At 37.9% G+C, this 72,089-nt stretch overlaps 2 protein-coding genes across 3 annotated transcripts in view; one reads left to right on the top strand and one right to left on the bottom strand.

Annotated features, from left to right (window-relative positions):
• ANKRD13C (ankyrin repeat domain 13C) overlaps window positions 1–1,315 on the bottom strand; it is a 94,989-nt gene extending 93,674 nt beyond the window's left edge. The window contains exon 1 of the mRNA XM_049617017.1: window positions 349–1,315. Within this exon, the coding sequence (XP_049472974.1) occupies window positions 349–793 (445 nt within the window). The 5' untranslated portion in view covers window positions 794–1,315. The remainder of the gene's footprint in view (window positions 1–348) is intronic.
• A 35,010-nt stretch (window positions 1,316–36,325) lies between these two features.
• CTH (cystathionine gamma-lyase) lies at window positions 36,326–60,087 on the top strand. 2 transcript variants are annotated; one of them, XM_049617024.1, is made up of 12 exons: window positions 36,326–36,710; window positions 39,772–39,853; window positions 42,344–42,439; window positions 44,197–44,306; window positions 46,332–46,463; window positions 50,638–50,695; window positions 51,152–51,229; window positions 52,764–52,916; window positions 54,013–54,134; window positions 55,549–55,601; window positions 59,176–59,314; window positions 59,775–60,087. In XM_049617024.1, exons 1-12 carry the CDS (start codon window positions 36,543–36,545, stop codon window positions 59,799–59,801), a joined length of 1,218 nt encoding a protein of 405 aa, XP_049472981.1. In that variant the 5' UTR covers window positions 36,326–36,542; the 3' UTR covers window positions 59,802–60,087. The 2 variants fall into 2 exon arrangements, with proteins under 2 accessions (XP_049472981.1, XP_049472980.1); XM_049617023.1 differs by lacking the exon at window positions 59,775–60,087 and having other exon boundaries at window positions 59,176–59,713.
• Window positions 60,088–72,089: the final 12,002 nt, after the last annotated feature.

Raw genomic sequence — 72,089 nt, 5'->3', positions numbered from 1 at the left:
ACAGTTACATAAACATAGGAAGGCCAGGTTGGACATGGGGCAATTTTCAATTTCTTTGTAAAAAATCAATACATTGAAGGCCTGTCTCAAAAATAGACAAAACAGCTTCTCAGAGGAAACTTTGAAGTGGGCAAGGAGGAAACATTCCTTTGCACCCACAAGCATCAATCCCCTGACCACTGGCATGCTATTACTGAAACGGTCATGATTTACAGGCATTTGGCCCGGATGACGAGCAAAGGAGAGGAAAGAAAGGTCTGTTGGAGAGGAGCCTAGGATTCCAGAGGCCTGGGAAGGCACACCCTACGTTCGGGAAAGGAGAGGTGGAGAGGGACGAGCACTCCTCACCGTGATTATCTTTCTGCCCGATATTGTGCGTGCGGATGAGAGAGGACAGTCTCCTCACATCCCCCTTGAAGACGCACTCGTGTACCGGGTAGTGTGCGGGACAACTGCCTCCATCTGCGACGACAGCAATGGGGTTGGTGCCCGCTAGAAGAGCCGGGGACTGGGAGGTGGTAGTCACGGAGGAACCGTGCAGCGGCAGGGCCGGGACGCCAGGGGGGTTGGAGGAGGCCGGAGCTGTCTTCAGCTGCAGCCGGCGGTGATGGTTACTGAAGATCTTATGACAGGCTTTGCCGCCCTTGCCGCCGCCGCCTGTCCCAAGCCTGCCTCCCGTAAAGGTGCCGCCTAGGGTAGCCGCCGCTTCCTCATCCCCGGGTTCCAGCAGGTCCCCCTCTTCTTTGCTGGGCTTGTGGTCTCTCCGCAGTGAGCGGATCTTCTCCCCGGTCATCGCCGCCAGGGGCAGAGAGGGGATCCGGGAGGCTCACCGCCCGCGACGGAGCTGGCGCTGCGGCGGCGCAAGGCGATTAGAGCGGTGGCCAGGATCCTCCAGCGCAGCATGAACTCTCAGGGTGCCCCCGAGCCCGGGACAAACGCATCTCCTGGAAGGAGAAGAGCCGGCTCTCGCCTAGGCACGAAGGGACGCGCGCTCGCTGGGGGGAGCTAGAGCTCAGGTGCCCACGACACCAGGATCCCTGTCCCCGCTGCCGCAGCCGCCGCCACTACCTCACGCCGGAAAACAGGGCACGGCCATCTTACCCTGACTTCTCTCGCGAGAGCTCCCTCGGGAGGAGGGAGGAAACACCGCGATAAGTGAGCTGGCCGCTCCCTCCCTCGCACCGTCTAGTCCCGGAGAGTAACCGAGCTCCGCCCCTAGTTTAGGACCTGACAATTGGCGCTTCTGATGGGCGGTGTAAAACCTTAACTTGTGTTTGAGATATTCGATGCAGTTTGTAAACAATGACTGAAACCCTCAGACCTCTGGGTCTCCAGCAGAGTAATGCAAACTGACGCCACTGCACACAGGATGTGATGTCAGTAAGATGTTGCACAAGATACTCAATCAACATTTACTAAGCATCTACTTTGTATCGTACACTGAGCTACTAGATTTCTAAGACGCCACTCCTGGCTCCAAAGAGATCAACGCGGGGGGAGGGGGGGGACGATAAACAATTGGGAGCTGGGTTGAAAACAAAAAACTAAACTAAACAAATAAAATAAATAAGAGAAAAATTTCCGCGTTGGGGTGTCAGAAAAGACAACAGTTTAGGGCCTGACCTTGGAAAACAGGCTATTCGGCAAACGGGGTGAAGGGAAGCCAGATTTTTGTTAGATAAATGAGTTACAAACAGGTGTCAGAGTTTCAAGCAAGGAATGGACGCTAAAGGATGGCAAATAATAATTGTGTAAATGGAATATCCTTGGACTAGTTCATGGCCAAACTCGACCCATCGTCAAATTCTGAAGAAACGTAAATCTGAAGTCTGGACCAAATAACTAAAGTTGTGGGGAACTTGAAGTGGGGTAGTTAGCAAAAACATCCTTTAAGTCTTCCTTAACTCGTTTTATCTTTTCGAAGTCCCGTTTACACTGACAGCTGCTTCTCTCAAATCTCTTCTTTCTTAAACTTTATTGCCACCTCCATTCCTCGGCAAATAAATAAATAACTGTGGGAACTGGGGTCTCTTTATCCTTCCCTGCCATTCAGGTTATCACCTCCCATCTTCTTCCAAATCTATTCAAATCTATTTATTTCTACCCTGCTTTCTTTTCTTTTTTTAGCGGGGGGGGGGGGGGGGGGGGGGGGAGGGGGATGAAGGTTGTTCCAATTATCTTCAACCATTACCTAATCAACATCTCAAAGGATCCTATCCTACTCATAAAGCAAGAGATACTGAACACATACATACAAAAACACTTTGTTCTTCCACAATAGCCAATATTTATTAACTCTAAGGCAGCCAATACGCTTGCCACTTTATTATATGCTGTTATCTCCTTGTGATATTATTTTTAACCTTCACTGGACAGTTGAAAAAACTTTCCCAATGCTTCAAAGCTGGAATGCAGCACAATGCGGCCTGATTCTAGAGCTAGAGAGTTAGGAAGGAGCCAGATCATGCAGGATTTTGTATGTCTTCTTCAAAGTTTAGACTTTAGCCCACAGGAAATGGACAGACCTTTGGAGACATTGAATAGGGGAATAGGATGATGAGATTTGCCTTTTAGAAGAGCCATTCACTCACTCATACTTTAGAAAAACATGTATCAAGAAAGACTACAAGGAGGCTACTCTAGAGACAAAGAAACTGACAGACTACTGCATAAATCAAAAAATAAATGTGTTAGTAAATGCATGTAGAAGTATGGCAGAATATACCTATCAGACAGAATGAACAGTGGTTAGCTTTGGAAGATGGGATTGCCAAAGCACATATTTCCTACATTGCTTGAATGTTTATTTACAAAGGGAAAGGATTAGTTTTTATTTCAGAAAAAATTAATTAATTTTTAAAGAAGTTTGCAGTAATTCAGATGGTAAGAAATTATGAGAGCATGAACCAAGTTAGTAAGAGTGATGCTAGAGAAGGTGCAAGAGTTAAAAAAAATTTTTTTGTTCACCTTTGGCATATTGAATTGAAGCTTCTTGTTGCTCAACCAGAAGAAGTAAGATGGTTTACATTTTGGATATTTTGAAATTACCGTAGAAGACAAAGATCGGGGTTAAGATTCAGGAGTTATCATTACACAGTAATTGATGCCACAGAAGTCTTTGAATTCCCCCAAGGAACAGTGTGTAGTGCATAGTGTGAGAAATTAAGGTCCAGTCTAGAATAAAATACCAATATGTAAAGCTTGTGTATAAAAAGAATGGCCAATATCCTATTGTAATCAAAAACCTACACCAAATAGTCTACCATTATAGCTAAGAAGTATCTTATCACTAGATCTAGAATTTAAAAGTACCTTATTAGTGACTGCCACTTGTAGATAGAAATGAAAATTCCTGTGTCCCTCTAGTAAAATCAAACACTGCAGACATCAAAAGTAATATTCAGCCCTTATTTTTAAGGGTTCAACAATATAATAGTGAAAAGTGGTGTAGAAATATAAGATTGCAACACATTGTGAAAAATACAAGAAATTATATGAGATCCTGATATAATACAGAAGTTATTAATTCTATTTGAAGGAAATGAAAGTCAAGTGATTAGCAAGTCTTTCTGAAGGAGATAATAGTCTGAATTAGGTTTTAAAGAATGTATAGAGTTGGCCAACTGGGCAAGGGGAAAAAGATAGGTAATAACAATAATTATAATAATAACAGCTATCATTTACTGAGAGCTTACCATGTATTAGGCATTGTTCCAAGCAAGTTTCAATAACTGTTCGATTTAATCACACAACAACTCTATGAGGTACTTACTGTCCCCATTTTACAGATGAGGCAACTGAGGCACAGGAAATGATCATCCAGCTGATTAGTAGAGGTGAAAAAATAGTAGGTATAAATGCAGCATTATATTTTAGAACCATTGGAGCATAGTATGTGACAGGAAATGTGGTCGTAAATAAGACTAGAAAAAAAAGCAGGAGATAGGTTATAAAGAGCAACCATAAGACACTTGGACGGCATATACTAGGCAGTGGAGAGTTTGCAAAAGATTTCAAACACAGTAAAGACAGGATCACATGTAATCACCATAATGTATAATCAACCCATCTTCCAAAAATAGGAGGTTCTGCCAAACTTTCCAGCTTCGCCTCCTCCCACATTTCCAGATTCATTCCTCATTCTAACCAAAACAATCTGCTGACAGTCCCTGATCCCCTCTCATGTTTCCATGCCTTTGCACATGCCGTTCCATATGTCCTAAACCCATTTCTATTTCATTCACCTAGATACCTCCTTCAGTCTGTCAAAATTAGTTTAAATTTTCTCTCTTCTTAGCACAAGGGTTTTTTTTTTAACTTGACATAGAATTCAGGGGTCCAGGAAATTACATTGAACTAAACCTCTAAATAAAATTCATTTTAGCATGGCTTTCTATTATGAATGTAGGTCACAAACCACAATAGTATTGGCAGTACTTGTGCCTTTGCAATCACAAGAAAACACATTTTTGGGCCACATTACAGTTGTTACAGATATCCCAAGATACCATTTACGCTCATCACTATCTCAAACTTACATTAATTAATATGTCCACTACTTGATCTTGTTTTTTAATGAGTTAATAAAGCACATTAATTACTATATCAAATTTTTATTTGATTTCAATAGCTATTTGATTTATTTTGATTTGATTTGTTTTATTTCATTAGCTATTTCCTTTTGTAACCCAAAGTATTTTATGCATTTAAAAACATTGTTCTGAAAATGGCTCTCTAGGCTTCACCATACTGCCAAAGAGGTTCTTGGCACGAAAACAAAAGTTAGTGCAAACTTCCAGTTATAAAATAAATAAGTCAGAGAGATGAAAAGCACAGCCTGAGAATATAGTCAATAACATAATAGCGCTGCATGACGAATGATGACTACACTTACTATGGTGAACCCTGAGTAATGCATGGGACTGTTGCATCACTACATTTTACACCTGAAACTAGTATAACATTGCATGTCATCTACACTTAAATAATAAAAAAAAATTTTTTTAAGTAACTCCTTTTTAGGAGTCTCTAATGACACCTCCTCTCTCCTTCTCTCCTATCCAGCGTGCCACCATTCTGAATTAGGTGTCCTTCCTTTGCCTTCTTTCTGATTTCCCATTTTAATTTTTGCAAGTTATATCTTGTCTGCTTCCTCAACTAGTCCTTTGAGCTCTCTGAGTACCAGAACTATGTTTATCATTTCTGTATGCACAGTGCCTTTCAGATAGTGAAATAGTGAATGCTTAATATTAATAATTAACAGTTGTTGGATTAACCAATCAATTAGAACATAAAACCCCAAAGTATCTACAATGTACCAAGACAATTGTAAACTAAGTGATGAGATGCTAAATAAACAAATAATCCCAGTCTGACTACATTGAAGTTGACTACTACTCTCTTGGATTCTTATGTGAGACCCAAGAGAAAATATTTCATCTTGGATTGTTTTTTCATTTACAAATAACAACAAATTCAATGAAAACTGGCTTAAATTAAGTTGATTTATCAACTTATACTACAGAAAGGGGCAAAGATATGTCTTCAAGAGAGGCCTGATCCAAACTACATGTCAGTTTCTAGGTGACTCTTAGTATGCCTCTCCCTGTTGGGAGTGTCCCCCCTGAAAGGCCAGTTTCCCTCAGGGAAGAAGATGCCTGCCAGCAGTTAACAGGGGCCATGTGTTCCCTCCTTCAGTTCCTGAAACAGGGCCCATGACCATAGAAGTGTGGTGCTTGACATTCATAAAAGGACTCTGTCCAATCCCTGTAGCTAGGAGAGTGCTGATTGGCTCAGGCCTGGGTTACCTAAACAACTCCCTGTGGGGGAGGTGGTTATCGTGATTAGTTTTGCCAATCAGCACTCATTTCTGAACTGGGCAAGTTGGGGATAAACCCTCACAAACTATAAAAACTATTTCATAATGGGAAATAGGTGGGAAAGATGAAAAGGAGACAAAGACAAGAGCAGTCAGCAAAAGTACTACATTCAGATGTAAAATGAGATTTTACTTAGGAAAAAAAAAACTTGTGTCTTGAATTCAATATGATGAAATACATTGTGATTATCAATTACATAAACAGGTGAATAACTACACCATCCCACAACAAATTTACTTTTTATTCAAATATTACCAAGACAGAATTCAATACAACAGTGAACTGTGTAACTCAACTATTGAGCTTACTAGGTAATACTCTAGTCCTTAATCTCCCCCCTGGTGTAGCTAAGAATCCATATTTCTGATTTTTTTTTTTGGAAATGTATGTATCTGTTTTAGCTTTAGACAAAGCACCTAATCCCCATCCTGGTGTCTTGGTTTAATGAGAGCAATCGTATCACAGTCTGAAACACAGAATGTACTGTACACATTAATAATATCTCACTTGGGGCGCCTGGGTGGCTCAGTCGGTTGAGCGGCCGACTTCGGCTCAGGTCACAATCTCGCAGTCCCTGAGTTCGAGCCCCGCATCAGGCTCTGTGCTGACAGCTCGGAGCCTGGAGCCTGTTTCGGATTCTGTGTCTCCCTCTCTCTGACCCTCCCCCGTTCATGCTCTGTCTCTCTCTGTCTCAAAAATAAATAAACATTAAAAAAAATAATATCTCACTGGTTATATTTTATAAATACATCAAGAGACCTACAATTAAAATTGGTAGTTACTAATCTTACTGGAGAAACACATTTCTAATAGAAAAATTAAAGCAAGTTCAGTTTACATCTTTTTTTCCTCTTTCTCTAAAAGCTTGTATTTCATATTTTCACAATAATCTGAAATATTATTTCCTGCACTCCATATTGGTTGAGCTAGGTCTAGGAGAATTTTGTTTGGATAGATGATACAGCTGCCTGACTAATGAGGTTATCGTCTTGAGCATCCCCTGACAATATTCCTAACAGTGCACTGAAAATGAAAATAACAAACCATGTAGATCAATACCTTCATCACACATTTTACATCCATCTCTCTAGGTCTCAGTATTTTCCTGTTTCCTCTCAATCTTCCCAATTCCTTTCTCTGAGGCAATGTTGAGCACTTTCCTTTTTTTCTACTATTTCTGATCAGTGACTATCAGTGATTTAGTCAGATTTCTTTTAAATAATCAGAAAAAAATCAGAGAGGCAGAGGTTGCCAAGGAAACCAGAGCCAATAGCTGTGGAAGTTCCAGAACGAGGGAAGGAATTCCTCTGAGACAGATAAAACACACAGATTTATGCAGGGGAGAGAGAGGAAAGATGCCAGGAGCATAATGAGAAAACAAGCCAATATGAGATGAATATGAAAAGATACATTGCAACATTTATAAGTGAAATTATTTTTAGATTACCAACAAAGACTTGGAACAAGAGATAGAATAGGGATATGAGTGGATTTTTCAGTGAAAGAGGTTAAGATACAGTAAGTAGATATGTAAGAGATTAAGTGGAATAGATGGATAAGGGTCAGTTATTTGTGTCCATGGCTTCCTGGTTGTGTTTTATTGCCTAAAGTACATTCGACTACATGCTGTATTAATTAACCTAAATGTTCCTCAAGAGAACAACCAACTCCAACATGTTCAAAGTAGAGCTGATTTCCATCAGCAATCCCACTGGCCAAAATTGTGTATAATTTCCACTATCCTAAATTCCTCCCTGTCTCTCAGCCCCATATTCAAGCAGTTACCAAATCTTGACCTTTATACTTTTCATATAGCTCTAAAGTTGAACCATTTCTCTTGATTTTACAGTGGCCATCCTTGGGTTCAGGCAGCTACCACTTGAAACTGCCTCCAAATTGCTGTGTCTCCAGCTTCCATTTCCCACTTGTACATGCATATGCAGAAGCCTACATCCATTTACCCCTTGGAGTGCCAGATTTACCAAGTAAAATTACAAGACGTCCAGTTAAATTTGAATTTCAGGTAAACTATTTTTGGTATAAGTATGTCCCACATATTGCATTGGACAACATTGCAAGTATTGAAAATATTCATTCAATATTTGAAACATACTTATACTCAAAGATTATTTATTGTTTATCTGAAACTCACATATAACTAATCTTGTATTTTATCTGGCAAACTTACCCACCTTTCAACCATTTGTGCTATTTAGAGTTACATATGTAGTTAAAATACAAATCCAAAAGTGTAGGAATAACAACACCAAATTCAAGATAGTGGTTTCTGTGGAGCATGAAGGGAAAATGTGCCATTTCCATATGGAAATTCCATCATAAGTGTATTTGTGTTAAGCATGTATATCTAATTTTTGTTTTGGGGGTTTTATTCCTTTTTTAAAGAGTATTTATGATTCATTTCTTAAGCTTAGTAGTGTATACACAGATTTTTTATATTACTATGCTTTTTGTGTGTGTCAAATATATAAAATACATTTTAAAAATCTTTAGCAGCCCTCTAGATGAAGTCCAAAGAACTGAACATGGTTTACAAACATCACCATGGTTTCACTGACTCTGTTTACCACTCTAATCTTGGCACTTCCAGTTCTTTACACAACAGTCTGTTTGTCCTGAACAATTTTCCTCGAAAGATCATCCACTCTATTCCCTCTTTCAAGAACTTAGCCCCACCCTTCTTGCTCTTGTCCCCAAATCTTAAGTTAGTTATTAGTACTTCACTGGCACCTCATCTCTATCTGGCTTAGGTGCTTCTATGTTCTTCCAGGGAAACCAGCACTCTTACCACCGCTTCCCATTTATTTTCACCAAGTGTAAATGCTGACTTATTTCTCTGTATCTCCCATTAGAATATAAACTCTAAAAATACAGTGACTGTTGAACTCATCCTAACATCTATGGCCCCCACCCAGTGCCTGGCACTAATGGATCATCAATAAATATTTTCTTTAGGAATGAATTAGTTAGTTAACATTCATGGCAGGTTTATTTAACATTCTTGAGGTGTGTTATAATTTTACTTTAATATGAACCCCATTTTATAATCAGTATCTAGATGTAAACATAAAAGTTGCCACCTCACAGTATGCGGGTTCGAGGTCATTACCTGGAATAAAGTTCTCTTCTGTCATTTATATTGCAAAGTTTGGTTTCAATAGCACCTGTCACCTAAACTAGGTCTTGCTTTTGTTGTTTAGAATAAACCCATAGCAAGTGTTCCTCGGGTTATACAAACCACACTTAGACTTACATATTAAGTTTCTGAAAAGTGCTTTGTGTATCTATAAATCCAAATTTGGTCAATATAGTAGGTATTATTACATTATACAATAGGTATTATGCATTGATACTTTCCACTTGCATTTATGGACTCTATTGAAAATTTCATTGTTACCTGTATTTTCTTCTCAGTCTGCTCTTTTCCCTTAAATTCCCTTCATTTCCCTTAAAGTCCATGTGCTACCTAAATATTGTGATGTACTAACAGCTCCTAATCCCATGTGTAAACATCAATGCATTGCTACCTTACTAAAAGAATAAAACTTTCCTTTACTTCCTTGGGTTTGCTTCCTTGAGCTTTCTCCTTCTTGTTCATCAGTTTTCTAGACACCATTATTAACTTTACAACACTTCCTTCAAATAGCAGAGGAACTTTACCTGACTTTAAGATGCTTCTTAGAATCCTTGCTCCTTAACATTCCCTCATTCTCATTAACGGAAGAAAAGACAGATACCGGTGAAGAGTCTGGAACATGCTGAACAGGATAATACAATATGCAAAACTGGTGTCATAAGTACAGTATCATAAGGATGCCATCTTTACTCCAATGGCACCCTGTTTATTTCCATTTCTCAGGCTTTCTAATTCCAGCATTCAGGTAACTCCTATCCTCATATTCTACCTTTGTGGCTTCCAAAATAATATTTCCTGGGTCATTTGGGGACAAAATCAAGAGTAGAAAAAAATAAGAAAAATAAACTAAGCAATCATATAATTACTGAGGACCCCTGTTGCTAAAATTTAAACCTACTGTGATTCCTTGACTGTTAGAAACGTTTGGCCCAGGGAATGCAAAGAGCTATTGTTTGCAGAATATTGGCTAAGAGTCAAGAGCATTCTTTAGTTGCACTTACTATGTTGGATTCACCACAGTCTGTGAGCTTGTCTTCAGGGTGACAAGTAAAGAAATTTAATTTTGTCAGCTCTCTGAGAGTGAGTCCATTTTCTAGGGGTGGAATTGAGATCACCAAGGATAACAGACTAATGTATCAGAATTCTAATCTAAAATTAATCATTGAGTACACTAGAATTATCCATCAGCACACCCCCCTGTAGACAAACTGCATACAAAGCCAAATAAGCAGAAGGCTGCTTAGTGAGCATGGAATCAGAATAAGAGGGGTCAGGTATTTGATTCTAATTTTTCATGGCATTGCATTCTGAAAGCCTGATGTGCACACTTCCACAAGAATGAAATTTAGTCTGTGAGGCATATGGACACTCACAAGACCTAAGAAGAAATAATCCACTCCTCACCAGCATACCATGCTTTGATGGCCAGGGCCAACTTGTGCCTCTGTGACTCATTTTTCTTACTAACACTTCCATCCCCCAATCTCATATGCATCTACATGTTGCTTCTTTTTTCTTTAGATATATTAAAACATTCCATGAGACCTCAAACCATAAAACTCCTAGAAGAAAACATAGGCAGTAATCTCTTTGATATGGGCCTTAGCAACATATTTCTTGATATGGTTCCTAAGGCAAGGAAAACAGAAGCAAAATTAAACTATTGGGACTACACCAAAATAAAAAGCTTTTGTACAGCAAAAAGAAACCGCTAACAAAACAGAAGGCAACCTACTGAATTGGAGAAGGTATTTGCAAATGATATATTCAATGAGAGGTTAATGTCCAAAATATACAAAGAATTTATACAACTCAAAACCAAACCAAACCAAAACAAAACAAAACAATTTGATTTTAAAAAAAATGAGCAGAGAACCTGATTAGACATGTTTCTAAAGAAGACATACAGATGGCCAAACAGGGATATGAAAAGATGCACAACATTACTAATCATCAGGAAAATGCAAATCAAAACCACAATGAGATGCCATCTTACACCTGTCAGGATAGCTAGTATCAAAAAGACAATAAATAACAAGTCTTTGGAGAGGATGTGAGGGAATCTATGTATACTATTGGTGGGAATATAAATTAGTGCAGCCACTGTGGAAAATAGGATGGAGGTGCCTCAAAATATTAAAAATGGAAATACCATACTATCCAGTAATTCCACTGCTGGGAGTTCAAAGAAAACAAAAACACTAATTTTAAAAGATATGTGCACCTCTACATTTATTGTAGTATTACTATAATAGCTAAGATATAGAAGCAACCTGTGCCCATCAATAAATGAATGTATAAAAATGTGGTGCGCACACACACACACACACACACACACACACATTGGAATATTACTCAGCCATATAAAAGAGTGAGGTCTTGCCATTTGCAATAACATGGATGGACCTAGAGGGTATTGTGCTAAGTGTAATATCTTAGAGAAAGACAAATACATTATGATTTCACTTACATGTGGAATCTAAAAAACAAAACAAATGAACAAACAAACAAAAAAAGCAGAAACAGACCCATAATTACAGAGAACACCCTGGTGGTTGCTAGAGGGGATGGAGTAAGTAGGGGTATAGGCAAAATGAGTGAAAGGGAGTGGGAGATACAGGCTTTCAAGTATGGAATAACTAAATCGCCAGAAAGAAAGGAACAGAACAGAAAATATAGTAAATGATAGTGTAATAACATTGTACAGTTATAGATGGTAGCTACGCTTGGGGTGAGGATAGCACAAGGTTTAGAGTTGTCCAATCGGGACACCTGGGTGGCTCATTTGGTTGAGCATCAGTGTTGATTTTGGTTCAGGTCATGATCCAATGGTCGTGGAATTGAGCCCTGTGCTGGGCTCTGTGCTGAGAGTGGAGCCTGCTTAAGATTCTGCCGTTCTCTCCTTCCACCCCTCTGCCCCTCTCCCCTAGTTGCATGCTCGCTCTCTCTCTCTCTAAAATAAAAAACAAGAGAGTTTTCAAATCACTGTGTTGTACACCTGAAACTAATATAACATTCTGTGTCAACTATACTTCAATAGAGAAACAAACACAAAAACAAACAAACATTCCCTGTGATTATTGTCCAGTCCAATCCAGAAAGCCGTTATATTTCTATAGATGACTTTGCACATCTCTACTCATATGTATTATGTGATGATTCCATTTTTTTTTACTTTAGATAATTATATTTAATTGTATCTTTTAATAAGGTATTTATTTTTATTGAAGCATAGTTGAGACACAATGTTACCCTATTTTCAGCATACAACATAGTGATTCAACAGGTCTATATATTAAGCTGTGATCATTTCAAGTTTTAATTCAAGTAACTATTTATTCCCTTATTTTTATGTTTTGGGGAGGCTTTTCAATGTTGTGTCCATATACTGTTAACACATAAAATAAAAAACAAAAATATTTTTAATATTTCATCTCAGGAAGTAGGAATTAGGAAAATTACTAACAAATGTGATGTACTAATTGAAATATTTGTTAAACTTTTTAAACAACCCTTTTACATGTACACGGGTACCTGTGTGCAAAACACACACACACACACACACATACACACACAAAATACAGGACAATTATTCTTATTTCTCAAAGCTTTTCTAATTAGTTCTTAAATAACCATGAAAAATATAAAGAGGAAGAGGGGGGAGGGGGGAGGGGAAGTGGAAGGAAAAAAAGAAGAAACATATTCAGATTAATTTTAAACAAAACATATTAGGACATATGTACAGCTTCGTTTTGATAAATCAATCTCTAATTTTTAAACATCCAAGTGCCCTTTCATAATGCAGGCATTTCCTATCATTCTCTTTCCTGAATTTTCAACAAGTCCTACATATATGCTTTTGTTCCTTTCAATGTTCTACTATTCATTATACAAAATTAATTCATTTTGAATTTTTAAAAAAATTTTTAATGTTTATTTTTGACAGAGAGAAAGAGACAGAGACAGAGACAGAGCATGAGTGGGGGAGGAGCAGAGAGAGGGAGACACAGAATCTGAAACAGGCTCCAGGCTCTGAGCTGTCCACACATAGCCTTATGCGGGGCTTGAACTCACAGACAACGAGGTCATGACCTGAGCCAAACCGACTCAGGATGCTCAACTGACTAAGCTACCCAGGTACCCCTTGAATTTTGAATATAATTTCAGTTTGTTTGATGCCATGGCTGTTCATCATACATGTTGTTTTGCTATACCTGTATTTTTTTCATATCCAAGATATGTTACTTCAGCATTTCTTTCTTTTTTCCCCAAGATCCTTTACTCACAGATCTTATCAAGCACATATATTCTCTGAATGACCCCTTTGTAATTAAAACCTGTTGATTGGGTATATTTCATTCATACAATTATAATAATTTTTTATTGTTATTATAACACATTTGCTAATTAGTAATTAAGGCATTCCGTATACACGGTATACAGTATGTTAAAAAAATTAAAATATATACCTATTCTTCTCAAACTATTCCGAAACAGAAACAGGAAGAAAAATTCCTAATTCATTCTATGAGGCCAGCATTATCCTGATACTAAAACTGGATAAAGACTCCACTGAAAAACAGAACAACAGGCCAATATCTCTGATGAACATGGATGCAAAAATTCTCAATACAATACCAGCAAACCAAGTGCAAAAATACATTAAAAATTCATTCACCATGATCAAGTGGGATTTATTCTGGGGTTGCAAGGGTAGTTCAATATTCACAAATCAATCAACGTGATACACCACATTAATAAAAGAAAAGATAAGAACCATATGATCCTCTCAATATATGTAGAAAAAGCATTTGGCAAAGTAGAATATCCATTCTTGATAAAAACCCTCTTTAATGGGAAAAACTGAGACCTCTTTCTCTATGGTCAAGAACAGGACAGAGAAGTCCACTCTCACCACTGTTATTTAACATAGTACTAGAAGCCTTAGCCTCAGCAATCAAACAACAAAAAGAAATAATGGGCATTCAAATCAGCATTGAAGAAATGAACTGTCACTATTTGCTGATGACATGATACTTCATGTAGAAAATCCAAGACTCCACAACAAAACAAAACAAAACAAAACAAAACAAAACTGCTAGAACTAATACACAGATTCCCTAAAGTCTCAAGATACAAAATCAACATACAGAAATCTGTTGCCTTTTATACACAAATAATGAAGCAGCAGAAAGAGAAATCAATCCCATTTATAATTGCATCAAAACCCATAAAATACCTAGGAAGAAACCCAACCAAACAGGTGAAAGACTTGTACTCTAAAAACTATAATACACTGATGAAAGAAATTGAAGATGACACAAAGAAATGGAAAAGCACTCCATGCTCATGGTTAGGAAGAACAAATATTGTTAAAATGTCTATACCATTCAAAGCAATCTACACATTTAATGCAATCCCTATCAAAATAACACCAGCATTCTTCACAGAGCTAGAACAAGCAATTCTAAAATTTGTATGGGATCCAGAAAAAGACTCCCAAATAGCCAAAGTAATGTTGAGAAAGAAGACCAAAGCTGGAGGCATCACAATTCTGGACCTGGGTCCAGAATCCCTGGTGGCTGGGAATCCCTTTAGGGTGGCTCTTTTGTCCTTAAACACTGTGTCTGACATTCTTAAATTTATATGTACACATATAAAAGTTAATCACTTTTTAATATACCAGTAATTAACAAATGGAACTGGAAATTGAAAACATAACACCATTTCCTCAAAAAATTAAAAATAGAACTACCTTATGACCCAGCAGTTACACTACTGGGTGTTTATCCAAAGGATACAAAAATGCTTATTTGAAGGGGCACATGGATCCCAGTGTTTATAACAGCACTATCAACAATAGCCAAATTACCAAAAGACTCCAAATGTCCACCAGATGATGAATGGATAGAGAAGATAGGGTATATACATGATGAAATATTACTTGGCAATCAAAAAGAATGAAATCTTGCCATTTACAACTATGTGGATGTAACTACAATGTATTATGCTAAGTGAAATAAGTCAGCCAGAGAAAGATAAATGTCATATGATTTCACTTACATGTGGAATTTAAGAAATAAGGCAGATGAACACAGGGGAAGGGAAGGAAAAATAAAATAAAAAATAAGATAAAAAATAAGATTAAATACAGAGAACAAACTGAGGGTTGCTGAAAGGGTGTTGGGTGGGGGGATGGGTTAAATGGGTGATGGTCATTAAGGAGGGCACTTGTTGGAATGAGCACTGGGTGTTATATGTAAGTGATAAATCACTAAATTCTATTCCTGAAACCATTATTACACTATATGTTAACTAACTTGGATTTAAAAAAAAAAAAAAAGATTCTCTCTCTCTCTCTCTCTGCTCCTCCCCTATTCCCTTGTTCTTTAAATTAATTAATTAATTAATTAATTAAATGAATAAATGAATAAATAGAATTTAAAAGCAAGCAAGCAAGCAAGAGAAAGAAAGAAAGAAAGAAAGAAAGAAAGAAAGAAAGAAAGAAAGAAGGAAAGAAAGAAGGAAAGAAAGAAAACACAACATCATTTATGGAAGCATACCCAAAAATGAAATACTTAGGTTGGGATTGTATTAAATCTATAGATTAAGTTGGGAGGAACTTCTATCTTAACAATATTTAGTCTTCCTAGCCTTTAACATGGAATCTCTGCTTTTATCTCATTGTTCTTTGATATCTTTCATCAGAGTTTTAGTTTTCCTTTTATAGATCTTGTACATATTTTGTTAAATTTATACTTAAGTATACTTTGCTATTTGTCTTTTTAATGTATATATTCTCTCTCCCTTATTGATTTCAGATATCTTATTGGCAGGAATTATTTTTTGTATAACTTTTGTATCATCTTTATTTGAAACTACTAGTCTAGTGCTGTGACCATACAAATGTTTATGATGATGAAAATGCTAAACTTGGAATGATAACAATAAGTTTGGGATGATGATTAATTCAAGATGTTGGGGTTATGCCATACCTTATGTATCATATATATGCCACTACAACCCTCACAATCTGCAATATTATGCAATAAAAATAACAACATTGGGTTGAAGCAGACCACTCAAAACCTATGCAACCCTATGGCCAGAATGGTATCAAGAAAATAGTTGGTGCTTCAGAAGAAAGTTTGAACAACCCAGTCAGGCAGCCCAATGTGTTTGGAGGCTACTTTAGGGAATAATAAATATGCCAAAAAGCAATAGAGTAAAAATGCTGGTGTGAAGACAATGTAAATGAAGAATTGCTTTGATTTAACAAGATTGCTGTTTCTCCAAGATGGAGAAAAACCTCCTAACAGGGAAACCTTTGAAGGGCATACCAACGGCTTTAAAAATTACACTTATACTCAGTTGACCATTAGTATTGGAATTAGGGGTGGCAGTTTGTTATCCACTGAGTCAGAACTGGAATTTGTTGGATTTTTAAGGCGTTGTATTTTTTTTTTTTTAACCAAATACTATGCAGGGTTGCAATAACCATACCACATTCCTCCTTCCTCCTGACACTGCCAAAATCTCCTTCCTCAAAAATCACCAGCTGGGAGTCACATGATTTAGGTTGTTAATGAATTGATTCTTGGTCAGGAGGTGGAATTTCATTGTATAATTCAAGGGAACTCATGCCCAAAGCCTGATTATTAGGCTGAAGCTCTTTTAAAAAACAAAGTTTCATGTGTCACCTTAATGGAACTTGCACATATGCATCTTTCATACAGATTTGAGTTTTTGCAAAATGGGTTTTCCCCTTCAGAAATTATAATTAACACCTACTGAATAATTATTTGCAAGGCACTGTTCTAAGTGTTTCACATGCATTCACTCCTTAATACTCATAATAACCATTGAGATATAAACTATTATAACCCTTATTTTATAAATAAGGAAATTGAAGCATAGAAAGGGATCAAATAACTTGTCTAAAGTGCATTATCATGAGCCCATGCAGACTGGCTTCAGTGTTCCGGTTCATAATCAATAAACCACCCTACTTTTTGAGATGACGTCATGTGATATTACTGGATCTGGTCTAATACAAATATTGGTTACTTTGTAAGTCATATCAGAATCTTATTTATAATTCACTGAGTAGCATCATCTAAAGTACTTCTAAAGGTCTTATTTATCAGAAGATGAGGGATCAGGGGCACTTGGGTGGCTCAGTAGGTTAAGCATCTGACTCTTGGTCATGATCTTACAGTTCACAAGATTCAGCCCCGAGTCAGGCTCTGTGCTGACAGCACGGAGCTACTTGGGGTTCCCTCTTACCCTCTCTCCCCTTCCCCTGCTTGTGCTCTGTCTTTCTCTCTCTCAAAATAAATAAATTAACTTAAAAAAAGAAAGAGGGATCAAGTTTTCATTTAATTTTTATATTTGAGATAGTTGTTTATTTTATTATTGTGGAACACATTGTTGAATCCTCCTTAAAGGGATTATTATAGAGAAAGAAAAATATCACATGATTTGAGTCATATGTGGAAGAATTTAAGAGACAAAACAGATGAACATAGGGGAAGGAAAGGAAAAATAAGATAAAAACAAGGCAGGAGGCAAACCAGAGGAGACTTTGTTTGTTTCTTTGTTTATTCAAATTTTATTTTATTTTTTAAATTTACATTCAAATTAGTTAACATATAGTGCAATAATGATTTCAGAAATAGATTCCTTAGTGTCCCTTACCCATTTAGCCCATCCCCCCTCCTACAACCCCTCCAGTAACCCTCTGTTTGTTCTCCATATTTATGAGTCTCTTCTGTTTTGTCCCTCTCCCTGTGTTTATATTATTTTTGCTTCCCTTCCATTATGTTCATCTGTTTTGTCTCTTAAAGTCCTCATATGAGTGATGTCATATGATATTTGTCTTTCTCTGACTGACTAATTTCACTTAGCATAATACCCTCTAGTTCCATCCACATAGTTGCAAATGGCAACATTTCATTCTTTTTTGATTGCCGAATAATACTCCATTGTATATATATACCACTTCTTCTTTATCCATTTATCCATCGATGGACATTTGGGCTGTTTCCATACTCTGGCTACTATTGATAGTGCTGCTATAAACATGGGGGTGCATGTGTCCCTTCGAAACAGCACACCTGTATTCCGTGGATAAATGCCTAGTAGTGCAATTGCTGGGTTGTAGGGTAGTTCTATTTTTAGTTTTTTGAGGAACCTCCATACTGTTTTCCAGAGTGGCTGCACCAGCTTGCATTCCCACCAACAATGTGAAAGAGATCCTCTTTCTCAGCATCCTCACCAACATCTGCTGTTGCCTGAGTTGTTAATTAGCCAACTGATCTTTGACAAAAGAGCAAAGGCAATACAATGAAGCAAAGATTATCTTTCCAACAAATAGTACGGGAGCAACCCAACATCCACATGCAAAAAAGAAAAAAAAAAATCTAGACACAGATCTTATACCCTTTACAAAAACTAACTGAAAATAAATCATAGACCTAAACATAAAACACAAAAATTACAAAACTCCTAGGAAATAACATATGGGAAAACCTAGATGATCCCGCATATGACAATGACTATTTAGTTGCTACACCAAAGGCAGAATCCATGAAATAAATTATTGATAAGCTGGACTTTACTAAAATTTAAAACTTTTGTTCTGTGAAAGACAATATCAATCAGAAGACAAACCACAGACTGAAAGAAAACATTTGCAAACAACACATTTGATAAGGGACTATTATCCAAAATATACAAAGAACTCTTAAAACTCAAACCAAGAATACAATCTAATTTAAAAATAGGCCAAGATCTCAACAGACATTTCACAAAGGAGATATACAGATGACAAATAAGAATACAAAAAGATGCTGCACATCATATGTTACCAGAAAATTGCAAAATAAAACAATGAGATACACTTACATATCTATTAGAATGGCCAAAATCCAGAACATTGACAACACCAAATGATGATAAAAATTCGGAGTAACAGGGATTTTCAATCATTGCTTGTGGGAATGTAAAACGGTGCAGTCACTTTGGAAAACAGTTTGACAGTGTCTTACAAAAAGAAACATACTCCGGGCGCCTGGGTGGTTCAGTCAGTTAAGCCTCTGACTTCGGCTCAGGTTATGATCTCACAGTTTGTGAGTTCAAGCCCCGTGTCGAGCTCTGTGCTGACAGCCTGGACCCTGGAACCCACTTCCAGTTCTGTGTCTCCCTCTCTGTCTGCCCCTCCACTGCTCATGCTCTGTCTCTCTCTTAAAAATAAATAAACATTAAAAAAAATAATAAAAAGAAACATACTATGAAAGCCTGCAATCTCTGTCCTTGGTATTTATCCAAAGGAGTTGTAATCTTATGTTCACATAAAAACCTGTATGTGGATATTTACAGCAGTTTTATTAATAATCCCAAAACCTGTAAGCAACCATGATGTCCTTCAGTAGGTGACTGGATAAACTGTGGACATGCAGACAATGCAATATATTATTCAGTGTTAAAAAGAAATGAGCAACCAAGCCATGAAAAGACATGATAGAAACTTAAAATGCATATTACTAAGTAAAAGAAATCAATTGGAAAAGGATAAACTCTGTATAATTCAAACTATATGACATTCTGGAAAAGGCGAAAGCCATGGAGACGGTAAAAAGATCAGTGGTTGCCAGGAGTTAGGGGAAGGGACAGATGAATAGGTGAAGCACAGAGAATCTTCAGGGAAGCAAAGCTACTCTAGGATACTACCGTGAGTACACATCATTATACATTTGTTCAAGCCCAAAATACGTACAATAGCAGGAGTGAAACTTAAACTGTGAACTTTGGTTGATTTTGATGTGTCAGTGCAGATTCCTCAAATGTAAAAATGTGACATTCTGGTGAGGGATGTTGATAATGGGTGAGGCAATGCATAAGCGAGGGCAAGGGCTATGTGGAAATCTCTAGAACTTCAACTCAGTTTTGCTGTAAACCTAAAACCGCTCTAAAAAATAAAGTCTATTAAAAATATGTAGGCATATATGAACATAATTTTATGTAAATGCAATTGTAAAATACTTTCATCAGGTCATCTAAAAATTCCTTTTTACTTGACTCCTCCCATTTCTCAATAATAATAATAATAATAATAAATAACCTCTAGTGAGCACTCACTATGTGTTGGGCACTATCTATTTACTTTATGTACATTAAATGGTTTATTCATCCTAACAATTGTATGATGTCTATACTGGAATCATCTCCATTTTGTAGATAAAGAAACTTAGGAACTAAGAAGTTAAGTGAGTGACTTGTCTAAAGTAACATAGTCATTGGGGCGCCTGGGTGGCGCAGTCGGTTAAGCGTCCGACTTCAGCCAGGTCACGATCTCGCGGTCCGTGAGTTCGAGCCCCGCGTCAGGCTCTGGGCTGATGGCTCGGAGCCTGGAGCCTGTTTCCGATTCTGTGTCTCCCTCTCTCTCTGCCCCTCCCCCGTTCATGCTCTGTCTCTCTCTGTCCCAAAAAAAAAAAAAAAACAAAAAAAAAACGTTAAAGTAACATAGTCATTAAGTGGTGCATCTCACGTCTGAACCTGTAAAGTTTGACTCTAAACTGAAGCTCCTAACCATTATTTTATGACCGTTTATAGTTTTCTTTAGTTCTTTATTTTTCTCCAGGCTTCTGTAATTCTATCATACACACACACACACACACACACACACACACACACACACACAATTTTTTGGTCAATTTTATAAGTGTGGGATTATATGTACAATTATTTTCATCTTGCTTTTTTCATTCAGTAATACCTTAAAGAAAATTTTTAGTCAATTTAGTTTACTTCATTCTTTTTTGTTGTGATCATAGTATTCCATTCTCTGGATATCTCATCATTTAATTCATCATTCCCCATTTCTTATACATTTATTTTTATGTGCTGGTTGTTTTACTTATATGGGCTAGATTCCCAGGTTTGGAATTATAGGTTCAATAGCCATACACACACACACACACACACACACACACACACACACACACACACATACATATATATACTTTTAATGGATGTTGTCAGATGGTTTTCCAAAAGGCTGTCATCATATCATCAGTAATGTGTGGGGTACACTTTCCCACACTCCAGAGAGATAAAATAGTGTAGTGGGAAGCAGGGTTCATACTGGGGTTAGCTGCTAAAGTGTGAGTCTTTCCTCTGCTATTTACTACCCGGATAAACAATGTCAATTTCTTCCACTTCTCTGAGGCTAGGTTGTCTTATTCTTAAGGATAATACTAATACTTTCATCATAGGGTTGTAGGATTACATGAGCCAATTCATACAAATTATATAGAGTAGGGCCTAAATAAAATAAGTAGTCAATATCCACAGCAGTTATCTCTTGTAAGTTTTTAAAAAAAATTTTTTTTAATGTTTATTTATTTTTGAGACAGAGAGAGACAGAGCATGAGCGGAGGAGGGGTAGAGACAGAGGGAGACACAGAATGCTATAAAGCTCCAGGCTCTGAGCTGTCAGCACAGAGCCCCATGAGGAGCTTGAACCCACGTACTGTGAGATCATGACCTGAGACAATGTCAGACACTTAATCTACTGAGTCACCCAGGCACCCCAGGGTTTCTTTGGTCATACCAAAATCTTTTATTTTTTATAGAATCAAACATGGTTTTTGTTTCTGAGTTTCAAGGTTATCAGTGGCGAGCTCTCTAACTCCAAGCCTGTCCTTGCAGTTTCCTAGATTATTCTCCAGCAAAATTTACTAAGTGATCCACCGTTTTACCATGGATCTAATTTTTTTTTCTCACTTCTGCTCACTGTTCCTTTTACTCCTATTCTAGTACCATATCTATGAAATCATGAAAGCAGTTAATTGAAAGAACAAGAATTAATAGGGTACAAGCAGAAGCAACATTATTCTCATTTCTGTACATTTATTTTTTTATTTTTATTTTATGGTATTTTTATTTAATTTATTTTTTTAATCTACATCCAATTTAGTTAGCATATATTGCAACAATGATTTCAGGAGTAGATTCCTTAATGCCCTTACCCATTTAGCCCATCCCGCCTCCCACAACCCCTCCAGCAACCCTCTGTTCTCTATATTTAAGAGTCTCTTCTGTTTTGTCCCCCTCCCTGTGTTTATATTATTTTTGCTTCCCTTCCCTTATGTTCATCTGTTTTGTCTCTTAAAGTCCTCATATGAGTGAAGTCATATGATATTTGTCTTTCTCTGACTGACTAATTCCGCTTAGCATAATACCCTCTAGTTCCATTCACATAGCTGCATCATCTCTGTACCTTTAAACCCATTATGTCAAATGGTTTTTCTGCCTCTCACCTCCATGTCCATGAAATCTCAGTCAGATGCAATAGAGCCAGATTATTTTGTCATTTTCATTCAAATATTGATAAATAACCTTGCTTATCCCAAGCTTATGCCTAACTCAAGCTTGGAACTGAGAAGGTAGAGAGGCAGCATGGTTGGTCTTTACCATTGTTCCTCTGGGTCCTGCACTTGTTTCCCTTTCACTTGCTACTTCCCATTGTAGAAGTATTGCAATCCTGCCATAGATGGACAAAGGTAATTATCTCTCAGAGCATGATGTGGTCCTCACAGAAAAAACTATAATAAGAAAACTACCCAAGAAATCTATCTGGAGGGATGAGAGAGAGTCTATGTGCCAGGTGTATCACCAGAAACCATTAGACTCAGAAGTTACAAGTTACAAGTCTGTATCAGGGACCTATAAGGGATAATCCTTAATGATGTGTGTTAGAGGTGGTCATGAAAGGTCCCCACAAGAGAGTTAGCATTTGGACGACTACCAAGACTAAGTACATTTGACAGCCAAGAAAGAACTAAAGATGGCATCAGTTCTCTTTCACTGCATGTTTATCCTCTTTGACCAGATTGATCTCACTCTCTTTAGCTCCCAGGCTAAAGTTGGGTGGATGCCATGGTGTGCCACTCAGATCTCCCTACAGAACACACTCATTCTCCCAGCTGCTTTGAATGTTGGTGACCAATGAGTCACTACTGAATCTCCCTCAAGGAATTGCCCACAGCTGAAGAGAGTCACCTCACCCAACAATGTACCCCCTCCCTGGGGACAGTCTATATCTAGCCACTAGTACATGAGGGGGCAAGTCCATCCACCTTGCCTCAAGGCAGGACAACGTTGAAGGGCTATTCCAGGTGCTGAGTGCCCAATAGTTACTACTGGAGCCTCTGTTGCAATGGCACAGCAGTTCAACTTTTCCTTCTGCACAGTTTTCTCTTACATCACAGCTGTTGCTACCTGGAATCTTCGCTACCCCTCCCCCCACCCCAACACATGAATCTTAGAGTTGCAGAAACCGTTTCTAGGGGAAACTGGTATACCATGGTCCCTTGAATGAACTGTATTTTCCTTTGTCAGCTTTGAGTTTTAAGTCTGGTTGTAATGGTAGCTGAGATATGATAGTACTGCAGGTGGACGAAGGCAATTCTATCCTTCCCTGCATGGGCTGGTGGTTATCTGCCAGTCCCTCATGAGGCTTTGCTGCCTCTATATGCCTTTACCTCCCCATACTCTCCCAGCCACAGGAAGGTCATGAGGACCAGGCACTCCCACTCCTACTAGGGCACTGATGTTGATTCCTGTCTGCTTCAAGCTTCCTATAGGCCCTATGTCATCATTTGGCAAGGAAGAAGCATAAGGATGGAAATTACGTGTAGAGGTCAAGAAACCTCATTCAGGGCAGCAGATTTCCAACATCCTACTCTTTTATTTATTTATTTATTTATTTATTTATTTACTTACTTATTTATTTAAAAAATTAAAAAAAAATTTTTTTTAACGTTTATTTATTTTTGAGACAGAGGGAGACAGAGCGTGAACAGGGGAGGGGCAGAGAGAGGGGGAGACACAGATTCCAAAACAGGCTCCAGGCTCTGAGCTGTCAGCACAGAGCCCAACGCGGGGCTCGAACTCACAGACCGTGAGATCATGACCTGAGCCGAAGTTGGACGCTTAACCGGCCAAGCCACCCAGGCTCCCCTAAAAAATTTTTTTTAATATTTATTTATTTTTGAAAGAGACAGAGAGACAGAGTGTGAGCAGGGGAAGGGCAGAAAGAGGGAGACACAAAATCTGAACCAGGCTCCGTGCTCCGAGCAGTCAGCACAGAGCCTGACATGAGGTTTGAACTCAAAAACTGTGAGGAGAGGCGTCTGGGTGGCTCAGTCAGTTAGGCATCTGACTTGGGCTCAGGTCATGATCTCACAGCTTGTGGGTTTGAGCCCCACGTCGGGCTCTGTGCTGACAGCTCAGAGTCTGGACCCTGCTTCAGATTCTGTGTCTCCCTCTCTCTCTCTGCCCCTCCCCCACTCACACTCTGTCTCTCTCTCTCTCTCTCTCTCTCTCTTTCTCTCTCAAAAACTAAATAAACATTAAAAATTAAAAAAAAAAAAAAAAAAAAAAAGCAAAACTGTGAGGAGATCATGACCTGAGCCGAAGTCAGACACTTAACTGACTGAGCCACCCAGGCGCCTCTCCAAGATCTTACTGTTTTGTTTTATTTTATTTTATTTTATTTTATTTTATTACTTTATTTTATTTTCTTAAAGTAAACTCTATTACCAACATGGAGCTTGAACTCACAACCCCAAAATCAAGAGCTGCATGCTCTATTTACTGATTGGGTCTGCCAGGTGCCCCTATTCTTTTAATTTTTAAAATCCTTTTAATACAAATAATCAAAAATTTCCAGATTTCAGATATTTTAATGAAATTGTATCTTTTAATTCGATTATCAAAATTTCTTATAGAAGTTCACTGAAATTCAAAAGAGAAGGGCAAAAGATATATGGGAGGAGGGGAGGTGAAATAAGTATTTGGAAACTAATTTTTTTTTTAAACATGCATGTACTTATTATTGTAGTTTTTGTTTTGTCATTGTTAAACTGCTGTTCTAGCATGTTAAGATTTCTAGGACCTCTCCCTAAGGATCTGTGGCGAAATTAGAAACCAAATATGAAACTGATAATAACTTATAAACATAGGGCAAAGTATAGTGCTCTGTATATAGTAGGTACTCAATAAATATTTTTGTCTTGATTTGGTTTTAAAAATCAGAGTGAATCAACACATGAGATTTCTTCACAACACTTTTACTGGACTTGTTAGCATTTTTCTACCTCTTTGGGAGTACATTTTTTTGGCAAACAGATTATGCATGATTATAATAGATAACATTTATTGAGCATTTACTGTGTGCCAGTTACTGTTCTAGAAACTTTACTTGTGGGGTGTCTGGGTGGCTCAGTCAGTTGAGCATCCAACTCTTGATTTTGGCTCAGGTCATGATCCCGGGTCATAGGCTCAAGTCCCATGTGATGCTCAGCTCTGAGCGCGGAGCCTGCTTAAGATTCTCTCTCTCTCTGGGGCGCCTGGGTGGCGCAGTCGGTTGAGCGTCCGACTTCAGCCAGGTCACGATCTCGCGGTCCGTGAGTTCGAGCCCCGCGTCAGGCTCTGGGCTGATGGCTCGGAGCCTGGAGCCTGTTTCCGATTCTGTGTCTCCCTCTCTCTCTGCCCCTCCCCCGTTCATGCTCTGTCTCTCTCTGTCCCAAAAATAAATAAAAAACGTTGAAAAAAAAATTTAAAAAAAAAAAAAGATTCTCTCTCTCTCTCTCTCTCTCTCCACCTCCTCCACTTGCACTTTCTCTCTCTCTCTCAAATAAAATAAATAAACAAAAATTAAAAAAGAAAAATGTTACTGCATTAATTCACTTAATATCCTCCAAAACTAGACAAAGAAGCAGAGTGTTCCATGTCACATATTCCAGTTGTTAAAAATGCATACATTTTGCAATTTTAAATAAGTTTTAATTTTCTTTATACTTTTTACTCAGTGCCAACAAAAGTAATCCCTGTATTTGGCCTTTAAAAATGCAAGGCATCCTAGTGAACAACCATAAGTGAAAGGAATTTATAGAGGTAAAGAAAAGGAAATTGTTCTTTCTGAGGCTGCAGAGTGTAGACAGAATTCTGAACAGTGAATCTAGTTTAAGCTGCTTATAAAGGCATCAACTTGAGAACATCTCAAGAATACCTGTCTTTGCCTAATATATAGACACAATAGAGAATTTATACTTATAATCATCCTGTTCACTTTTCTGTTACTTTAAAAATACCCTTTTGATATTAGCAGGAAAATAAGTTATTTAATATACATAAGCTTCAAAGATTATATGAAATGCATATGAAATGCATCCTTTATTCTCTAAAGAGCTTTGCTTGTTGTATTGCCTGTTTCACTTGTTAACTGGTTGTCTCCAGTAATAGTACTCAGATGAACACCTCTGATTTCTAAAGGTATAAAAATTGATCAGCTTGGTCTTTTAGACAGAAGGGCCTTAGAATTTATTCTTTTCCTTTTGTCCATAAAGGTGAAGCAAATCTATTGCTTTGATGAGTTCTTTATTTTAAATCGATATGTAAGAGTGTTTGTTATAGCACCTCTTGTGTCAAGATAAGTAATGATAGTGTTTGTAAGATATATTTGATGTTATTCCCAACATCACAGAACTCTCACGGAGTAGAACTAGAATTTTAATTCAAGCATGTTAATTCCAGACCTCCAGTAACTGGATTTTATACATCCAGCCTCCTTAGGGCAAGATTCCTACCACCCCCACAAACAACCATACAATGAGTGCAATTATTATAAACTGAAATTATCTCTCTGCATCCTATGAGCATCTCCAAAACTTAGCTACTCTGACTTCTGTGCTCATATGGTATCCTCTATTGTGATACTTAACCTGACAAAATGAAATTATGTGTTTCTCCCACTAGTGTGTATATGAATACTTGCATGGAAAGAACCTGGTTCTATTCATCTTCACCTTCTACTTTGAGTGTCTAAGTCATGACTTATGCTTAATAAATTTGTCTGAATCAATACACAAGTAAAAAGTAGTCTGCCTTTTATGTAACTGGAATGCAGTAGTTTTTCTATGTTTATTTATTCAATAAATAGTTATAGCATACCTAGTATCTACCAGACACTGTACTAGCTGCTGATATATGTGAGTAAACAAGATAAAAAGTATTGTCCCAAAGATTTTAATTCTAGTGAGGAGAAAGATAATATCTAATAAACATAATAAATAAGGAATTTATGTAGTCTGCTAGAAGCCAACAAATGCTATGGTAAATTTAGGGCAAAATAAGGGAGATCAGAGTTGGGGGAGAAAATGGTTGAGATTTTAAATAGTATAGTCAGGGGCACCTGGGTGGCTCAGTAGATTAAGCGTCTGGCTTTGGCTCAGGTCATGATCTCATGGTTCATGGGTTCAAGCCCTGCATCAGGCTCTGTGCTGACAGCTCAGAGCCTGGAGCCTGCTTTGGATTCTGTCTTCCTCTCTGTCTGCTCTTCCCCCAATCATGCTCTGTCTTTCAAAAATAAATAAACATTAAAAAATTTTTTAAACACTAAATAAATAGTGTGGTCAGGGTAATCTTACTGAGGATAAGGTGGCATTTGAGCAAAGACCTGAAGATGGTAAAGTTATCATCCATGGACCATTTGGAGGAAGGGTCCTTTAGGTACACCGAATGAGGGAACAGTTGGTGCAGAGGCCCTAAGGCAAGAGCATGTCTGGCTTGTTCAAAGAACAACAAGAAGACCACTGTGAATGGAGGGCAGAAGAGTAGGAGATGAGAGCAATTTAAGGTCTTGTAGGACAATTTAAGAACTTTGGCTTTTACCCTGAGTGTTAAGAGTAAAAGTATTAAGGAGGAAGGACGTGTTTTGGCTTATATATTGAAATGATCACTCAGGCTGCTGTGTTGTATGGAGTGTAAGCTGGAAAAGGGAGGCCAAGACAGTAATCCATCAGAGACACAGTGGTGAAAGCCAGTGGAAATACTTGTGTCTTTAATGGTTAAAATGGAAGGATCGTTCATAATATCAGTTGGGTGATGACATAACAAGTAAGAATGTCTTTTAAAAATGACTTTCTGTGTTAAGAAACATGTTAAGATTATTTGTTTGGTCTTTGAGGTTGGGGACTACGTGTATTCTGCTTATCATTGTATCTATATGTACCCAGCATCTTGCACAGTACTTGGCACATAGTTTGAATTCAATAAATAATGTTCATTGAATGACTGGATGGTGATATTATCAACCCTAATAGTTGTGACTCAATCTTTTGCTTAAGTTTCTGTTAATAAGTGAACATTTAGCACAAATAAATGGACTTAGAATTTCTGTTTATGGTATCTCAGGGAATATATCTTGTCATGAAAAATTTTCTGCAAAGGTTAAAGGAATTTTTTAATAAATAACCATGGATTTATAAATGAAGGAACATGACTTTCTGCCCATTTAGAATAAACACTACGGTATGAGGAATTCAACAGTGCTCCAATGTTATTGCATAAAATTACCCAATGGTCTTTCAGGTTGAATAATTTGTTTTGTTGATGATTAGATAAAAGTCATGTAGAAGACAAAGTATATGAGTGATAACTTGATGACAGAAGACCTAAGAGCAACAGCAAATATTATGCTTATCTTTTCTCCTCCTTTTTCTTGAACTACAACCATCGGAAGAAAAGTTTAATCTGCTAGCTTACTTTTTTCCTATTCTCCCATTTTCCACTGCTTCTTAACAACTCTCCCTATGTTTTCACATTAATTTCTTTCTATGGTCAGATTTGTACTTCAGAAAAATCACTCGTACAGACAACCAAAGATCTATGGATATATCTACAGCTGTCTTATAATCAGCTCTTTATAATTCACTTGGGAACAAAGTTCCTTTATAAAGAAGTTAGTTTTATTTAAAACAAGTAAAAAACACAGTAAATAGTGTGGCAATACTGGTGTGCTTCCACTATTTACTTTTTAGACTTTTTGTGGACAAAGACTACGTGCTGGTATTCCCTTGATTGCCTAGTGTTTATTCTGTTATTTAATAAAAGTTTACTGAACATTTTTTTATGCCAGAAACAGATGTAGGTGCTGGTGATACTAAGACAAAATATTGCTCCCTTCCTTCCAGGAATATATAATTTAGCAAAAGACATTTAGACAAGAAATTTCAATTAAAAACACTAAGAACTGTTATGGAACCCACGTCTGTGGGAAGGAATTAACTCTAGGGATAGCAGCTTCAGATAAATTTTGCCAGAAGAGGAAAAGCTTGATCTGAGATATATATGAGTTAGTTCACCTGGTGAAGAAGGGGGAAGAAAATCCCAGGATAACAATATAGACCCATAATCATGAAAGGACATTGGCATATTCAAATAGGTATAGCTTGGTGTGGCTGGAGAAGAGTAGGGATGTGTTGGTTTGCAACCTTCTAAGAAACTTCTCTGTTGTAATCTGAAACTGGACCCTATATTCAGAGGACAGGGAGAGACCAGAAGAAAGAGGCAGGCCACTAGAGGTTGGTAGTGGCAATTTTAATAAGCAGAGAGAACTTACATATGAGGCTTGTCTCGGGAGGCGACAAGACAAATAGATCCCTGGACCCACCCACCAAATCTTTAAAAGTTTATAGAGGCCTTAACTGGGTTTAGTCACATATACTGTGTAGGTGTTCTCAACACCACATCTCTAGCTCAAGGCTGTGTTCTTGGAGCGGGCTCTGGGAGTGGGAAGGACAAGCAGAACCCACATTCCAAGAACAGGGCAGGGAGTAGGGAGCCTGCAAGTGCTGGGATCCAACTCACAACTCAACTGGCAGTCATGTCTTTTCAATGACATTCCCCAACAAGATGGGCAAGATAACCAAGGTTCTGGGACACCAGATAAAGGAATTTAAACTTTTTCTAGGCAGGAAAGACCATGAAGTTTTGTGCCTTAACTTTTAATGTTCTTTCTGGTTGAATGGAAGCATTACAAATAGTCCAGGTGACAGGTAAAAGACGTAAGACAAGACAAAGCATTGTGATTGCACATAATTGGCATTGAATAGTTGTTTATTGAATGAATAAATTAATGAAGAATGAATATAGGTTAATGTTGGTAGTTGCCAAACATGCATATATAGCTCTAGGGATAAAGTCATTTTTTTTTTTTTAAGTTTATTTATTTATTTATTTATTTATTTATTTATTTAGAGAGCATGGGCAGGGGAGGAGCAGAGAGAGAGTGAGAGCGAGAGAGAGAGAGAGAGAGAGAGAGAGGGAGAAGGAGAGACAGAGAATCCCAGGTAGGCTCCCTGCCATCAGCGTGTAGCCCAATAAGGGTCTTGATCTCACAAACTGTGAGATCATGACCAAAGCAAAAATCGAGAGTCAAACTCTTAACTGACTGAGTCACCCAGGCGCCCCACAAAGTCCTTTCTTAGGAGGAGAGACTCGAGAGTGCTGACATGGTCAAAACTGTACTTTAGAAAAATGATTCTGCCCATAATGTGCAATGTCAACTGAAAAGGGAACAGAGTGAAGTACACAGTAGAACCTGATCAAGAATGCTGCAATGGGCACAAAAAACATTTAAAACACAAAAACATTTAAAAGATGCATTGATTATGAAAAGATTAAGGGAATTAGGGTTGTTGCTAGAGAAGGATGAAGAGATTCAGGATTTTTTTTTTTTTTTTAAACAGGAGGAGTTTGAGCATGGTTGCACCCTGAGGGTAAGGAGTTGGATGGAAGAATATAATAAAATGTAGGAGAAGAAGGTAAGGATAGGATCTGGAGTCTTAGAATCTTCATCCACTGACTCTATGACTGGAGCTAGTTATATAACCTCTTTGAACTTCAGTTTACTCATTTATAAAATTGAGGTAATTTCCACCCTCTGAAACTGTTCTAAGGATTAGAAATTATAGCTGGTCCTTGAACATGTGTTTGAACTGCATGGGTCCACATACATGTGGCTTTCTTTTTTTAAGTTTACTTATTTTTGAGAGGGAGAGAGAGTATGCATAGGGAAGGGGCAGAAAGAAAGGGAGAGAGAGAGAGAATCCCAAGCAGGCTCTGCAATGCCAGCATAGAGCCCCATGTGGTGCCCTAACTCACCAACCTGAGCCAATCATGACCTGAGCCAAAGTGGTTCGCTTAACCAACGGAGCCACCCAGGTGCCCCTATATGTGGTTTTGGTAATGTGCCCCTATATGTGGTTTTGTAATGTAAATGCATCTTCTTTTCTACGATTTTCTTGATAACATTTTCTTTTCTCTAGCTTACTTTATTGTAGGAATACAATATATAGTCCATATAATGTACAAAATACGTGTTAATCGACTTTATCTTATCAGCAAGGCTTCTAGTCAACAGTAGGCTATTAGTAGTTCAGTTTTGGGGGAGTCAAAAGTTATATGCAGATTTCTGACAGCATGGAGTAGGGAGTATCAGCCACCCTAAAATTTGCATTGCTCAAAGTTCAACTGTAATTATGCAGAGCCCTTAGAATAAGCAAGGCATTCAACAAAAGGTAGTTATTATAACTATTATTATTATAAGAGTGTGACTTTCAGGTAAGACAAGTACAATAAAGGGGTGATAAAAGCGGGGGCACAGAAAGGAAATTTAAGTGAGCTCACACTTAACTTTTCTGTGAAGGTATGAAGAAGAGAAGAAGGAAGAGAGTCCTGGGGTAGGGGTTTGAAAAAGAGTGGTGAAAGCCTACTGTAGCTGTAGTGGCCATTCAGAAAATAAACTAACCAATTGTGGACATCCCAGGGAATTTGTGATTGGTTTAAAGGATCAGAGGAAAGAATCTTAAAATACTACATTCCTTTTTGCATTAAAAAAAAATAGTGGAAGAGTTGGAGTTCCTCTACTACTTTCTTGACTTCTTTTCTCTTAAAGAAAAATTATTTTTAATGTTTATTTATTTTTGAGGGAGAAAGAGAGAGAGAGAGAGAGAGAGAGAGAGAGAGAGAGAGAGAAAGATGGAGATTGAGTGGGGGAGAGGCAGAGAGAGGGAGACACAGAATCTGAAGTAGGCTCCAGGCTCTGAGCTGTCAGCACAGAGCCTGACACGGGGCTCAAACCCACAAACTGTTAGATCATGACCTGAGCTGAAGTCGGATGCTTAACAAACTGAGCCACAGAGGTGCCCCTTGATCTGTCTTCTTTTACACTAGAATTATTTTATACTTTTTCTTAAATATTTTAAAAACTGCAGAGAAGCTCATTTTAAATTGCTAACCGAACACAGTTACAGCAGAAATGGGAAAGGGGCCATAGGAAGAGTACATCTTAAGAGGCATATGGAAAAGAAGAGTTTTCCCTTTTTAAATATTTCTTACTTGGTTTCCTGCTCTTACACTTCTCTGACCTTTTGTCATGCCAATAGCAGGCATTAGGAATCTAAACATGGCTGATTACGTGGTGTTTTCCAAATGCGTTTGGCCACAGAACCGTTTGTTTTGTACAGATATTCCTAGAGGCACAGTTCTCCATTTTATCCATTACCAATCCATTTTGTTTGTTGGAAAGACTAACTTCAGAGCAGTCTTTTAGTTCCAAGCGCCATGGTTCTCAGCTGGGGTTGGTGAAATAACGTGGGGGTGTGCCACTGGCCACCAGGAAGGTTAACTGCTCTGCGGTAAGCCAGACATTCCTGAAACATGGAGAATTTAAATGTTTTCCCTTTCTCTCTTCCTTTAAAATGTTTTCTCTGTGATATAAAATTGTCAGCAAGAAAGTCAAGAGCTTTTCAATTGTGTCACCAGTTGAATAAGACTTCTGCATGTCTGGATAGTTCAAGTCACCTTATCTTATGTCTTATATTTTATCTCTGTGATGGCTTATGAGCTGTGCAAAAAGACCTCGCCCACTTTCTCTGTCGGACCACATGGCCTAAGAATAGTATTCTTTTGCAAAGATATTGAAATATTAAAAATATAAAAAAGTGGCTTTCTGACCTATGTGCTATTCACTCAGTCTATTTGCCCTTACCCTATCTCTGCCCTGCCGTGAGCTTCTAAGGACTTTTTTTTTTTTTTTTTTTTTTTTTTTTTGAGAACTGTCAAGTATTAATATTTTCCTCATTTTACAGAGGAGGAAACTGAGGAGAAATCTAATGATTTCTGTGTTTTTTTTTTCTTCTTATCCCAATGAAGTTCTGTTCTATTCTCAGATTAGATATTCACTGTATATGTTAGCATGAGCATGTCACTTCTGTTTTCTGCATCTCATCATTCAAACAAAGCAACTGTGTTAGAAACTCACTGTCCAATGTCTCTCTTGATATTACATTTAGTAATCCCATCAACAGTATTAAATCTTTCATTCTCAAGATACGTCACTTTCAGTTATGTCATGTCAAAACCAGACTGCTTCTTTTTGATGTTATTTTTAAAAGCTGTTCTCACCAGCAAGTGAAAGTGGGTGTCACTTGGAGGGCTTTGGCCGGCTGCAGTGATCTACAAACCCACAAATTAAGGACTTGTGCACTGTTCCTCAGGATTTCTCCCCATGCCCTAAATTCCCTTCTAATAATTTCATTGGCAAAAGCCTAAGGAAGAGCAAAACTTTTCTTCCTTTGAGGTAAAACAAAATAGATCTAATCATTTCCCATATGTAAACTGACAATAATAACGTAGTATGTGAACATCCCTCCAGGGTCCTTACTGTGCTGTTTTTGCTATTCAGTCACAGTATTTTATTTACAGCCTGCCTTTAATGAGAGTAGTTGAGGTCTCTGTGTATATATGCAAGAAGCACAGTGACATTTTCATAGTTTTTACAAAGTATATATATAAAAGTAATAATGAACTTTGTGTTACATAAAACGATTAAAGAGTGAAAACATATAAACAATGAGAAGTCTCCCATTTCCTCTAAAATATATGCCCATGCTGAATCTCAGTCTCAGGAGGAATTAATAGTATTTCAGTAGGTATGTTGATGCTATTTTGCTGTTTACAAGCTAATTTACATGAAAAATTAGCATACACCCCAAACTATGTAGCATTTACTATAAAGCGGCTACCTTTTATATTTATTTAAAAACTTTTTTGCTAAATAACTTGCTTAACTACAATTTCAAACTTAGGACTTTTGGTATTATTATTGTTGAAAAGGTAAAATATGCCCATGGCATAAAACTTGAACACCAAAGCAAATAAAACGTAAAGAACGTTCTCTTTCTACTACAGATCCATGGTCTCTACTACCAGAACGATTTTTATACACATTAAATCATATATATCTGTCTAAAAATAATGCAGCACATTATATACTCTTTTGACAAAAGTGGAAGCATAACATATACTTTGCTTTGCTGTCTCAGAAATTAGAGATCACATCATACCACCTCATCTCATCTCCTCCTGCTTCTCTGCCAAACTGTACCTATCACAGAACTATGCCATAACTGACTGACCAGTCTCCTATGGTTGGAAGCTAAGCTGTTTTCTATTCTTTTGATATTAAAAATGGCAAAAAACAGGTATATAGAACGTCCTGGCTCATCTTCACACACATGTAGGAATACATATGAAAGATAAATTCCTACAATTCATGAGTCATAAGAATCCCTGATACAGAATACTAAGCGATCATCAAAGAAAGTCTCCTCAATTTATTTATTAAACAATTTTTTAATTTTATTTTTTTAATGTTTAAAAAAATTTTTTTTAACGTTTACTTATTTTTGAGAGAGAGAGACAGAGTTTGAGTAGGAGAGGGGCAGAGAGAGGGAGACACAGAATCCAAAGCGGGCTCCAGGCTCTGAGCTGTCAGCACAGTGCCAGACGCGGGGCTCCAACTTGTGGGGCTCGAACCTGAAAGATCATGACTTGAACCAAAGTTGGACGCTTAACTGACTGAGCCGCTCCAGGCACCCCCAATCTCCTCAGTTTATAAGAGTAAAAGAAGGCATAACATAGAACATTTATATTGGTGCTATCTTTTAAAGAATCTTTTCTTACAGTAACACTAAAAAAAAAAAATCCATATTTATACAATTCAGGTTTTGCTCATAAATATTAGGAGGTAAACTAATGAGGACTATTTAGAACCTCCTGGTCCCTAAGCATATCACATAAAAACATACCCATGTATAGTTACATATACCTCTTGAGTTGACATGCTATATTTTAAATAGAAAATATTAAATAGATATTAATATCTATTAGTGTTTTGGAGTCCATCCATTTTTTTTCTCCCAGGCATACACATTTCGGTAGGCCTCTAAAAGTTTTCAGACCCTCTCACACTGCTCCTCTAGTGTTTAATGGCTGAGTGTCCCTGAAGCTAATTTGAAAAGCAAATTGCCTTGGTCTTTCCAGTAAAATTTTAAGAACTGTTTATTCTGTAATCTCTTCTTTCTTGATGGCTTAATAAAGTTTTCAGATCTTTAGCTAATATTTTGTGGGAACAGAAATATTCCAAAATTCCCCAATGCTAGAAAACAGTCACAATAGTAAGTAGGTCAAATCTGTATTGTTTAGGGAACAAGGAGATTTTTGTTGTTTCTTTTAAATAAGTGATCCTTGAGAGTAGGACTCTGGGTGCAGGTGAGTAGTAAATCGCCACAGGGGATTGCTTCCTTTTTCCTACCAGGATGTGGCTGTCAGTTGTGCAACAGTGAAGTCATTTTGTGTAAGGATTTCAGGCTCCAATAAGTTTTTTGAAGCCACACACTCTTTTTCATCAGGGAGAGTTTCTCCGGGTCTTGAAAAGAAGAAAATGATGCTCGAAAAAAACTCAAATTCGGCTTTTAAACTTTTAATTTTAAGCTCAAATTAAGCTGCCAAAGTTCTGATTAGAGATCCTCACTACAGCAGCTTTGCCCTTAAGAAAAATATGACCCTCACTCATGTTTCCATCATTGCAAGTACTGGGTCATTACGAAGTTCAGTGTACTTTAAAAGGCAGGCTGCCGAAGTTAATGAGAATCCAAGCTGCAGATATGGCAGATTGCGCGGCGGTTTTCGTTGGAATCTCCATTTGGTTGCTAGCGTCAGGTCAGATCGCCCTAGGGCAAAGGGGGTTGGGGATGGGGTCAGGGACACTGGCTACACAGTAAGGGGAAGCTATTTGTGTGGCCTGTTTACAGGTTACTCGGTTTCAAACTGAGCCAGCCTTTCTCCCGGTCTCCGGCGAACCTCTGCCCTGAGGTCACACAGACGCCTCAGTGGCTCTCTGGAGCCAGTATGGCAGCCTCCCGCAGGGCCGGACTCAGGAATTTCGCCCGCAGGGACTAACACCACGTGGACACACTGACTCCCGCTTCACTCCACTTTCAGCACGGGGAAGGGCGGTCCCAACGACGCTCCAGGCAACGCCTCCGCTTCCGGCCAATGAGGAACAGGGGTCGCGTCGGGGCCTTAGCTCATTGGGTCTCTCTGGTTCCGCCTGCGGTGAACGCAAAGCTCCCGGCCGGCTACTAAAGTGTCAGGCACTGAATCGGGGAGCCCGGTTTTTGTGCGCTCGCGGTGGTTCACCCGCCGTTTCTTTGGCTCTCGTTCGTCTAGTCTTGTGTCTCTTTCAGGCCCGTCGTACCAGTTGTCTAGTTTTATCTTCCTCGCCTTCTTTCTCTTTCCCTCCCGCGCAGCTCAGGATGCAGGAAAAAGACGCCTCCCTGTACGGTTTCCAGCCTCGCTTCCAACATTTCGCCACGCAGGCCATCCATGTGGGCCAGGAACCCGAGCAATGGACCTCCCATGCTGTGGTGCCCCCCATTTCACTGTCCACCACGTTCAAGCAAGAGGCTCCCGGCCATCACTCGGTGAGCTGGGTCTGGCTGGGGAGGTGGGTGGATGGGGTCAAGGGTTGGGCGGGAAATGAGAGATGGCTTATACATAAAAAGGCATGTAAATAATTTATAAGATGGCTTATACAAATTAAAAAAAATATTGTGTGTAGCCACTTTGCATCCCCAAAAGATGTTTACTACACCTGTAATCTTCCTTGCATTAAATCTTTGTATTTGATGGTCAAGTGATCACATTTCTTTTGATAAAGCAGGACTGGAAGGAACAGTATGTCCAACTTGCCATGTAGATTTAAACTGAAATTCATGTAATTTTGGGAAATTTGCACTTCAAAACTGAGGGTCATAACTTTGTTGAATTACTTTCAGCAGCAGAAATTATAAAGACATACTAGGGAGTCAACCAAAAAAAAACCCCAAAAAACTCGGGATCTGATAACTCACCTAGAATCAAGATCATGCCCAATGGCTGTATTGTTATTAATAGTTATTGAGTACTTGCTATGGGCTAGATACAGACTTACACATAGTATATCATATGTATTTCAGGTATGCTCTGGGATAATTCTCACAACAGCCCTAGTGTGAACTAGGTATTCATTTTTCTCAGGAAGAAACATTTAAAAGTGTTAAGTAACTATTGCCCAAGGCCACATGGCTAGTAAGTGGTGGAGCTAGGATTCCAACTCTGCTCTAGAACCCTGCTTTTAGACATTAGGCTACACTCTGCTCTACTCCAATAATACTAGTAATAATCTAACCCATTGCATCATTTATGCAGTGAGGCTTAGTGATTAAGAGCACAAATCACCTGGTCAGAGGAGCTAGGTTTGAATTCTAACACCACTTCTTCTGATCTGGGTGACCTTGAGCAAGTTGCTTAACCTATCCAAGCCTCAGGTTGATCCTGAGTAAATGGGTTAATAATAGTATTTACCACATGAATTGTTGATACATATGTTAAGCTTTATCGTACATTATAATTGTTCAGTAGGTGGGTATTTCACGGTGTTCACATTCACACTTCCCCCAGGTCAGAGGGCAGGACAGGTATTATTACAAGTTTTATACAGAAGGAACTGACCCAGAGTTAGAGATAAATGACTTACAAGGCTCTGAAGGAGGATTCTTTTTGTTACTCCCTTTTGATAACACATTGACGGGATCTTGAAGTATTTAAAATTGCTGAGCTTTTAAGGAAATTGATTAAATAAACCTTGTTAGGTCCAAAGCCTTGATTATATTTCAAAAACCTCTTTATTGTGTTATGTTATATAAATCTAGAAAAATTATTTTAAACTTAACTCTTTGTTTTGTAAGGTAGAATTCTTTTCAAAAAAACCTTTTTTTTTTTAAAGTTTATTTATTTTTGAGAGAGAGTGAAGAGTGTGAGAAGGAGGCTCTAGGCCCGGAGCTGTCAGCACAGAGCCCAAAGGAGGGCTCAAACCCAGGAACCGTGAGATCATGATCTGAGGCGAAGTTGGACACTTAACCTACTGAGCCACTGAGAGACTGAGCCACTGAGGCGAAGTTGGACACTTAACCTACTGAGCCCCTGTGAGATAGAATTCAAAGAGCATTTCTACAGTTGGTTTAGGATACTTCTAGCTACTGTATTTTGGAATCAAAACGTGTTATACAATCTGTTTTCCAAGCATGCAGTCTGTTGCTGATGTAGGATTTTATGAATGTGTGGCTGCCCAATCTTGAGCTCTTGGTGGAAAATTAACCATTTAACTAGATATTAATAATTAAGTATTTTCAGAGAGCCAGCAGGGATGGTAAAATCCAGGTAAAATCCTGTTAATACCTTTAAAAACTCAGTTGAGAGCGCTAAAGACAATCTGAGGAGCTGAATGAGAAGCATCTATTTCTCCTGTTCCATTTGGAAAGCCATAGAATGGGTGAGAGGGTGGGAATTTGCCACTGAGATATACTTCTCCTTCCCTCCCCCCCGCAAAAAAAGTTAAATCTCTGCAGTGAATAATTATGGAAACATGGGGTGCCTTTCTGTGGCAGTGGCCACATGAATCCAAACATTTTTTTGTCTGGGGAGTACAGCTGCAGGTGACATCAAGGAGGTGATGGGAGGGAGGGTGGAAGATATCTTAGAACCCTATAAAAAAGGTCAACTCAGTTTGTCAAAAACAAGGAAACAGACAAAGCAACAGAACTTAAAAATATATATATATGTGTATATATTATTAATACCTGGGCTCCCAAATCAGAAACAATGTGTTTTGTTATGTGGTATATGAGGCATGGGGAGAAAATTATATTTTTAGTCAATGTTTACATCCTGGGTTTGAATACTGGCTCTGATGTTCTCCATGGTCTTTGGCTTCACTTTTGTAAAAGCAGAGCACGAGGATTAAATGAAATGACTAGATGAACATAGCTAGTACGGTGCATGTAAAAGGAGCGAATTAAAAAAATTGTGTGTAGCCACTTTGCCAAGAATTACTCTCCATATTTTCGAGTTGCTCTGGAGAGCCAAGATCTGAACTTTGAGCATTTGTGGGATCTGTTGATAGTTTCTTGTAGGTTGCTAAACAGGACTTGTACCACTGATTTCTTAGAAAATGAAATATAGGGTAGAAGTAAGTTTAGTCTGTTTGCTCTGGTGATTCCCTTTTCCTGATGCCCCCAGGTGAACGGGTAAAGGTGAGTCTAACATAGTAATACTACTACTAATAAAAACAACCACTTTTCTAGTAGTTAGCATGTGCCAGTCACCATGGAGCAAATGTATTATACATTACATAGTTTTATCATCACAACAGTTTTACGAATTATTTTTCTGTGTTTTATTCCCATTTCATAGGTACTGAGTTCACTCTAGGAAACGTTAAGTAACTTACCTATTTGGCATACAGCTCATAAGCGGCAGATACCTAATTCTAATCACACTGGCTGCAGCCACAGTATTGTTCCTGTTTAATGGCAAGACATGTCATAACTAAATAATAGAAATTCATTATGGTAGAATGAACCTGTAGTTGTGGAGGTGGCTGTGTTAGGACACTGATAACTAAACTTAAATCTCTTAGGATTAACTCTCATTTCTTTTCTTCAGGGTTTTGAATATAGTCGTTCTGGAAACCCCACCAGGAATTGCTTGGAAAAAGCAGTGGCAGCACTAGATGGGGCCAAGTACAGTAAGTGATTTCCATTTCAAAGTTTGTGAAGCCTAGAACCCAGTCTTCTCTGTGTAGACAAAATCATAGAGACACAGAATTTTAAATTGGAAAGAAGTAAGGATTAGCTACCTAAAAACTTTTATTTAACTAAGACATTGAATTTTTTTGTCTAAGTTCCCACAGATGGCGTGATATGCGTATGTGTAATTATTAGGTAAAAATAAATATGATTAGAGGCAAAATGGCAGAATTTGCCATCTAGTATTCGTGTAAATACACTCTCCATCTGGAGCTGTCAGTGTAAATAGATAAATATTAACTGAGTTTTATAACACTGCCTCTGAGAATATAAACTTTCTTATACTCTGGTTCAGTCACCTGATAATGCTTGAGAATAACATCGGGGAACATTTGCAATACCCAGGTACCCTTGATAATGTGACCTCAGAGATGAGGGATTAACTCCTTGAATCTTTTTTTTTTCATGAGAGGAGTGGATTACCATTAAATCATCTTTGTACTTTTTATATAAGTGTTACTAAATGAGGGCAGAATAGTGAATAGAAAATAAGAGTCTTCTGAGTTTTCTCATTGCAAGAGTGTAGGGGTTAGAAATCTTAATATGGGCTGTTGGGATTTTTTGGGGGGGTTTCCTTTTGTTTTGGATGAGGGGAGGTTTTTTTTATTATTAATTTTTTAAATTTACATCCAGGTTAGCTAGCGTATAGTGCAATAATTTCAGGAGTAGATTCCAGTGATTAATCCCCAATGTATAACAGCCAGTGGTCATTCCGAGTCTCTTCCTTAGTGCCCCTTACCCATTTAGCCCATCTCCCCCACCCACAAAGCCTCCAGCAACCCTTAGTTTTGTCCTCTGTATTTAAAAGTCTTATGGTTTGTCCCGCTCCCTCCCTGTCTTTATAGTATTTTTGCTTCCCTTCCCTATGTTCATCTGTTTTGTATCTTAAATTCCACATATGAGTGAAGTCATATGATATTTGTTTTTCTCTGACTTATTTCGCTTAGCATAGTATACTCTAGTTCCATCCATGTTGTTGCAAATGGCGAGATTTCATTCTTTTTGATCACCAAGTAGTATTCTATTCTCTCTCTCTCTATATATATATATACCACATCTTCTTTATCCATTCATCAGTTGATGGACATTTGGGCTCTTTCCATACTTTGGCTATTGTCGACACACTGTTATAAACATTGAGGTGCATGTGCCCCTTCGAAACAACACTCCTGTGTCTTTTGGTTAAATACCTAGTAGTGCAGTTGCTGGGGTGTAGAGTAGTTCTTTCTAATTCTGATTTTTTGAGGAACCTCCAGACTGTTTTCCAGAGTGGCTGCACTAGTTTGCATTAGGGGAGTTCTTTTTAAACACTAAACTAATAATTTAGTACTGTATGGGGAGCATTATTTCCTCCTGTGGGAGGTATAAAGGCTGAGTATTTATATATGTTTTGCCAACAGGTTTTTCAAGTGGGATATAGAAAACATGGTTGTTTTTAACTGGGCTTAAAGTTTAGGCTTCTATATGAATTCATTGTTGGATCACAGGTCTGCTGAGAAGAGAACTGTAATCCCAACCTAAACACTTCTGAGAAGATTTTATAATAATTACATTTTTCAAGTTATTGAATTATCCTTTCTACCATATAGTGATTTTTATCATCACAGTGATGTATTGACATTTTGTCAGGATATTTTCTTTTACAGTGTTTAATGTATACAATGCCAGGTTTTGTTTTTAAGTTGTTTTCATTATTTTTGTTCTATATGAGATTTCAGGATCATATTTGTTTAAAAGAGATTCCACATTAAAAAATCTTCAAAAACTCAAATTTTTAGAATTTACCAGATACATCTCAAGTCTGATTTTGAGATATCCATATAGTTAATGAGTGATCCTATCTTAGCTCTGTTCTTCAGGCTTGAAATTTTTTTAGAGTTTGTTATTTTTAAATTGTAACTTAATTGGCAATTGGCCTTTAATCTCAGAATTTTGTAAAGAATTATTTCTTTGAAATGTTTAAATTTTATAATGAAAGCAGAATTATACATTTTTATGTTAAAGATATTTTATCTTTGGAGCACCTCGGTGGCTCAATTGGCTAAGCGTCCAGTGTTTGATTTTGGCTCAGGTCCTGATCTCATGGTTCATGGGATGGAGCCCTGAGTTGGACTCTGGTTCCATGCTGACAGTGTGGAACCTGCTTGGGATTCTCTCTCTCTGCCCTTCTCTCTGTCTCTCTTTCTCTCTCTCTCCGTCTCTCTCAAAAGAAATAAATAAACTTAAAAAAAAAAAAAAAAAGATACTTTATCCTAAACAGCAAGGGAATTTGGCAATTTTATTAACTGGAGGACTTCTGGTGACTCAGTAGTAATGGCTGTCCTTAACAGCAGAGAGAGGTACATAAAGTAAAGCAAGTAAATATTCTAGGTGTTTTTCAACTTTTAGGTTTAACTTTTTGGCTTACTCTAACTTGGCTTTTATTTTAGGTTTGGCCTTTGCTTCAGGTTTAGCAGCCACTGTGACTATTACCCATCTCTTAAAAGCAGGAGACCAAATTATTTGTATGGATGATGTATATGGAGGTAGGTGACCTCTCTCATTCATGTTGTGTCAACTGATATGTTAAAGACAATAAAGTAGGTCCAGAATTATATTAACAATGTTACCAGGCTTATTGATTATTTATTATCTTTTAAAGGTGTGAGGGACACCTCCATGCTGGCCCAGACCTGGTAAAGGAAGAGTATAAACATTTAGGATCCATGCTCTGGAACTGCTTATAAGAGAGATTGCTTAATAATAATTTTATTTAAACTGCTAGAATGAGGATGTTGGACCTGATTTACCTTCTACATATATTCTACTACAGAGAAGATAGTGTTTAAAGAGAGAGTATTCTAGTGTTATTTAGAATTTTTACCTGTAATGAGAATGAGCTATAACCCAGGTCACTCTCAAGAGTTTACCTCTACCCACCCCTGTATCCCTGCCACACACTTAACCTTTTAAGAATCTATCGAAAACTATGGGCCCCTTTCCCCCCAAAAAGTGTACTTAAGATTACACCCAATGTTTATCATTTTAAGTTTAGGGTCAAGAAGTCTTACCTCTTGAAGTCCATCATGGATCCAAATTTAAGAACTTCAAATTTTAAACAATTTCAATGCGAGTAACTTAAAAATAAATAAATAAATGCAAGTTATTTAAAGTGGTGGACAAGAAGGTAAAGGAGACAGGTTGCCCTGTAAGCAAGACTGATTTTGTGTTCAAAACAATAGCAAAAATGTTGTAAATATATATATATATATATATATATATATATATATATTCCACATGCTTCCAGATAATTAAAATGAAACTTCTAGAATATTATTTTATCTATCTCCTATTAACAAAAAGTTAAATCTTACTTTTAGTAATCATTTAACCCTCCTAGAAATTTGCCAACTGCTTGGTATTTATGGTTGTTCCCTATGATAGTTTGTTGAATAGAAATTATAAAAATAGCAAACCCTTAGTTGCTTTTATAATGCATTATAAAAACCTCTTGGCACACTTAGGTATAAAATCTTGAAAATTGCTGTTGATTTTTAACAATTCTTTACATTCTTTTTCAATCTTACGTTACTTAGGGTTGGTCTTTATAACATCAAAGTTCAGTATATCTTTGGTCATAGAGTATTTTTTTTTTGCTTGACTAGCAATAATAGAAATTTTTCCTTTAAATTTGCATATGTAAAAATCAAATCCAGAACAGTGTTTATGAAAGAAATTATTCTAGGTTGAATGACTTCTCTCTTTCACTGTAAAACTATAAGCTAGTAGTTTGATTTTTTTGCCTCATTTATCATTAAAGCTTTTAGAACCACATAACAAAAAGATTGAGAAAGTACAAAGAATAATAACCTGTTTTTTTCTATTATCAAAGCATAATCAGACTGAAAATTTATTTTGAACGTTTTACTGGCAGTGGTTCAGTCATTTTAAATTTGATTACTATGAAAAAATTGTTAAAAAGATACTGATGCATGCATGCCACTTAATGTTTAAAGAACAGAGATTGTATGCTTTCAGAAATATTTTCTGCTTCACTTCATGTACTTGGTGCAGATATCAAGTGTGTTTAATTTGACCCTTTAACTCTTAGTTTAAAATCCAAGCCTTATCTTCTTTATTATACAAGATAGCTAAATTATTTGACCAAAGTAGAATTGTTGTTGATTTTGTTTTTATTGGTGATTGACACTTCCTTATATTTTTAAAGTATTTATGCCTATAAGGAATAAATATTTCTCAGTACAGTGTCTTTTCCATTTTGTCTGATTCTCTCCTGCCTCAGGTACAAACAGGTACTTCAGGCAGGTGGCAGCTGAATTTGGATTAAAGATTTCTTTTGTTGATTGTTCCAAGACCAAGTTGCTAGAGGCAGCCCTTACACCCGAAACCAAGGTAACTTAGTTTTCAGTTTTGTCTGTTTTCTGTGTGATGTTGTGTTTTTATAATTTTGTTTACTAGAGGACATAATTTAAATATGCACAACAAATTTTATTAGAAGCCATTGGAAACCATCAACAAGATTAAGATAGGTCTGGCTTCTCATGATGTTCAGGAACATGAATTCCATAGCAAGGTTCAAGTTCTAACTCTGTATCATAGTTGGTGTATTATCAGGGGCAAATTATTTAACCTAAGTCTCAATTTCTTCATTTCCAAAATGGGGATAAATTGCACCTGCTTTATAGAAAGGTGGTTGTGTAAAGTAGATGAAGTAAGGCTTATGAAATGCTTAGGATTGTATCTAACACATAAAAACTGTTAAAAAGATTTGTTAGCAGAAGCATACAATTCTGTACTGCATTATCAAGCTGGTACTGGTAACAGTCATCACAGAGATTGGATTGCAGAAAAGGAAGCTTGCCAGACCCAAACCCTCAGCATACTGGCTTTTTAAGAATTCTAAGTGATACTTCAGCAAAATAATAGTTACAAGTAGAGAATAGGCCACAAACAATCTTCAGCCTCCGTCCTGGGAATCTTGTATGCCACCGGAAGGTGTTTTGTGCCTGAGTGAATGGCATATGTGATATTCTTTTTTGGGGCCTCATTTAAATTCTGCATGGGTAAAAGAAGGACCAGTGTCTTTTATAAGTCAGCCTTTTCCAACTTTTTGCTAATGATTAAAAGGTTTCAATTGTATCTAAGATTATGTTGTGGTGAATGCTAAAAAACGAAAACCTTTTCTCACACAAATTATTACTTTGAAGATTAACACAGGGGTGAGCTTTGAGTGATTAAGGTTTGTTTTCAAAGGAACTTGTTTTTTATCTTGCTTAGGAGAAAAGATACTTATTAAAATAGCTGGTCTGAGTCTTTCTAAGGGAGGAAAGCAAATTGTGAGTATGTTAATTCTTGTCAACAGAACTTTATGTAGTGGCTCTTTACTGACTTGAATTAATACAATTTTCCCCCCTGAAATATCTGCCTCGTCATATGAAGTAGATTTTTCAAGTCCCTGTAAAATCAACTTGGTATTTATTTACTTATTTTTATTTTAACTAATTTTTTATTGTGAATGGGAGTAATAAATTCTTACCCAAAGTATTTTTTTATTTTTAAAATAATTCAATTCTTATAGAATATGCATTAACTCCCTTATCTTTTCCATGGTAAAACTCTTGAGTCAGAAGAATACTGAACTAGATATCTTGCTCATTTACATAGTAATAAAGAATCATTAACCCCTTTAAAAAGAAAGCTATAGGTAATGTCATTTAATGCAATGGCATCTTGTTTAATAAACAGAATTCTTTTCTTTGGTCTTTTCAATCACTATCAAGCATCTACTATTCAGTGCCTGAATTGCCCTAAGTTTTGGGGTATGATACTGTCTCTTAAATGAGCTGTGAGCAGGTTTTCTGTTGTGTGTAACTTCTCTCCTTTACTTTAAAACCCATGCTGTTCAAGTTCTGGATACTTATTTTACAGTTTCTAATGCATATGGCACTTTTTAAGTTAATATTTAGAATATGTTTGATAGCTTAGGGGTAGTTCTCCTTAATGAAAATTCTAGGCTGTAATAATCTTAGTGTTCTGTGTTATTTACCTTTGAGAACAAAATTCCTAGACACTGAACTATGTCTTTGAAATTCATCCTCTTTATCATGGAAAGTAATTACAATAATTAACTTGAGCACTTTTCTGCTTCTATGTAACATCTCATTTGATCTTTATAACAACTCCATAAGATAAATATTATCAACCCCATTGTACAGATGTAAAATTTGAGGAATATGGAGGGTAAGTTACTTAGCTATGACTTTTCAGAAATTAATGGGGCCTAGGATTCAGATTCAAACCTTGCAACTTCATCACCTACACTCTTCCACTGTAGTCTGCCAGATGGTTACAATATATGAGATGTATGTTTGTGCAGTGGATTGTTATAAACTATTGTCATTTATTGAATTGTTTTAGCTTGTTTGGATTGAAACCCCCACAAACCCTAACTTGAAGATGATTGACATTGAAGCCTGTGCACATACTGTCCATAAACACAGCGACATAATTTTGGTCGTGGATAACACTTTCATGTCGGCGTATTTCCAGGTAAATGAAAATAACTTTTTGGCATTATTAGTAGACCACACAGATACCTGTAACTAGGAAAGGAAAGACTTGCTTACATTAAAATCGTTATCAAACTCATGGAATATAATCATAGTTCTTGATTACACAAAAAATTAAAATTGGACCCTTCTAGGGGCGCCTGGGTGGCTCAGTCGGTTGAGCGTCCGACTTCGTCCCAGGTCATGATCTCATGGTTCGTGAGTTTGAGCCCCGTGTCGGGGTCTGTGCTGACAGCTCAGAGCCTGGAGCCTACTTCGGATTCTGTGTCTCCCTCTCTCTGCTCCTCCCCTGCTCACACTCTGTCTCTCTCTCAAAAATGAAGATTAAAAAAAATTTTTTTTTAACGGGACCCTTCTGCCATTAGTTAATATCTTTTGAACCCGAGGTTAATATGTGGTATGGGACTTTGTGTGTTTTAAATGTCTTAATTAAAGCTTTTAAGTTCTCGGGGTGCCTGGGTGGCTCAGTCGGTTAAGCGTCCGACTTCGGCTCAGGTCATGATCTCACAGTCCGTTAGTTCGAGCCCCGCGTTGGGCTCTGTGCTGACAGCTCAGAGCCTGGAGCCTGCTTCAGATTCTGTGTCTCCCTCTCTCTCTGCCCCTCCCCTGTTCATGCTCTGTCTCTCTCTGTCTCAAAAATAAATAAACATTGAAAAAAAATTAAAAAAAAAAAAAAAAGCTTTTAAGTTCTCTTAGGATGTGTAGACTCTGAAGAGCTGACCTTATGTGATTTTATCTGTCAGTGCTTTATAAATAGTAGGGACTTCAATGTTTATGTGCTGGCAAGTCAGTTATATTATTTTTTATATATATGGTGTGACTGAAAAACAGGTATGTTATATATTTAATGTATGTATTATGTGTTTATTTTTTATTATTAAAATATATAATTAAATCTTAAGCTATATAATTTAATGTATATTTAAATGTACTACATTATATATATATATAAAATGCATTATATAATTAAACCTGGCTAACCTTCCAAATAAATGGAAAACACAGGCTATACTCCACGACATCTCAGTGTATGTCACACATGTTATTTCTCCACTTTCCTCCTTTCTAGTTTCTCTTCTTTCAGTGCCTCAGTGTCCAGCTCTTTATAGCTTTACCTTATTTATATTATGAATTTCTTTATTTTTTTAAATTAATTTTTTTTTTTTTTTTTTGGAGAGAAGGAGAGTGTGTGTATGTACACACATGAGCAAGTGAGGGGCAGAGAGAGAGAGAGAGAGAGAGAGAGAGAGAGAGAACCCCAAGGAGGGCCTACACCCAGCACTGAGCCTGACTTAGGGTTTAATCTCATGAACTATGAGATCATGACCTGAGCCAAAATCAAGAGTTAGACACTTAACTGACTGAGCCAGCCAGGCACCCCAGCAGTGCTCCTTTTAAGCTATCTCTTTTCCTAACCCACCCCCCTCAAGCCCTCCCATTCACCCTCCATTCCTTTTCTTTTTCTTCCTACTTTTTTCCATATTCTTCTTTCTGTTTTGCTCCTTTTGGTAGATCATCTAGGGATTTCCTTATAATTGACTAGTTGTCTGCCCTTTTCTTTTTTTTTTTTTTTTTTTTAAATTTTTTTTTCAACGTTTTTTATTTATTTTTGAGACAGAGAGAGACAGAGCATGAACGGGGGAGGGGCAGAGAGAGAGGGAGACACAGAATCGGAAACAGGCTCCAGGCTCCGAGCCATCAGCCCAGAGCCTGACGCGGGGCTCGAACTCACGGACCGTGAGATCGTGACCTGGCTGAAGTCGGACGCTTAACCGACTGCGCCACCCAGGCGCCCCTGTCTGCCCTTTTCCCACATGTTCTCTCTCTTTCCTTGGAGTAGCCCAATCTGTTTCCTTTCCTTATTAGGAGCTTACCTTCTCCTTGCTCTTTCCTTCCTGCTTGTACCTTATGCTCATTCTCAAAGCACTTCCTGCAGAGTTTCTGAAAGCCCAGCTCATTTTCTGCTACTCTTAAATTAGGCAGATGTTTATAGCCAATTGTTTATACTTGCCCCCTTTTTTTCTGGGTCCCTGAAGTTGGCGCAGGCTGCTGCCTTCATGTGACTGGCCGATTTCCTGGGAGTTTATATAAACCTGTTCTTCACCTTCTTCTGTTTTAGTGAGAAGGCACTACCATATTTTCTTTTCTTTTCCTCAAACATGTTTCCTGGCTACATTGATTGGATAGCTTCATGGGCCACCTACATTTGGCTCACGATATATCTTTAGCTTCTTCTTGTATCAGGTAAAACAGTCTGTTTCCAAGTGAAAAGCTCCTGGAGGTCTCTATTTGTCCCAGGGGATTTTCACTCTTGGATTCTTTATCCCAACTTCTTACCCCATATACTACTTACACTAGGCCAGTTAACACAGCATAGCATTGCTCTAGCTGAGTCACATTAAGTCCTGTATATTCCCATGGAGACTACATGAATTGTTTTAGCCTGGGCCTGCCCAGATTACTCATCACGCCTGGCCCTTTTTTTCTCTATTACTGTCACTAAAATAGGTCCAGTCTTTGTACCTTTCTGAAGCCCACATCACATTTCCTCATGCCAGGGACTGCAGTTTGCTCCATTTCAACCTGGATTCATTCCAGTTGAGTTAATCAGAATCATTGTTGTCCATAAAGAACTGCATGTATTAATTCCATAAATCACATCTTCTGAAGAGGTCCTCTCATTATTTTACCTTCCTGAAAACTGGATACATTCTCCTTCTTCCCTACTTTTTGTCTTCTGGATTTTCTATAAATGTCACAAAAGGCAAAATGGACATACCAGCATAAAGTTTCAGTGTTTCAGGATAGAACCTCTAGATTCATGTAGTCGGGGTGTGAGTGCCAGCTCTCCCAGCTTTTTAATCTGAGTGATCTATTTTGTTTTTCTTAGTCCTTTTTCCTCATCTGTACAATTAGAATCTTAAGGTACTGATTTTATTGAGCCAGGTAAAATATTTTGTACTGTGCTTCCCTGGGATAGGTAAAGTATTAACATGGTTCTTAGCACATATTAAGCTCAGCAGGTGTTAGTTATTGGTCTTCATTTTTCCTTTTCTTTTGACCAGAGTTTACAGAATGTTAGCATTGGAAGAGACCCTCATCTAGTTTGACTCCATCACTTTGAAGATGAGCAAACACCTATGTAGAGAGTGCTTTGAGTAATACCAGATTTAAAATATCCTGTTTTTGAAATACCTCAAATGAAAAAGCCCTATAGCCCCGTTATAGTAACACCTTCCAAAGACTAAACAACTGGTGAGGTTAATTAATACACACACACACACACACACACACACACACATGCACATACATGCCCACACACGCCCACACTTTCTTTTACAGAAAATGTAAATGTGAATAGGCTTCTGGCTGGCTGAGTCAGTAGAGCATGTGACTCTTGATGTCAGGGTTGTGAGCTCAAGGCCCACAGTGGGCATAGAGCTTACTTTAAAAAAAAAAAAAGAGAGAATGTATAAATGGAAAGATGCTGATAATATATTGTTTAGTGAATAAGTTGATTATTACTTTAACTCTCACTATAAACAAAGACATTTTAAGACTAAAGGATTGATTTGCAGGAAAGTTGGGTGAGGGAAAACAATCCAAACAACTTTCTTACTAAGTGACTTTACACTTGGCACAACTGGTACAATAAAAGAGTAAGAGTCAAGATCATGGCACATCAAGTGAATAATTACAGCATACATTATAAGGTTTTAATGATCAAAGATCTAAGCATATTACTTTTATACTCACTTGATGAAACAGTTGCTGAATGTTTATGTCAACTACTTTTGTGTTTACTGAGTCATAAAATGCCAGAATCTCTGCATTGTAAATTTAGTAATACACTTAGGGCCAGCTAGCAACTGCTCTAAAGAAACAAGTTCAGGAGACCAGTTGACCTGAGTTTATCTGCTATTTCCAGAAAATTTGTGCTTTTTGGATTGAATACTGGGTCCAATACTTTGTATTTTTATTTGGTGGGAGGGAGAAAGGGAAAAGATAGCATCAGAGATCCTGGAAAATTTTAAGACGCATGTGTTTTTGAAAAGTTAGACTAGGAATGAAATTTACAATAGCAAATAAGCATGTAATGAAGCATATTTTCAAGTGCTTTACCATTGAAAATGAAAATCTTTTGTTCCTTTCAGCGGCCTTTGGCTCTGGGAGCTGATATTTGTATGTATTCAGCAACAAAATACATGAATGGTAAGACATACATAGTCTACACTTTGAGTGTTCCTTTCCATGGATACATGATAATACCATAGGGTTTGATATTTTGATATTTTTTTCTTCTATTATTCTGGTTTTCTCTGTGACTCATGTAGAAAGTAAAAAATTATACTTTGGTTAAATATGGGATTCCATTTTATAGCAGACAAAACTATGCTCATGACTTACAAACAGAGGATTGAAATTTACTAAAAAAAGTTACATTTTTATCCTACTGACAGCTTAAAAAGAAACATTTAATTTTTATGTGATTTTTATTTTATTATTATAGGTATAGCTTTTGGTACTATCAAATTGAATACAGTTTATTTAAACTTATTCTATCATTTTCCAAAAGAGTTTTTTCAAGTGAAAGTCATATTTTAGAAATTCCAGAATGAAGAATAGACGTGCATTGTTTTTAACTTAAAGGTTTTTGTTTTGTTTTAGGCCACAGTGATGTTGTAATGGGCTTAGTGTCTCTTAATTCTGAGAGCCTCCATGATAGGCTCCGCTTCTTACAAAATTGTAAGTACTGAAAAGTCCAGAATTCCCCTTAACCCCTCAGAGGGACTACATTTGATAATTTGTATTTCCACTAAATGTTGAGAAGTGATAGCTTTCTACTAAATTAGGAAGAAATGAGATGTGGGGGAGAAAGATTCTGAGTTTTAAAGGAAAGTAGAAAAATTGGGATATAAAAATATAGTTAGAGAGATCATAGCAGGACTTTATAACATGACTCAAGGGATCAATTTTGTTATTTTTCAAATCCATGTTAATTTTGACTGTAATTGGGTAAAGCCCACATGAATTTTTCATTTTCAAACTTACTAGATTTGTTTTTAAATAAAACCTTTGGAATAATGGCTTTCTTATACTATACCTTTTATATCTAGAATGGTGAATTTATATGTGAACTTATATATTTTCAACAGATGTCTAAACACCATGTCCTGTTTAGATAGTTTAGTTATCTCAAGTATAGGTAAGGGTTTATTTGAGGACACTTCGTTAACCATTGCAATTTGACAGATAAGAGAGAAACATAATTAGGAATAAAAATGCCTCCCTAGGAAGTAAGTATTAAAGTAAAACAAGGAAGCACCAAGGAGGAAAAGCAAAACTTACTGCTTGATAAATTCCTTTCATTTATATAAAGTAGAGGCGAGGTATGTACCCTGGAGGCATATTAACTCCTCGGCTGCTTCAGACAAAAGCTAAATAGAATGCTAGAAGAACATTCAGTAACAATAGGAGCTGAACTGCTATTTTTCTCTACTTTTTCAAAGAAATGTGAGGTTAAACTATGTGCACTGTGTCATTTAATCAAAACCATAGGATTATTTACTTCATATTTGAAAAGTTCATATTGTATTCATGTGTAGTTTGCAGGATATTCATTTCCCCTCTCATTTTAAAGCCTGTTTCTGGGCCACCTGGGTGGCTCAGTCAGCTAAACATCCAACTTCAGCTCTGGTCATGATCTCACGGTCTGTGAGTTCAAGTCCCATGTCGGGCTCTGTGCTCATAGCTCAGAGCCTGGAGCCTGCTTCAGATTCTGTGTCTTCCTTTCTCTCTGCCTCTCCCCCACTCATGCTCTGTCTCTCTCCAACTCTCAAAAGTGAATAAATGTTAAAAAAAAATTTAAAAAGCCCATTTCTTTGAGCATAATTTTTTTTTTAATGTTTATTTTTTTTTTGAAAGAAAGAGCATGAGCAGGGGAGGGGCAGAGAGACAGGGAGACACAGAATCCAAAGCAGGCTCCAGGCTCAGAGCTGTCAGCACAGAGCCTGACACGGGGCTTGAGCTCACAAATGGTGAGATCGTGATCTGAGCCGATGTTGGACACTTAACCAATAGAGCCACCCTGGCGCTCCTCTTTAAGCATAATTTATACTTCATTCTCATGCTTCTGATTGGATGTATTAATTCCCCCCCGAGAAGTCAAACATTGGCCTTTGTAGCTGGCTTCTGAGAGTCACAATGATGAAAAAGAGTGAGAGAATCTTCTGGGTCCCTCCCACCTTTCAGACTAACCCAGAATATGTTCATTTTCCAGCTCTTGGAGCAGTTCCATCTCCTGTTGACTGTTACCTCTGCAATCGAGGTCTGAAGACTCTACAGGTCCGAATGGAGAAGCATTTCGAAAATGGGATGGCAGTTGCTCGGTTTCTGGAATCTAATCCTAGGGTAGAAAAGGTTATTTATCCTGGTACGTTAATGAGACTCCTAGGGTTTCATGGGCAGGCTCTGTGGTGGGTCTGGTGGCGAAGAAGATAGACCTGATCTGTGGCCTTGTGTTGCATATAGTCTAGTGGCTGCTTGGATGTTAGGAAATTGATTTTATGTGTTAGATGTTCCTGTGATGGCCTTTAGCTTGGAAGTTTGTGTTTATTCCAAGATTACACCATTTTTCTTTCCAGTTGATTTGCTTATAGTCTTGTCAGTCAACTATTTTGCATTAGCTCTAACTTTTATCTGATTTAGGTTGGGACTTGATATTCGTCAAATTCAGACTTGATACTTACGTACCAAAATTCCCCCAAAGCTCTCTTGCTTTTTGAATTTTTTCACCTCAGGCAATATCTAGAATGCTCATGTGGAGTTAGCAGACTTCTGTATTACTCTTTGAATTTATTTTATTTAAATTGTGGTGGTCTTAAGTAAATAGTTATTTTAAACCCTTTGAGGTATTTGCCATATAGTCTGGGTGGACAGGAGAATTAAGCCTGATCCCTGCCCTCAAGGAGCTAAGGTAAGCCAAGACAGAACTACATATGTACCCTAGGTAAAGAGCTGTTGACTGGTGTATATTTTAAATGGAAGGAGGGAGAAAAGTTTTGGGCTGTGTCTTGAAGAATGGGTAGCACTTGTTAGAAGGGCATGAACAGGCATTCAGATTCATTCAGTGAATGCTTATCAATTGCCAACTACGGGCCAAGCTTTGTACTAGGAACTGGGATCCAATTATTAACAAAAGAAATGGATTTCTCCACACGGAGCTAGTCTGGTGGATAAGACAGATATTAAGCGAAAAATTAAAGAATGATAAGTAACAGAGTGGCTGGGGTAATCAGTGTAAAGAAGGCCAATGTAGCTTCAGCATGGAGAGGGTAGAAAAGATAGGTCAAAATGAAGCCAGAGACATAGAGACAGGGGCCAGAACAGGTCGTCAGACGTGACCATGGCATAAAGCTCATTATTATTAGGCTTATTTGCAGTTTGCTTTGGCAAACAGTGATTTTTTTTTTTGTTCTGAAATTACATGTTTGACTATAAATAAGACTTATTATGCCTCATGATTATAGGACTGCCCTCTCATCCCCAGCATGAGCTGGCAAAGCGTCAGTGCACAGGCTGTCCAGGGATGATCACCTTTTATATTAAGGGCACTCTTCAACATGCTGAGACTTTTCTCAAGAACCTAAAGGTAAACTTTCAAAAGAGGTATTTAAATCATAGAGGTAGGGGCTCCTGGGTGGCTCAGTTGGTTGAGTGTCTGACTCTTGATTTTGGCTCAGGTCATGATCTTATGGTTAGTGGTATCGAGCCCCGCATTGGGCTTTGCACTGGCGGTGTGGAGCCTGCTTGGGATTCTCTCTGTCTCTCTCTCTCTCTCTCTCTCTCTCTGTCTCTCTCTCTCTACTCCTCCCCTGCTTGCACATGCATGCTCTCTCATTCTCTCAAAATAAATAAACATTTAAAAGTAAATAAGTCATAGAGATAAATTACAGCAGTTCATTATCTGTCATTTCCACCCAACTCGGATTAATGTTTTTGTACCTGCAAGTCACACCCACAAACCTCCTTATCATGAAATGCATTGGGTTGGAAAATGACTTTGGCTCAGTAGCAGACATCTGAATATGTTTATTTACTTAACTCTCGAGTCATAGCCATGAACTCGAGAGTGACAGAATGTTCTGATGCATTGGTTTTTCAAATTTATTTTAAAAATTCACTTCTAAAAATTCACTTTCAAGTGAAATAGTACATGAAACTTCCAATTAATGTGCTGTCAGGGCACTGCACAAAGGCTATTCTGAAATCCAGCCTACGAAGGGCTTTCTAAACCCTGTGCCTCCCGGCTGCGTCTGCCTGTGGTGAAGGAAGGGAGGCCTTTGTCTAATTTTCATGGTAGCAGGGGGCTCTCAGGGGCCCTGGGAGAGAGGTCTATGTAACTACATACACTGGGCTTACAGAGCTCATGCAGCAGACTGAGTTTTAAATACTGCAAGTCAATGAATAGGCTGCTGCCAGATTAGTCAAAGCCTACTGGTAACTAACAGTTGTACTAAAAGCAGAAAGATAGCATATATTTAATTAAATACGGTTATGAGAGTAATTTTAAAATATTTGTAAAATTCTATGACACTATAACACTAAATACAAAAACAGGTTTTTTTCCCGTCTACTCCAGGAGGCAGTTAAATGGATGTATTATTAATTTAGTAAGTGATACATACTAACAAGTAAATGTATGTAACTTGGTAGACATATAGAGGTTTTATTTAAGAGTAACCACAGAACTAGGTCTCAAATGCAATAATTCTGAGGTTTTAGGGCTCATGTTAATACTTACGTATAGGACCAAATTAGGAAGGTATGGGAGATTCACTTTCCTCAACTTCTAATGTTTTCTAAGTTTGAACATAATATGTCTAATGGGTGAAATCAGTGTCACGGATTTTATTTTCATTTTTTTCTCTGGGTTTCTTGCCCGACTGGTGTTTTCTTCATAATCCCCATTTTTCACCGTCTGTCCAGGGCCATTCTATTAAAAACATTTAGTTTTGTATTTTTATTTTAGTGAAAGATCTAAACGAATGTTTTCTTTGCCATAGTTATTTACTCTGGCTGAGAGCTTGGGAGGATACGAAAGTCTTGCTGAGCTTCCGTGAGTATATTTCTGTTTTCTCCGTGTTTTAACTTTGATGTCAGCTTTAACAATTGTTTAGAAAAAGAGTGTGGTAAAATCAGGAATAATTCAACATATTGAACAATAAGGGTGCCTGGGTGGCTCAGTTAATTAAGCATCCGACTTCAGCTCAGGTCATGATGTCACAGTTCGTGGGTTCGAGCCCCATGTCGGTCTCTGTGCTGACAGCTCAGATCCTGCAGCTTGCTTTGGATTCTGTGTCTCCCTCTCTTCCTCTCTGCTGCTTGTGTGCGTGCTCTTTCTCAAAAATAAAGAAACAGTAAAAAAATTTTTTTTTAAAAAGATACTGAACAATAAGAACAGCATCTTGGTATCTAATCAGAATGGACTCTTAACCCAATAGAATGGAGACCCTGATAAAATCTCAGTGAGCTATATGTATCCCCGCCCGCGCCCAATGTTGCTTCCTTCCCCCTTCAGCCTGAAGGCGATTCCAGGGGACTTGTATCTTAGGACCTCTGAGCTCTGACTGTTCTATCCCACTCCACTCTAGAAGGGAGGTTGGAGACTTTGTATTGGAAGGGCTGATTTCAGGGGCGCCTGGGTGGCTCAGTCAGTTAAGCATCTGACTCTTGTTTTCAGCTGGGATCATGATCTCATGGTTCATGGGATCAAGCCCCATGTCAGACTCTGCACTGACAGTACAGAACCCGCTTGGGATTCTCTCTCCCTCTCCTTCTGCCCCTCACTCTCTCCCTCTCTCTCTCTCAAAATAAATAAACTTAAAAAAAAAGAATATATTTAAAAAAAAAGGGCAGATTTCAAATCTCCTTGAAATATTGAAATGGGGACTGTGTCTCTGATAAAGTACCTCCATGCCCTCGATGGTCAGAGGAGGGCCCTACTAGATACTGTTATTTTCTGTTCCTCTGGGTACACCCTGAATGACTTCCTGTTATTTGCAAGATAGCCCCAAATTTAACTTGGTGTTCTTGATCCAGTCAATTCATCTTAATTTTATCAAAGTACTAGAGGATGTTAGAATGTGCAGCCTGAGATCCATCAGTCCAACAACTTATTTTATAGACAAGGAAATAAAGATTCAGCAAGTTTTGCTGATTACTCCTAACATGGGAAAATGTTAGCAACTTCACTCTTGAAACTTCCCATGGAAACAGTGAGAGGAGGTAAAAGCAGCCTGGATCTGGGTTTGAGACTTGCCCCACCAATTACTTCACCTCTAAGCTTTCAGTGTTTTTCATCCATAAAATGTGATTGATAATTAAAATAATAATTGCCATTTATTGATTACCTGTCCCTCCTAGCCTTCCTGAGCTGTGTCCTGATTTTATTATGTGTCACTCTGCCCACAGATTGTAATTATTGCAGTGGTAATTCACCATCATTACCTAATAGTTATCAAGTGTACTAAATGTCCCTGGTATGTTTCTGTGTTTCAATTTTCATAAACATTTCTGGAATAACAGTGTTCTGGAAGCACTGTGTTGAGGAGTGTCAGGGATTGCCAAAATTTAGGCACATTTGCTCCCCTGCCCTCTCACAGTAGGTAGTTTACAGTTTCTGGGAAGAGTCAGGAAGTTTCACAGAAAGTTAAAAAAAAAATCTATGATGCCCAAATAATTGTTCAAATAATTAAGATAACAAAAATAGGTTTTTGTGAATCTTCAAGAAGATGCCTGCTAGTAAGTCTGGATGCACAAGAGGGCACACTCCGCATATGAAATTGGGTTATTTTTCATAGTAAAGAAATGTGTATTACTTTAGGTCTCTCTTAAAAATAGAGCCCTCTTGATTTATTTGGGGATTTGGTTTAAAGTTGCTTGGCCCTCAGATATTCCAGCTACGCCATAACCTCAATGCCTGCCAGTGGACGAGTGAATTTAGGTCAGGGCTTGTCTGTTCTATCCCCCTCCTTCTGTGACTCCCAATCACTGCAATGACTACAGCATTGCAAAAAGGGAGGGAGGAAGCGAAGCCAATGTGCACAGCCTTGGTCTGCCAGCCTGACAACACAAATTCACTCCATGGCCTCAGAAAAGTTACCGATGCTCTCTTAATCTCTCCTGTCCTGAGTTGTGAAATGTAGATAGCACTGTACTCAGCTCTTAGGGTTGTTATGGAAATATGGGGAAAAAAATATCCCAAACCCAATGCCTTGATTCATAGCAGGTGCCCTGTAAATGTCACCTATTACCAGGAATTACTATTTTTTATTAGGCATCTAATGCACTCCATACTTGTACATTTACACTTGTAAATGCTTTATATGTGTTTCTTCTATTAATGACTTTGCCAAACTTTGAAATATCCAATGTGTATTCATTTTTTAAAAATGAGTTAATGCACACAAATGACCTCATAGAGTACCTGCCTTGTGGCAAGCATATAATAAGTGATAGCTATTATTATTTTAGATAAGGACATCGATGCTGAGGACAAGTAACTTTTACAAGCCCACTCAGCCAGTGTGTGGAGGGACTGATTCATGCATAGGTCTGTTGGTCTCAGAGGCCTAAGTTCTTATTTTTTTGTGTATACTCTCTTTTAAGGAGTTAAAAGCCTGAAAAGTCAACATTTTAAGAAGGGTGTTTGCATGTAGACCTTCAGTAGAGTGATAAAAGAAGATACTCATTTACGTTGACCGCGTCTGAGATTTTCTATCCATGGATCTGAAGTGAGACAGGACAAAGCAACTAAGGCATTGATTTTGCGGGTAGAGGCATTTTTTTGCAGGGAAAGGATGAGTATTGGTGACAGTGTATGTATGTAGGGCTCAGCAAGGCTACAATCTCCTCCATGATGCCTCCGCCCACAGGTTTCTCCCTCCTCTGAATTCTGGTAATCCTTACTGTCCATACTTGTTTGGCATTTGCTGCAGACTGTTCTGTTCCATGAATTGTCATCATCTTTAGTTTCTGCTTTGTTATCTAGAGTGGAGAAAATATCTCCTTTTTTGGTTTCCCAATTCTTATTATAGTGCCTGACCTTTAGGTAGGTGCTTTACCTTTACACTTGTTGATGACGATGGGTTGCTAGGTAGTTTTGAAAATCTTTCCAAGCCTCTACATTCATAGGATATGTGCTGGAATTCCTAATGCTCACTGCTGGCCACTGCTGGTGTTCCTGGGTTGACTTTCCCTGATCAGCCTCATAAGGTGCCATTCTGGATTAATCCATTGATTCAGAGGGAATTAATTCTGGCTGGCTCTCAGTCCAGTGGACCCTCCATAAGTCTAGCTGATTGGTCATGGGATTTATGATTTGGCCAAAGCCTCATTCAGTCAGGTGTTAAAATGCAAACACTGGAGGCTGTTTTTCCCTCCTGCGTGGGAGTGCTTGATTGGCACCTTCAGTGTCTCGATTGAGAACACTGATGGTGTAAAAACAATAAAAGATCTTCGTTTTCACCTAATGACTAGAAAAGATAATTTTCACAAATTTTTTTTTGCCTGTGAAAAATTATAGACATATGAAGAATTTGGCATCTAGAGTAGAAAAAAGTGGAAGATAATTGTAATTTGTTAATAAGATACAATATAATGATCTAAAATTTGCTTATTCTTTCTTTTAGGGCAATCATGACCCATGCATCAGTGCCTAAGAGCGACAGAGATGCCCTTGGAATTAGTGACACACTGATTCGCCTCTCTGTGGGCTTAGAGGATAAAAAAGACATACTTGAAGATCTAGATCAAGCTTTGAAGGCAGCAGTAAGTTTATTTTGGGGTGTTTGTGTGCCTCATCTTGGAGGGGGTGGTCACTGTTTTCTACAGTGGCCTCACTGTAAACTCTAAAGGTTTCTTCTCTTCCTACAATAGACAGGGAACTCAGTAAAAGGGCAGATTTTAAAAATGCTGGTATTCAGAGCGCCTGGGTGGCTCAGTTGGTTAGGCGATCGACTTTGGCTCAGGTCATGATCTCGTGGTTCACAGGTTCCAGTCCCGCATCAGGTTCTGTACTGACAGCTCAGAGCCTGGAGCCTGCTTTGGATTCTGTGTCTCCCTATCTCTCGGTCTCTTCCCCACTAGTGCTCTGTCTTTCTCTCTCTCAAAAATAAAATAAACATAAAAAAAAAAAAAAAAATGGTAGTATTCAGAAAAGAGTCCTTAGAAGAAGTGAAGTCTCTGCCTGTGGGTCTAATAACATTTTTCTTGTGCACTTTTAATACAGCACCCTCCAAATGCAGGTCATAACTAGCATTCCAGGACTGCTAGTAGAAGTTGCTTCCTGAGAAGGTCAACTCTGCGTAATCAAATGGACAATTAAAGAGCCTTTGCAGGATTTTCAAGTGAAAATTTTAAGGCACCTCATTACCTTTCACAGCTGTAACCTTACAGGGATCATCCTTGTTAAAAACAGTTTCCTCTTTCTCTTGTTGTAATTGACAGGTCAATTCTGTTATTCTCTTTTTGATAATTTTGGTATGCATTTCCCTCTGAAGGAGGTGAGATTTGTGCTGCTTTTTGGGATTGTGATCTTTTTGTCATAGCTTAAGGTTTATATTGATCATGTTTACAATATAGTGATAATTCATTTTTGATGTTTTTCTGAAGAATTTAAATTATTAAATGAATGTTCTTAAATCAAGTGTGATTTTTGCATATTGTTGAAAACAGCACTTAAAGCAATGGTTTACACTTAATTACCATACGCCAAAAATCAAATACTTGAGAAGCCTACTGTGAAATTCTGCTGATTTAACGTTGTACTTACTATTTAAAAAAATAAATAAATCTAATTATCAAATGCATCCTATTGTGATATTCCTATATTATGTGGCATTAACTTGGATTCCTGGGCCCTTTTAATCCTCACCATTAAAGGTCTCAGCCACTTACAGTAATTTTTGTAAATTCAGTTGTGTAACTGTCATGTCCAAATCTTAGTGTTTGCAGATTCATTATAGATTCTAGCAGGGGAGGTCAAAAGCCACTTTTATAGAGAGACATACTATTTATATTTTTATCTGTAATCGTAAATTTACTGAGTCTAAAGAAATGCTTAAAAAAGAATCTTCTAGAATTAAGTGCGTTGTCAGCAAGTTATTGTCAAGAAGCCATAAATCAAATAATTAGATGTTTTAAATTGCTTTTATATTAAAGGCTTTTAGTCATTTGTCTGCCCTTGCCATTTGTTTCACCTTAAAAAAGCCTATCGTTGAACTTGATTAATAATGCCAGGTAGGCAGCGAATACACAAGAATACATATTATATATTGTGCATATTCTGAATTACATGATAAGAGTCTGGAAATTCTGACTCTGTAGGCAGCAGCATTTTGAGGCAGGTCCTATCTTAGTACCTTAGGGCTGTGGAAATCACAACAACCAACCAAATCAGAAAAGCAAGGACTATTTATACTAAGCTTACAAGGGAGTCAGGTACTGTCACTTGTGTTTTGACAGAGACTCAAAGGCAAGCAGAGCATAAAGAATTGTAGAAATTTAAGGGGTACCTGGGTGGCTCAGTCGGTTAAGCATCTGACTTGATTTCGGCTTAGATCATGATCTCACAGTTTATGAGTTCAAGCCCCTCACTGGGCACTGCCCTGTCAGCACGGAGCTTGGGATTTTCTTTCTTTCCCTCTCTCTCTGCCTCTCCCCTGTTCATGTTCTCTCTCTCTCTCTCTCTTAGCCTCCCTCTTTCAAAATAAATAAACTTAAAAAAAAAAAAGAATTGTAGAATTTTAGAGATGCCTGGATCGCTCTGTCGGTTAAGTGTGTATCCAACCCTTGGTCTCAGCTCAGGTCTTGATCTAAGGGTTGTGGGTTTAAACCCCATGGTGGGCTCTGTGCTAGGCATGACGCTTACTTAACAACAAAAAGAATTGTAGAAAATTTAGTATCTGTTGATGTGGATGAGAAACTAAGATTTCCATATTTAAAACTGTCAGAAGGGCCCCCTGGGTGACTCAGTTGGTTGAGCATCTGACTCTATTTCGGCTCAAGTTGTAATCCCAGGGTCGTGGGGTTGGGTTCTGCACTGAGCATGGAGTCTGCTTGAGATTCTCTCTCTCCTGCCCCTGTCCCCCACTTACTTACTCTTTTTAAAATATATTTTTAAAAAAGCAGGGGCACCTGGGTGGCTCATTCGGTTAAGCATCTGACTTTGGCTCAGGTCATGATCTGATGGTTCATGAGTTCGAGCCCTGCATCGGGCCCTGTGCTGACAGCTCAGAACCTGGAGCCTGTTTCAGATTCTGTGTGTCTCTCTCTGCCCCTACCCAATCACACTCAGTCTCTCTCTCAAAAATGAATAGACATTAAAAAATTTTTTTTAAAACTCAGAAGACTTAAATGGAAAACATTAAACCACCATCAGAAATGTTAAAAAAAAAAAAAGCTGAAAAATTATGGCTGACAGGAGTGGAAAAGCTTTATAGTGTGAAAAAGTGAAGGTTTCAGTATGCCGTGGTTAGGGGCTGTTGGCATGGGGAAGCTGCAGGCAACCTAATTTGAAGTGGGATGTCCAATGCCATTGGTTAGGGGTGCATATGTGGTTTTCTAGGTTTGGTCTTCAGTTGAAAACAGACAAACTTAGGGGAGCTGTCACTTTGTCACTTACTAATCAAGTGCTGACCATTTGGGGATGATTGTTACAGAAGTTAATATTTAGCTTCCTGGATTGTCACTAGGGATAGCAGGTCTGACTTCTAGCTGGCTGGCTTCCTCAGTTGTTTGTTGTTTGTAGATAAAGGGTTTGGTTTTCTGCAGAGATTGCTGCAGATTGTAGGTCAAAGTTCCATGTTTGTATAAGGTCTATCCACGGTCCATTTGTGTATTCAGTCTCTCAGGGCTTCTCGTGAGCAGTAACTACCCTTGTATTAGGGTTCTCTAGAGGAACAGAACAGAGAAAGAAAGAGAGAGAAAGAGATTAATTTTAAGTAATTGGCTAATGTTACTCGGGCTGGCCAGTCTGAAATCTGTGGGTCCAGCTAGAGATTCATTAAGAGTTGATTCTGTCTTGAGTCCAGAATCTGCAGTCTCAGACAGGGTTTCTGTGTTGCAGGCTTGAGGCTTAGTTTTATGTTAAATGCTTTGCTTTTGACTGATTGGGTGAAGGCCCCCAACATAGAGACTGGTTTCCTTTACTCAAAATCTACTAATTTAATGCTAATCACATCTAAAAGTTATCTTTCCAATAACATCTAAACTGGTATTTGACCAAACAGTGGGCACCATAAGCATAGCCAAGTTGACGCATGATTAACCATCACAAACATGTCCTAGGCACTGTTCCTTACTTACTGCCTGAGAAGTCACCATTATGTTTATTAGGGTTTATGAGGTTTATCTACAACTGTTGGTTGTCTGCAAGCATATCTTTCTCCATTAATATAGTTTACACAGAGGCAGTGACTTAGTATTTAAACACTGCACCCTCCACCTTCCACCCCCTTCGTAATACATCTGGCCTTGTAAGAAGGAAATAATACTTAGACAGTCACCTTCAGGTTGGGTTAGCTGAAGTCAGGTTGCCAGAACACTGTTTTCACTGAGTTGCTTTATAGGGTACTTTATCCAAAATACCATTCTACCCTCGTGTTTACTATATTCACTGTTGGAATTCTGAATGAAATTAGTATCTTACACCAAAGCCAGTGGGTACTATCTTAAGTAGACATACAGCAGTATGTTTATTATATTCAGCTAGATGACATTTAAGAGAAAATATTACAGAGTATAACAAGCTCATTTCTTTCGCTTGTGACTCAGTTTAGTCATATATTTGTACCTGAGAGCTTATTCATAGCTGGCTTCTGGCTGCTTTCTATTACATAACAAAAGAAATGGCACTTACCCTTCCTCGCAGTGTTCTTGCAGGTTTTCTTAGTTTTTTAGAGATTTCTATTATAGGTAAGGTTGGTAAGGTGGTCCATGATTTTGGAATTTTGTGCCAAAGACTACCAGCTCTGAGATGTGAGGAGTAAATAAAAAGTAACCATGAAATCTGGAATATTTTTTAAAAATCAAGACATCCTTTTTAACAAGAGTAGACTTAAATGACCTGAATTCCACAGAGAAGCCAGGAAACACTTGGGAACTATACATTTATTTTAACAAAAATGGGAATCTAATATCCTGTATTTTTATAAAATGAAAATAATGTCATTGAATTACTCAGGTGGACCTAAAGAAAATTTTAGGACAAAGGAAATAAAGCTTGTAATGCACTTTAGAAAAACAACATAAATGCTTTATAAGAAAACCCTCAGGCCAATAGCAAAAAAAAAAAAAAAAAAAGAGAGAGAGAGAAATACTACAAAAGTAGTATTATTCAAAATAAGGGAAATTCTCTTAGGAATTACCCAAAGATAAACAAGAAAAAAAAAGAATTTCCATCTCCACAATAAAAGAAACCCTGATTCCATTTGCTTCATGATCCAAATGCGAACTTAGAAAAAAAAGTAAGTATAATGAAAAATATAATTGCTTTGGGTTAGAAATTAAAGATGAGTTGAGAAAAGGATTGCTGTATTATTTTTTTAAGATTCACCTTTGATTCAATTTTGACTTATTGTTCACAGAGTCAATTCAAATTTTTTCCCACAAGGGGGGGCCTGGGTGGCTCAGTTGGTTAAGTGTCTGACTCTAGTAGATTTCAGCTCAGCTCATGATCTCAGGTTTGTGAGTTCGAGCCCCGCATTGTGCTCTGCCCTGGCAGTGTGGTGCCTACTTGGGATTCTTTCTCTCTCTCCCTCTCTCTGCCCCTCCCCAACTCGAACTGTCTCTCTTTCAAAGTAAATAAATTTTAAGAAAGTATGGTAAAATATAAATTAAAATAAATAAATAAATTTGTTCCCACTGGAACTGTCGAAATTGCAAACATTCCCCATCTTTTGAGTAAAATGCCTCTGACAGAACACATATAGTATATAGTACTAGGGATTAGAGATTACTTACTTCATTATTTTTACTAAACCTTATATCTCAATTTCTTCAATTAGAAAAATGCTCAGGCCTGATTGTTTCATGGGTTTTTGTTTTCATTTATTAGCTCACTTGTTCTCACACTTCCCTGTTAAATTGGAAGGTACAAGTATAATCCATTTTCTACAGAGAAACAAAGGAAGATTCGGAGTGGTCTTGTGATCCTTATCACATAGCAGAACCAGGGCTGGAACTCTGGTCTTCTGACCTCATTTCATTGTTCTAGGACACCATTCCTTAGTCCAGCATAAGAGAATTCCTAAACAGATTAGCAAACCACTCTTGAAATTGTGAAAGTTGTTATTATGTGATCAAGTCATTATAAGGAAAACCCTAGTTTCTGGTGGGGGAAGAGAATAGGGTGGGAACTCTCTAAGACAGACATGTATTTGATTCATACAGTTTATTTTATTTTGAATAAGAGTCTAGCAAAGTCTAGCCTTGGACTGCTTCTTAAGGGTTGGTCTCTGAAATAAATGCCCTACAGAAATGGGGAAAGAGGACTGGCCTTTTACAGTCCTGTATTATTCAGTCATTAGTTATGAACTGGGGATGGAGAGGGGACAGGGAAGGTGGTGGTGGTGGAAGAGGGTTTGGGTAACTTCCCTGATGAAGTGACTCCAGCCAGCACAAGGCAATTCTTTGGAGAATGGTGGATGGGTGCCCTGGTATGGTAGAGGATATCCACTGGATATTAGAGTATCCACTGCAAGTGTTAAGTTATTCCTTGTCCATTTATATCTGACAACCTCCAAGCTAGTCTAAAAAAGTTACTGAGGCTGTGATGTGATTATTGGAATATGATAAAATTTCTCCTTCCCATAGTATTTTTTTTTCCTCTTTTGGCAAAAGGATTTGTTCTATAGAGTTTAGGGAGTTATAGATACAGAGGCCAGGGATAGGCCACCTCCAGATGGGCCACTTTGGCATGAAGATTATTTTTTAGTTAAAAAGCAATCAAGGATACATGCCTGGGTGGCTCAGTTGGTTAAACATCCGGCTCTTGATTTTGGCTTAGGTCATGATCTCACCGTTCATGGGTCGGAGCCTGATGGAGGGCTGTGGGCTCACAGACAGTGCGAAGCTTGCTCAGGATTCTCTCTCTCCTCTGTCTCTTCTCCTCCTTTGCTCTTTCTCTCTCAAAATAAATACATAAACTTTTTAAAAAATCTTAAAAAAACAAAAGCAATCAGGAACTTCCGGGTGGCTTGGTTGGTTAAGCATCTGGCTCTTGATTTCGGCCCAGGTCATGGTCTCGTGGTTCATGAGATTGAGCCCCCAATCGGGCTCTGTGCTGACAGCATGGAACCTGCTTGGGATTCTCTCTCTCTCCCTCTCTCTTTGCCCCTCTGCTGCTCATTCTCTCTCTCTCTCTCTCTCTCTCTCAAAATAAATAAACATGAAAATAATTAAAAATAAATAAAAATAATAAAGCAATCAAAACTCAGCAGCTTCAGAAAAAGGTTTTTTCCCCCCCCCCCCCCCCAATTTAGATAGAGGACCTGCTCTAGGAAAAGAGTTCTCACCATAGATAACTACATTTTGCTATAAACTAGGAGTGCTAGACAAGGAAGAACCTAGTAAGGCCTGTTTGACCAAAACCCTCTATACCCCATTGTTTCCTTTTGGTCCAGGAAATATTTGTTTGCCAAACATTTACTCTTTTTCATCTTCCTGTGAATTGCATGTTTTCTCTTTAAAGTTCCAGACTCCTACCCCTTTTCCTTAGTTCAGAAAGACATATATATATATTTATATATATAATATATATATATGAGATATATATATGAGATATATATCATATATATATATAATTTTATATATTTTCCAGACTGTCTTTGGAATGTCCATGTCTGTGTAAATTCCCCATAGGAATGAAATTAAATTTTATTTTCTCCTGTTTATCTGTCTCATGTCAATTTGACTCTTAGCCCAACTAAAAGGACCCTGAAAAGGACAGGAAATTCTTGTTCCCCAACACCATAAAGGCAATTAAAAAAAAAATAGGCTTCCAGGGGCTCCCAGTTGGTTAAGTGTCTGGCTTCAGCTCAGGTCATAATCTCACAGTTTGCAAGTTCGAGACCCACATTGGGCTCTCTGCTGCCAGAGCAGAGCCAGCTTCAGATTCTCAGTCCCCCTCTCTCTCTGCTCTTCTCCCACTAGCATGTGCACACACACTCACTCTCTAAACATTAAAAAAAAAAAAAAAAAGGCTTCCATTATGAAAAGTGGAAATCAGACTGTTCAAAACCCCAGCTCATGTGTTTACCAGCTACTTGACCTTGTTTTGAGCAGCTTATTTAAATGCTTGAAGCATCACTGTCTGTCCTTATAAGTAAAATGGAGATAATAACAATGTTTGCTTCATAGAGTTGTTATGAGAATCACCTGACATAATAAATGTAAAGCACGTGTGGTAGGTCCTCAGTCATCGTTAGCTATCCCTTGGCTTAGTTATAACCATCGTAAAATTTCTGTGTGTACACCTTCAACTTCTTTTATAGACTGTTTTGAATAGTGGAGTCATGGCAAATAAAAACTGTGGTTCAACTCTTGTTGCAGTTTAGATTTACAACACTTTGTTATTAAGTTACAGACTGGTTATTCTGGTTGGAGGGAGAAACGGAGAGGTTTTTTTTTTCATTTTAGTTTAGCCACATGCTGCTTCCAACCAACTGGTGTGGGGGAATTCTTCTCCCTCTCCTTCCCCCTCTCCTCCTCTTTCTCCTCCTCCTCCTCCTCCTCCTCCTCCTTCCTCTTCGTTTTTAGTTAAATATTGCAGAAAGAAATGTCAGAGGATCTGGCTAACCCATATGTGGTAGCTAATACAAATTATAAAAGAGTATTTTGAAATACAAAGCAAGATTAAAAGCTTAATCATCACCAAATAGCAATAATGTTCACTGTAATATTGAGGAAAGGTTTGAAGTTGTTCTTGTTTAAAATTTTTTTATGTTTTATTGTATTATTGAGAGAGAGACAGAGAGAGAGAGAGAGCACAGAGGAGGGGCAGGGAGAGAGGGAGATACAGAGTCTGAAGCAGCCTCCAGGTTCTGAGCTGTCAGCACAAAGCCCAATGCGAGGCTTGAACTCACAAACTCTGAGATCATGACCTGAGCCGAAGTTGGATGTTTAACCAGCTGAACCACCCAGACATCCCTGAAGTTGCTCTTGTTTTGAAGGTGCCAAGAAAGGAAATTCATTGTTAAAAATTTTCTATATTGGATGAGTTTACAGCATGGAAGATTTAAAATTATTTAGTGCCAGATATCCTCTTGTGGTTTTGGCTCTCAAAAATCAAATAGCCTTTGTAAAAGACAGAATAACCAAAATTGCAAAGAGTGATTTTTGTTAAGCAGTTAGAGTGGCTACCTTTTGTTTGCGACTGCCTGGCATCCATTTAACCTTCTTTTCCTCTTTTTTTTTTTTTTTTTTTTTTGGTTAGGCTACTTTCTCTTTTGTTATCTTGTTACTGATTTTCTGAACAGAAATAACCCCCTCTGATATTGGAATGAAGGAAATATTTATTTACAAAGGATAATGGGAATCTTACTTATCTTCATATTTTTATTTTTGCAGGTTGTACATAATAATATTGTATTTACAGGCTTGATATTATATTAGAGTTCTCAAGAGAAACAGAACCAGTAGGATGTGAGAGAGAGAGAGTGTGTGTGTGTGTGTGTGTGTGTGTGTTGTCAGAATGGAGATGCAGGGAAAGTCAGTGTTTCTGTTCAAGTCTGAAGTCCATCTGCTGAAAAATTCTTTCTTTTTGAAGAAAGTCAGTCTTTTGTTCTATTCTGGCCTTCAACTGATTGGATGAGGCCACTCGTGTTATAGACAGCAATCTGCTTCACTGAAAGTACACCAATTTCAATTTTAATCTCATCCAAAACACCCTCAGAAACATCCAGAATAATGTTTGATCAAATATCCGGGCAGTGTGGCCCAGCCAAATAAACCTATAAAATTAACTATCACAGATATCTAGTAGTAATGGCCAATTTTCATTTAGCTTTTCCTATGTGCTAGGTACTTGACTAAGCTTTTTACAAGCATCATTTCAATGAATTCTCATACAATTATTTGAGCAGATGCTATCGCTGTCTTCTTTTTATAAATGAGGAACTAACACTAAGGGAAACTAACCTTTAAAAAAACTTGCCTAGGCCATCTAGTAGATGGTAGAGCCAGGACATGAACCTGGTTTGTATGATTCCTAAAGGCCATGCTCTTAACAAACAAGCCACATTGCTACTTCAAGATTAGCAATTTGTTTGCCATGCTTTCATCCTTTTTAGTAGAATACTCTGGCAGCATGGGAGAAAGAGTCTGGGATTGGTAATCAGGAGACAAAATGTCTTTTTTTCATTCAGTGTTTTTGAGCTATAACTGCTAGAAATATGTTATGTTTAGGAGATACCACGTTAAGTAAGACAAAGTCCTAGTTCTTACAAATTTAGTGGGACTTCTGGGAAGTAGATGTGCTAAATCATGCATGGAGTGTTATGACACCATACAGCAGGAATGTCTAACCAAAGTCCTGAAGCCAGGGAAAACACCTGGAACGAAAGATGTCCAAGTTGAATCTTGAGAGCAGAGTAGGTATTAGCCACATGAACAGGATTGGAAGAAAATTCTACAGCATAGCTAGGACACAGTTTTCTCACTGGTGAAAATTAAGGACTAAGCTAAAACATCACTAAGATCCCTTCTGTGTTAGTTTTATATCACTACCATAGCAAATTACCACAAAATTACCAGCTTAAATAACACTCACTTATTGTTTTACAGTTAGGAAGTTCAGAAGTCTGACTGACAGGTCTCACTGCACTAAAATCAAGGTATTATCAGCCAAGCTGTGTTCCTCTCTGGAGGCTCCAGGGGAGAATTCATTTCATTGTTCAGCTTCTTGTAATAGTAGGAATAAGATCCCCGTTTTCTTGCTGGCTGTCATCTGTAGGTTGTTCCCAGCTTCTACAGGCCACCACATGCCTTGGCACAGGGCTTCCTTCCCTCCATCTTCAAAGCCAGAAAAATTGGTTTGAGTGCCTCTCATGCTTTGAATCTCTTCTTTTTCCGGCTCATCTCTCTGACCCAGCTGGGAAAGATTTTCCACTTTTAAAAGCTCATATGATTAGATTGGGCTCACCCTTGGATGATCCTTGGATCATCCATCCTCCTTGGATAATCCAAGGTGTTATATATTCAGGTTATTCTGGAAAAGTTTACAACCTGCATGTGTATTCTCTAGCCTGGCATCTGGACTTCAGGTTGCAGAATCAAGGGGATTATGTTTTTATATTGGTTATCCCTCACCAAAATTGGGGTAATGATCTCCAACACTGCTTCCTTCCTACTTCCAGGTCAGATTCAAGGTTGACTGAGTCTTAAAGTCTTCCTCAACTCTAGGGTGCCTGGTGGCTCAGTCAGTTAAGCATCCAACTCTTGATTTTGGCTTAGGTCATGATCTTATGATCCTGAGATCGAGCCCCACATAGTGCTCTGTGCTGGGCATAAAGCCTGCTTAAGATTCTCTCTCCCCTTTCTCCCTCTGCCCTTCCTCTGCTCATGCACTTTCTTGAACTCTCTCTCAAAAAACAAAAAATCTTCCTCAACTCTTAGTTGATTTCTCCTTGCTCCTCAGACCTACAAAACCAGGGCCTACCCTCTGTATTGAGCTGAATCTAACCTGGTGGTAGGTAGGAGCAAGGTCATTTAGAAAAACATCCCCATTTTGGTGAGGGATAACGAATCTGAAACAATAAGCTTGATTCTTTCACCTGGATACCAGAGGCCATATTTCCTGAATTCATATCTAGATGTCCCTCTACTGCCCTACTCACCAGTCTTCAAGAAAATGTATTATCAGAAGTAGAGAAGGGGAAAATTGTGCAAAGTATTGTTTTAACATAATTTTTATGAAATACAATTTTAACTTAAAAGATTAACATTTTAACTTGTAATACCACGTATTTTGCAACACTGCGAAATATACTTCAATATTATACATCACATACTGTCTCTAGAATACATCATACTTTTTTCAAATACAAAATGGGATTGCAAGTATGGACTCTGGAGCCAAATGTCCTGAATTTGAATTCTGTTTTTACCTTTCATGGGACTGTCAGCAAATTACTTATTCTCCTCTCTGTTTCCTTATTTCTAAAACAGGGATGATAATGTCACCTACTTTTCTGGATTATTTTGAACCATAACTGATTGAATGCTTGTAAAGTGCTTAGCACAGTGTCTGACATATATACAAGAACTTATTGTTGAAAGAGCACTGTTATTATCTCGAGGGTATTGAGAAGGAGCTTGAAAGTGGTTACATGGCCAATTATGGTGGATCCAAGATCAGAGGTCATTTCCTGCCTGCACCCTAATCCATGCTCTTGTTTCTGAATCTCCACATAGCCTGTGTATGCGGCGATGTTGGGTGATATTTTTTCTCCTCATCTTAGGGAAAAATCTGTAGGAGAGAAGTATTTATCTTGTCTCTCTATGCCTCAAATCAGTTATAACCAAATTTGACTACATTTTTGCTTTGCTATTACAAAAGACACTTCAAAATCCCCCTCTCTTCTGACTTTTCACTTTTTCAAACTGGTAATATTTTTAAAGTTGCTGGGTATTTTGATAATGTGTTTCCTTGGTTCTTTGTTTACAAAAAGACTTACTGTATTACTAATCCTTGGTAGATCTTCAAGAACATCTGGTCTGGTGCCCAGAGTTTTATTAACAGTGTCAGAAACAGCAAACTACCGTTGGCTCATAGAGGGTTGAGGGCAATCCCCAACCAAAAGTACCTAAACTTCAGACAAAGTAACCCACTGATGAGATGTATTTCACTGAAGTTTGCAGCAAACATATTCAGCAAGATTATATTGTCAATAAATTTGTTTCTAGAGAAGCATATCCACACTTGTCAAGAGAGATTATTTTAGGAATTTCCTTCTTTTTTCTTTTTCCTTCTTCCTTCTTTTAGTCGTTTTCTCAGATAATTAATTTTAGGAGATAATATTTTAAACATACAAGGGGACAAACAAATAACTTATAAAATTATAAATCCAATTTACAATTGCACCAAGAACCATAAAATACCTAGGAATAAACCTAACAAAGATGTAAAAGATCTGCATGCTGAAAACTATAGAAGTCTTATGAAATAAATTGAAGAAGACACAAAGAAATGGAAAAAGATTCCATGCTCATGGATTAGAAGAACAAATATTGTTAAAATGTCAATACTACCCAAAGCAGTCTACACATTCAATGCAATCCCAATCAAAATTGCACCAGCATTCTTCTCAAAACTAGAACAAATAATCCTAAAATTTGTATGGAACCACAAAAGACTCCGAAAAGGCAAAGTAATGTTGAAAAAGAAAACCAAAGTGGGAGGCATCACAATCCCAAACTTTAGCCTCTACTCCAAAGCTGTAATCATCAAGACAGTATGGTATTGGCACAAAAACAGACACATAGACCAGTGGAATAGAAGAGAGAACCCACAATTGGACCCACAGATGTATGGCCAACTAATCTT

This window comes from Panthera uncia (assembly GCF_023721935.1).
Source record: "Panthera uncia isolate 11264 chromosome C1 unlocalized genomic scaffold, Puncia_PCG_1.0 HiC_scaffold_4, whole genome shotgun sequence".
NCBI classification, from domain to species: Eukaryota; Metazoa; Chordata; class Mammalia; order Carnivora; family Felidae; genus Panthera; species Panthera uncia.
The sequence above is the reverse complement of the archived record's forward strand: the minus strand, read 5'-3'. Positions and strand labels throughout refer to the sequence as shown.

What these genes read in the sequence shown, in the direction of transcription:
- CTH (XM_049617023.1), top strand. Translation starts at nt 36,543, where the DNA reads ATGCAGGAAAAAGACGCCTCCCTGTACGGTTTCCAGCCTCGCTTCCAA. An exon ending in CCCTTACACCCGAAACCAAG is followed by an intron (nt 44,307 to 46,331) that starts GTAACTTAGTTT and finishes GAATTGTTTTAG; the next exon opens with CTTGTTTGGATTGAAACCCC. An exon ending in GCTCCGCTTCTTACAAAATT is followed by an intron (nt 51,230 to 52,763) that starts GTAAGTACTGAA and finishes TTCATTTTCCAG; the next exon opens with CTCTTGGAGCAGTTCCATCT.